Source organism: Lissotriton helveticus, chromosome 2_1 (assembly GCF_964261635.1).
Source record: "Lissotriton helveticus chromosome 2_1, aLisHel1.1, whole genome shotgun sequence".
NCBI lineage: Eukaryota > Metazoa > Chordata > Amphibia > Caudata > Salamandridae > Lissotriton > Lissotriton helveticus.
This window is the reverse complement of record NC_136059.1, coordinates 1,976,883,541-1,976,955,629: the sequence shown is the minus strand read 5'-3', so window position 1 is coordinate 1,976,955,629 and position 72,089 is coordinate 1,976,883,541. Positions and strand designations below refer to the sequence as shown.

Here is a 72,089-nt window from a genome sequence, read left to right as displayed (position 1 = left end):
AATGCATGGTAACAACCTTTTCCGAATTAGTGGAACTTACGCAAGAAGCTGTTGACAGTTTTTTCAACAGTCTAAATGATATGATGTTTTCACCAGAGCAGCAGGAATAACTTTGAGCAAAATAGCACTTGGAGTTCCCTACATGCTGAATTTGGCCTTGAACTTCTCAAAAAGCGATATGAACAATTTTTTCATCAGTTTGTTCAGACTGCAAGAACCTTTTTCCCCAATTCCAAAATATTAACGATTTTTTGGGACACTTATCTTCTGCTTAAAGTAGACATTATTCTTAGAGAACTGAATTTCTATTTTAGGTAGTCACGAGACATTAGCTATCCTCTAGCGCTCTCATACAAAACTTTATGATTGTGATGAAATGGTCTCGCACTTTTTTCTGTATTAAGAGCCATTTCATGTGTGATTTTCGCATTTATTCATGCTGAATTTAAAAATATGCGTTATATGTTTAGCATTATTAGACTGCTTATGCAGATAGTACATATGATTATGTTTCAAAATTTTCAGGATACATATGAATGTATTTTGGGGTGGTACGATATACACAAACGCTACGGGTTTCACTATGCCTAGATTTGTAATATGGACATAGTCTACGTGGAGTGGGTGTGATGTATTCCTATAGGTACTGTATCGATTCCCCTATTCCTGACCCTGGTCTGGTTAATAATTAACTAGCAGCCATCTAACGGTGCAAAAACCGTTATCTGATTAAGCCACACCACGGCACAGAAGCGCGTTATCTGATTAGGTCATAACGCATGCCATCTAATTAGACAAGCGATATTCCTCCAGCCCCTGATAAGGCATACGGAGTTCTCAAAACAAATCAAACCTACAGCGACCTGGGAAATTCCCATAGCCATTGTTTTGATTTCACAGAGAACTTCAGCAAAAGAATGTGCGAACGAGCCCGTTCATATGACATCCTTATTGACGTATATATGTCCATCCTTACGTCAATCTCGGCACCTTTCAGGTATAAATATTACCGACATTGCCTTAAGCAAACACATGCGGTGGTGACGAGATCGGAGCAGCGAGACGTGCCGAGGAGCCCAGCAGAGAGCGAAGCCCACAGGCGCTGCCCCGCCTTCCTGACGCGCTGAGAACGAGACGCTGCCTTTCTCCTGCTGAGAAATCCAGCTCCGGCGCTTCCAAGCAGCCCTCGCAGGCAGCTGGAATATCAAGACCTGGGATAAGAGATACCAGCCCTCCATCATTCTAGATCTCAGGTACAGAACTGAATAACCCCTTGCAGAGAATTCTCGAGTCAGTCCCTTGGCAAACAAACTTAACTTAAACTGCTACTTATCTACTCCCGCCCACGTATTAGGCTTAGGTCAGGTACACTGGGGTAGGCGAGGTTAGAAGCACCAGTTGAGTATGATTAGTCAAATGTATATATGTATGTATCTATTTTATCCATTTTAAAGTATCATATGGCTCAGAAACCATATCAATGCTTTTACAGTATTATTTTATAATTCTGTCTTTACTGTATGCACTTTACTTAACTATAAGTATTACAATAATAGCGATTCATTTCTCTTGTATGAGAAAGGAGACTGATCAATAAATAATATATTTTATTGAACACGCCCGTCTTTTCCTTTTCTCTACAATCTGGTGAAACTAAGAATGCACTGAACTGACTGAGTAAAATAAGTTGTCTTTTGTTTTCACACGACTCTAGAGATACACTCTTGATTAGGGGAGAGCAAAGTTGTCATGTTCTATGGTTGTCAGAAACTAAATCCCTTCTTGTCTATCCAGGGAGGTTAAATTCCTCCTTGCCTATTCGAGAAAGTTTCTAGTGAACTCTGAGCTAGCTGGCAAACACAAAACTTTAAGTCTAATATCGTCGGTAGAAGACCTAGTTAACCTCTGCCCTAGGTCTATACTATTGAAGATATTATTCCAATGCGCAGAGCCTATTGGGATAATAGGAACTACACTACATTGACTAGTGACAAGCCTCATCCGATAATTACATGCCTGCTTTGCCAACAAAATACTATGAAAATACTGAAAGCGATTACTACTCACTATGCCCCTGTTAAGCCAAACAGAGATTACATTTTGACTACTGAATCTAGCCGTTATGCTCATTACTATAAATAGACACACTTAGAAATTAATGAGCCAGGTGAATCAGAAAACAACATAGCTAACTTGAAAGGAACCGACATGAATATATATTTATAAGATTGTTGGGCTGCCTTTCACCTTCAGGTGTAGAACTCTCATTCCACGGACAACACTACAATGCTTAAGGAGAAACTAAGAGGGATCTAGGAACTACAAGGAGACTCTCTGATAGAGACTGTTTGGCCCCGATTGTAGAGGAGTTTAATCCCGAAAGAGATAAATTGAGATACCTGTTGAGTCCTTCAGCAAGCAAGAAAGTGGGGGAACCCTTATCGACTTTGAGACAGACACTCCAAGCACCTGAATACATGAATTTGCTAGTAATGGGTCTAATATAAGCTTTTAATGTATTATGTATTGCTTCTTATGTCCCCTTCTGTTAAGGACACGAGCTGTGTATTGAACTTTTGAGTCCTAGATGTCTATAGTGTAGTAAAGAGGACTTTTAATGTTCTCCTATTAGTTGTAGGGACCCAGAACACCTGAAGTTTGGCTATTACCACTGCTATCCAACTTGAAGGTTTGAGCGAGTGTCATATAGACTAATCCTATCCTCAGGGTCACATGTTTTTGACAATTATTAATAAATTTAAGATGTGAAGTTCTTTGGAGAAACCACCAAGGCTGACAAGGAGAGGCTTTTTGCCTATTTAGGAAATCCCTCTATGACCTTGCTGGCTTTTTTTTATTGTAACCTGAAATCGCTACATGGTTTACCAGTTCTTTCACCACAGAGAGATACTGCTGCTCTTCATATCACCTGGATCACAAGTATGGTTATAGCTATAGATAGAGTCTTAGGACTCACTCTTCCCCTATTGCCACTCTCCCACCCCATAGTCCAATTTTAGTGCCTGTCAATGCATACTTCTCCTCTGCCAGCTTGGTACACATGACTTTTGGACCCTACAGCATCACTCACACTTGGGCTTTATAATTTGACAAGCCTTGCCGAGGGATCTTATTACCTTACAGTTTTCCCTTATTACACAAAACTAAGGTACAGTTATTAAAAATGCCATAGGGCCCCATAGACTGCAACCACCACATATTACTAAAGAGACTATGGACCTCCCGTCTACATTAATATTACAGTTAAATGTAACCTCTGTTACTATAAAAGGTTTAAAGAAATGATGCCAAATGCAAGGACATGTTTCATTACCTACACTCCAAAAATGGCTCAACTCTTCTACAAGAGAGCCATCTATCTGATCATGAATTCATGAAGCAGAAAAAAGACTGGATCATTTCAGTGATAAGTAGTAGTTGCAAGGTTGATACGCAAGTTATACTGTCAGATTCGCACTCATGCTCCAAGAAATGCAGAGTTGAAATACTCATTAGTAGTTCCCTCCTATGTAGTGTTAAAAATATACACAGATTGGGGAAGGCTAACATGTCTGTGACAAACCTACTACAACGAATAAGGAGATTATTGTGGGATCTATATACGCACCCAACTTATGCAGGTACTCATTTTTCATGATGTTATCTAGGATGCTACTAGAATTTAGTACATCTAGGGCCAGATGTAGGAGCCCTAATACCGGTCTGAAACGGCCGATTTCGGCCGTTTCCGACCGGTATTAGGGTTTTCAGATGTAGGGGGCTTAAAATTACAGAATCTGTATATTTACCGATTCGGTAAAATTACCGATTCCGTAAATTACCGAATCGGTAAATATACCGATTCTGTAATTACAAATGTAGGTGGCACACTTTACAGTGCCACAGGCCCTTAAGAGTCAGTATTTTACCACACAATCCTATTGTGTGGTAAAATACCGAATTCAGGTGTGCATGCAGATTGTGCATGCACACCTGTGCAATGTGACACACAGACATGCCCTTAGGGCATGTCTGTGTGCCACATGTCACACAAGCCTGTACTTGGGGTGCTAGAGGGTGTCAAAGTGACACCCCCTGCACCCTTGCAGGATTCGGTATTTACCGATTCTGTAAATACAGAATCGGTATTTACCATTGATTCCTATGGGCTTCAAAGCCCATAGGAATCAACGGGAAATACCGATTCTGTATTTACAGAATCGGTAAATACCGATTTTTACAGATTCGGTAATTCAGATTTTGAAATTACCTACATCTGCCCCTTCCCATTTACAGACTCTTAAATACCTAATCGGTAAAATTCGGTATTTAAGAGTCTGTAAATGGGAATTACCTACATCTAGCCCCTAATCCCTTATCTGTCTCCAGTCTCACCAGATATCTCTTTGTGGCATTCAGATCGTGTTTAGACAAGCCTTCCCCAAGTGACATGCCTTTCCCGAGTGACCTATTACATGTGCCTAACCCTTTGCTTGCAAACACTGTTATGCGTTTTCTTTCTTAAAATAATTGAATGTATGCGTGTGATCATTTATTTGATATCTGCCTGTATTAACACATCAAATCGTTTTTACACATGCTGCAGTCATTTTGTATTTCAGTGTAGTAACTGTCCAAGTAAGCATAGACTCGTTCTGATGCTGGCATAGATAAGCGAGGATTTCAGATTAAGTGACCAGCTTTTTACCGTACCGACTGCTCATACAGTCTTACAGTCTTAACAGTTAAGAAAAGAGGGCCCTCTCCTAGTTCTGGATGGGCACACTTAGCACCAAGATGGTGCTGGTGAGAAATCACCCCCCCATTGATGAAACATGCCACTTTTAGTGGGTAAGGGGTTACAAGCTTTTCATATAAGATTTGGCTGCTTGAGAAATTACATACTATTTCACCCATCACTGAAAAACACTCTTTCCTTTCAAGCCCTACCTTGCCAACTAATCTATTGTGTCAGTCATTTTTTTAAATATAAATTAAATGGTACTGTTTTCTGTACCTCTAACAGAATCTTCCTCAATGTGTCCCAAAGTTAGGAAAATTAGTTCATTTCTCTCTTGTGTGAAACAAATTGTCATCATATTGACAAGAACCCTAAAATGTTTAAAGATCAGTAAGAATTGCTTGCTCAGGTGCCCTCCACATTATAGTCCACAGAGTGGGGTACACTTATCAACGGAACCAGTAAAGACCAGTACTATGAAAAAGTTGGCTCGTATTCCATGAGATCTTCTAAAGTCTGAATCCGAAGCAGGAATTCGACCAGAAATGGAGGATCTTATCAAGAAAGGTGTTATGGTGCACAGATTTGTTGAAGACTTAAGAGCCATTAATATTATGTTCATCCTTATTTTCCCTGTGGTTCCCAAACCTCCCGCAATCCTTTTCTTTATCCACAGAACTTCCCAATGATTCACTCTGTTAGATTTGTGTTCTGCCTTCTTCTCCATAACATCCATGAAGAAAATCAGTTTCTGTTCATGTTCTTATTTGGCAGAGCTCAACTGTCTCCTTTGATCTTTCCCAAGCTTTAAGGATAGATATAGATAGCTTGGTCTTTCCTGGGAACTCCACTTTTTTCGAATATGTTAATTGGCCTTTTGCTCACCTATGTTAATTTAGAACAATACAAAACTCACTCTTTCTGTGTCCTCACTGAATTGGTAAGAAAGGGCATAAGACTTCAAAAGATTTATTGCAATTGTGTCCGCCCATGTGAGTTATGTAGCTTATGAGATCTCCATGTGAAAATGTGCCACTTAGCCAAACGGATTGAAGCCTGGATTAAGTTACCTGGTCCAGTAACTGTCGCCGAGGTACAAACATTCTTTAGTATGGCTTGGTTTAGCATACAGTGGATTCTTGGGTATGTTGGTACAGAAAACCTCTGCAACATTCTATGAAAAAGAACACTTGTGAACCTTTGCAGTGGTCTTAAGAAGCTGAACATGAATTAATGCAAATTAAACAAGGTCTTGCCTTTGCTCCCACATTGGGGCTCCATAACTATGCAAAACTGTTTACACTGCATTGTCATTACCGAAATGGATTTTCCCTTGGAGTGATGCTGCAGGGTCATGGTGATTAGAGAAATCTCATAACATACTAATCATCTGCTTTAGAACCTGTTGTGGCAGAGTTCCCTTTATGCCTCCACTCTGTAGACGCTGCTGCCCAATTAGTGGAAGTCTGTGAAAATATTGTATTGAGTTTTACCTTGAATGTGGGGGTCCATCACTTTGTTGATGCTGTCCTCCTCACTACCAACACCCAACATCTTTCTACTGCCAAGTTTTCACAATACAAGATTATTTTGCTGTCTGACTCCCTTATCACCCTAGTTGTTATCCTGCTTTGAACCAAATAGCTCTAATACCCACAGGTGAGGAGGGATATCCATGATTACTCTGTGAAACACAAACAGGAGACACAACTCCACACTGATCTTGCAAATACACAATACAAAATTGTAAACTAACCTATTTAGCTGATAAATCATGTGTTAGAAATGGCGTGAGTAAGCTTGTTTGTGGATATGTCTTATGGACTATATAAATTCAGCTTCTCGAGAGTCGCTACTTACCAAATTTGAGATCTGCCCAAGACACTGAGCTTGTCGCCGTTAACCAACTTCTAATCTTGCTGAGAAAAAGATTGTAACTATATTCATGAGTCACTCATGACTTCGAACATTACTGGAGGCCGAGGGATTTTCTAACTTCTTCCAGTATCCTGATTGAAAATGGTATATATATGTGTCAGAGTTGTAGAATGCTTTGCTTTTGCCACCCCAAATAGCAGTTGTTGAATGTGTTGCCCATCATGGACATGGAATTTGTTTATGATGAACTTAACTGTCATCTAGCATATTTTCCTATGAATTATCGTATCTATACCCATATCCTGTTGCCTTACCCTCTCCTCTCTATTTTTTCTCTCACTCTTACTAGAGGACCAATACACTACAGATGCCCAAGAGTTCCATATTCAGCAAAGAGCTTTCCAACAAGTGCAAAATACTGCAATGAAATACAGAAAGAAATAAGCGGCATTATGAGCACACAAATGGCATTAATGGCTCTCACTGTGTTTCTTAGAGTGTGGAGAAAAAAGGGTTTAAATAGATATCAAAAGCTGTTTGTAATCCAGAGTCCAATAGAGACGAAGGGGAAAGTTGGCAAGGACATCACTGGCTACATTGCAGGTATGGAGATGTTGTAAAGATTTATGCACAGCAGAGTAGACAGTGATATTTGTGGGTGGGGATGCCCGGTTGCGGGATTTGTTAGCATCACATAAGTGGCACAAGTCACAGTGCCAACATTGGAGGAGGCCCAACTGATTACTGGAGTGAACTAATATGGAAAAGCGAGAAAGAAAAACTAAGAGTATTTGGAATGTCATCATGATTGATACAGGGAATGATAGCCTTAACAACAGTATAGGTCATTTTTTATAAATAAGTAGTTATATCAGCACTATCATGTAATTAAATAAACAGTGACCGTACCATACAAGTGTGCACTGAACGTGCAAGTGACGGCGCAGTGACACAAGGGTGAAGAACAAAGCGTGAACGGCGCAATAGGAAAAAATAATAACATGGTCCATAATACAAAAATATATACAAGGTCAGTATGTGTCAATTGAGTTAATAAATTTGACCGCAACAGCACCAAAGTTATGAGCTGGGTAATTGACGGCGTTTCAACCTGATCAACTTTAGGTCATCATCAGGACAGAAGGTCACTTGATTTCGACGTAGTGCAGAATGCTGAAAGCGCGGTGGTCAGGGAGGTCCAGAGGGGGAGGGAAAGTTAGATGGTCCGGAACAGAGAATCAATCATGGGTAAAGGAACCAATTGGCCGTCCTGATTAATTGAAGAGACCGGCGTGAGGATGCATCCGGGTATGAGGAGATCCAATCTCTGGAAGAGTCCATGAGATCCTTAAATTGAAGATCTGTTAATTGGCAGCTAGTTTCAGGGATCCAGGTTGCAGCCAGCTACGAGCATCTTATGGCATGGACAAAGAATAGAAAATAATTGGTGCTAATACCATTTTAACGGTTTCAAGTTTCCCCCACCATGATAAGTGTAAGGTGGACCATTGATTAATTTTTCTGTAAAGAGTCACAGTTCAGAGTAATGGAGTGCTTTAAAGGAAGTGAAAAGAGTATACCTAAATATTACATTTTCTCTTTTTGCCATATAATTTCAGTATTGTCCAATATGGAGGGTGTACAGTGCATGTTGAGGGGAAAAAAATCAATTTTATGAGTATTCAAGGTATAACCAGAAACAGTAGAATATTTGTATATGACATCTTAAACAGCCGGTAGAGAAGTGGCCGGATTGCTAAAATATAATAGGACATCATCTGCATAAGCAGATGCTTTAAGATTAACGTCTGCTAACATAATTCCTTCAATATCAACAGAATTTCGAATGTGGGAGAAAAAAAGGTTCGATTGCCAATAAAAAAAGAGGTGGTGACAATGGGCAGCCTGTCGGGTTCCCCTTTAAAGAGAAAAGGGATTTTAAAATTGACCATTAATAAAGAGATGGGCAGAAGGGGCGCCATATAAAGTTGATATCTTTTTTGTAAAATGATTACCAAAATTAAAAGAAAAAAGTGTTTGAAAGAGAAATTGCCAGTGAACCTTGTTGAACGCTTTCTCCGCATCTTAACTTAGTAAGCCAGCAGGAAAAGTGAGGTAGAGGCCTGGTCAATAATATGAAAAAGAAGTCTTGTGTTATTTACAGAGAAACGTTTTGACATAAACCCAGATTGATCTATATGAATAAGGGATGGGTAAACTCGAGCTAATCTGGTTGCAAGAACTTTTGCAAAAATTTAACAATCCTGGTTAATCAGTGAAATTGGACGATAATTTTAAACTTTGGTATGGTCTTTTTGTGGTTTAGGTAAAACTATAATTAACACCTTTGTAAAGGATCCACCAAGCAAACCAGTTTGAGCAAATGTAGTGAACAGATGATGTAGGTGAGGAATGAGAGTGTCAGCAAAGGTTTTATAGAATTCTGCAGGAATACCATCAGGGCCAGGAGATTTCTGAGGTTAGAGCTATTGAATAGCAAATAAAAGTTCATCTGTCATGAAAGGGTTGTCTAATTTGATTTTGTCAGACTGGGAAAGTTGAGGGAGATTGGCAGAGATTAAAAATGTATCAATAAGTTGAGGATCTAGAAGGTTCGGGTTAAAATACAATGTGGAGCAAAATTTGAGAAATTCATCTGTAATGTCAGGTGCAGAAGCAGCAACTGTACCATTTTGTCTGTGGATAGCATGAATTTGATTTCTATCTCTCTTGATACAGCGATAATTAGCTAAGAGTTTTCTTGATTTGTTGGCATTAAAAGCAAATTTAGCTTTCTGATTGGCAATCTGTATACCTGCCCTTTTACTCAACATGGAATTATACTCATATCTAAATTTTTTCAGCTTGGTTTTAAAATCAGGATTCTGTGAAGAAATAAACAGCCGTTCAAATTTTGCAATATGTTTTTCTAGGTGTAACAATTTGGTATTAAATGATTTATTTTCATGTGCTATTATAGAAATAACAATTCCTCTTAAATAAGCTTTAAAAGCGACCCATTTTACAATAGGAGAGGTAACATTATCATGATTATGTAAAAAATAGTCATGAATAGATTTTAAAATGGTATCTTTATGGGCATCATGAAGAACAACATCGACATTCATGTGCCACTGAGAATGAGAGACTGAAAAATTTGCTGTTTGTAAGTGAAGAGAAATCATGGCATGGTCTGAAATTTTAATACTACCAATAGTAGGTTGAGTTATAAGGGGGCGTGGCTTGGCCGTGCAACAAGTTGGCTGCCTTCTGAAGGGGCTATGCTGGCGGGGCATATTATCCTGCATCACCCTTTGTACTACGAAGGGACAGTGTATCATGCACCACTGTAAACGTTTGGGCACATGACGAGGAGCACGCCCATGCCTTTTTTGGGTTGAAAGGCAATACTGAAAGTCGGCTATAACCATCGCGTAGCGGAGGGCTCCCGAGGTCTGGACGGGCCTGGACTAAGGTTTAAGTTATTAGGCCTTCCGATCCTGTGCCGACCTGGCTGCTGGCTGCCTACTCCACCATGGCTTCCCCGTACTGGGGCCCCCCATGTCCTTCCCGTGACCGCTGCGACAGGGCTATGGGCGGGCCAGCGTTGCTGCGTTAGATGCAGAGGTGCACCACCGGTCCATGCTGCGGCCTGCGACTGACGCGGCCTGTGCCGGAGTGGTTGGATCCCGACCTCCGGTGGGACCTGCTGTGTACCAGTGATGCCCTGACACCAAATTACTGCACTACAGAGGTCCCACCTACCTCCAGGGGCTGCTGTGGGGTATAAAGTGGGGGCCACTATAAACCACATGAACACTTGCAGGCGAGCCAGCGGCTGCCGGTCCTGCGCCTCGTGGAGCTGAAGCATCTCTGCACTTACTGGGCCGTTTCAGAGACGAGATGGTGAGACCCTGCAAACTCGCCCTGGGACAACGTGAGTGGGCCTGTGCGCCCTGGTTCCTTTACTCCAGGTGCTGGGGGGCGGGGGCTCTGTCGCCTGTGAAGATCACCGTGAGGTGGTCCCTGGGCGCCACGGGCTGCACGTCTTCTCTGGGCCCGGCTAAGACCTTGTAGGTCCTGGTTCATGGTGCTGCCAGGCGCAGGACAGGTGGTGTGGGGGTGCTGCATTGGGACGTAGTGTAGCTCCATTGGTGGTGCTGTTTCCTGTCACCCCTAGGGCTGCTGCTCTCTTGTTCTCCCATCCCTAGCATTACCCCAGGAGCCCTGTCCTTGCCTCTAAGGCACTTTTGGGCCTGTCATCTGGCACAGAGCATAAAAGATACAGCGGACACCTTGGCTCCCGCTCCTGTGGCACAGTCTCCCGCAACAGCGATGCCACAGTGCCCTAGTGTGTACCATTCCCACCGGTTTGCCTGCTGCACTCGTTTTGAGCCATGGGGAAACATGACCCTAAACAGCCTATACTAGCCTTTGAAAATAAATGCCTAACCCATGCTGCAGATGATGGCTCCGAGTCTGAAGGTGACCCTTCCCAGACCGGCGACAAACCTGATGAAGACTTACGAGCAATAATGCTGGAAGTTCGCTCCAATCTCAGGGCTATGGACACTTAACACGATGCATTGACAGCAGGGTTCGACATGGTAAAGCGCCTAGGGAACACTCACGAATCCTGATTGGATACCCTTGAATATCGCGCAAAAGCTTATGAATACCAAGTCGACTCTAAAGAGCACCACCTTCACATGTAAAAAGGTTCTCACAGTGATAAAAGCATAAAACGAAGACTTGGAAGCGCAGTCCTGGTGCAACAACCTGTATACCACCGGAATTCCGGAGACCACAGCTATTCCGAAAATGGAGCAGTTTGTCGAGACTTTGCTTTGTGACCTTTTCCCTACAGCTGTCTCTGCAGTCTTTGTGGTTGAGCGAACACACCGCTCGCTCTGCCCCAGACCACCCGTAGGTGGCATGCCTAGGCCCAACAAAGCTGTTTGGTATTCCCCTAAGCTTCGAGAATTGAAACAATTGTGTAAGAAAGCTGAAAGGAGCTGAAGAAGGAATTTTTCCTCAGAAAAGAAGCAGGAATACAGGAAGACTATTAATACTTATAAAATGGAAATTAGGAACACCCAAGCTCTCTACTATGAGAAGACTATTGCTTCGGCTGCTAATTCATCCCGAGAAACCTTCAACATTGTCAAGAATTTAATAAATGCCCCCTCTTTCTCTGATCCTACCGCCTCATCAGACCACCACTGTGATGAAATGGCGGAATTTTTTCAAAATAAAATTAAGAATATTTGCGAATTTTTCTCATCCACCGAAGAATTTATTTCCATTCATCATGATAAGCCCTCCATAGAAGGCAAGGAAATAAGTCTAACGAACTTTCGAACTTTCCTACAATGGATTACAACTGTCTGTTAGCGATGGTTGATTGAGTTAAAAGTGGATCACCTAATGACCCTGCACCTCTTAGTATCATTAAGCAGGTAATAGAGTCAGTTGGTCCTGTCCTTCTAGATGTGGTTAACTCCTCCATTGTGTCCGGAGTTGTCCCCCCGCCCTGGAAAAAAGCCATGGTAAGGGCTTTGCTGAAGAAACCTACCTTGGATCCAGACTGTCTCATTCACTATCGTCCAATGTCGCTTCTTCCTGGACCTAGCAAAACCTGGAAAAACATATAAATATTACTCTTTCTGCCTACTTAGAATCAAATCATCTCCTCCATCCAACTCAAACAGGATTCCGTCCCGGTCACGGTACTGAGACAGCTCTTTTAGCTGTCATGGAAGAATCAAGAAAAATTCTTGACTCTGGAGGATCTTCTGCTGTGATCTTACTTGATTTAAGTGCGGCATTCGATACGGTGAATCACCGTATCCTGATTGACCGTCTTAGAAATTTAGGAGTAACAGGAATAGCACTAACCTGGTTGAGGTCCTTCCTGGAAGGGCGTTCCTTCCAAGTATTTGAGGGTGGAACCCTGTCTAAGTCCTGGCCCCTCTCATGCGGAGTACCACAGGACTCTTCGCTAAGCCCTACACTTTTTAATGCGTACATGGCGGATGTATGAAGTTTCTACGCATGCTTTTACAATGCATGCCATTACGACGCAGGTTTTACTACGCAAGTCGTTACAACGACTTGCGGTGGGGGGCGCTGGATAGTGAATAGTTTAATTTACTATTCCAACTCCAGTCCCCGTGGATAGTAGGGAAGGTGTTGGATAGTAATTAAACAATTCCCTATCCTAGAGCGCACCCCCCCAGCGCAATGCGTTGTAATAACTTGCGTTGTAAAAGTTGTGTCGTAATGGTAGTGCGTTGTAAAAGTTGTGTTGTAAAGGATGTTCCCCATACATGGCCCCATTGACAGAAATCATACAGCCATATGGAGTAAATATTGTGTCATATGCTGATGATACTCAGATGGTGGTTTCACTCAACCAGTCTGACTCATCCACATCTCGCCTGTGTACTTGCCTTGAAGAAGTGGCCAAATGGATGCATTATTCTCATCTGAAATTGAATGGGGATAAGACGGAGCTTATGCTCCTTGGTAATCCTCTTCTATTTAAAACAACGGAGATGTGGGCGACGGTAATGGGCTCAGCACCTGTTCCCAAAAAAAATATAAAGAGCTTGGGATTCTGGCTGGACTCAGACCTTACTCTTAAAGTCCAAGCCGGAAAGGTGGTTGCCGCCTGTTTCAATTTACTTAGAATGCTCCGTAAAGTGTTACCTCTACTTCCCTTTCAGGCTAGGAAACTTTCAGTCCAAGCGCTTATTCTATCACGCTTGGACTTTAGCAATGCACTCTATTTGGGTGCCCCAGAGGCAGTGCTTTCTAAGTTGCAAATAATCCAGAACTGTGCGGCTAGAACCCTCATGGGAACCCCCTATCGACAGTCAGCTACACCTGCTTTGAAAGCCCTACATTGGCTGCCCATTCGGGAGAGAATCCATTTCAAAGCTCTTTGTATTACTCACAAAGTGCTTGGCGGTAATGGACCAAAGATCATCTCCCCTTTAGCTAAATTTTATCAAGCTAACAGACCTCTAAGATCGGATGAATTGCACCTGGCCTGTGTCCCAAGGATTAGAAGAGCCAGAAGTGGAGGGCGGCTTTTTTCTTATAATGCCGCCAAGCTTTGGAATTCCCTTCCCCTCCAGCTATGGAAAGAAACTAATCACCTTACTCTTTCGGAAGCTGTTGAAGACCTGGCTCTTCCCCAGATAAGTTTCATAGGCCTCTTCTTGCTTCTAGCACTGGGATGCCCATGGGTAGCCATGCGCTTTACAAATGCTACTTCTATTCTATTCTATTCTATTATCGCGGGACTATTGAATTAACGTGACAGGGACAGTCTTAAAAGCAGCAATAGAGCATGCCCATATTACCCATCAAGGTAACAATATATCTATCTTTCCGGACTTCACCCCCACGGTTCAGGCCACACAGTAAGAATTCCTGCCCGCAAAATGCTTCCTTCGACACCCTGAAATTCCCTATGCAATGCTTTAGCCTGCAAAACTGAAGGTATCCCTCGATGGCCAGTCACACTTCTCCACTGATGCCAAAGATGCACTTAAATTTGCCAAAATATCAGTCCAGGGCATTCACACCCGTACACCCATGCGAGCGGAGACTAGGGATATACTCAGTGATAATGACTGAATATGGAAATATGCTAGAAGGATACTAGCTGCCATGCCCAGAGTCTGCTTCCATTGTTGTTGAACCTTTACTGTATCCCAGCAACCTATGTCCCATTATCTGTCAATTACTGTTCTCTGTATGCGATCTATATTTGTCCTGCAGCGCTGATGTGTACCCTTGGTCACCCTGCCTCTCGTGCAGGGCAGTTCGCCGGCAACTCATGCCCCCATAGGGAGATCTCCCATGGCTTATCCTGCCTGTTCTTGATCTGGGTATGTTCGGGTGGTGGGAGGCAGGGGCTCTCCACCTAATTGGGGAGTTGGAGTGGGTGAGGGGAGGTGTATGGGTTTATGTTTTTACAGCTTACTGTTTGCAACCACCAGAAGGGGTGTTAAATTGTTATGTTTTATTTCAGAAGAAGCACACATACTACAACTTTAGATAAACGTCAGGGATTCACAGCGCGTCACTCTTTCTTCACTCACACTTTGTCGATTAGCGCATTATATTCACAATCTGGCCTTCTCGAAGGTCCTACCACCACTAGAGCAACAAGTGCACTTTGTTTGATGCACCTCTAATATGCTGCCAACTACTGCGCCAGCTCAGTATAGTTTCTTAACTTGGGATGTCCGAGGCCTCAACAATCACAGAAAAGCACGACTTATTCATGTCTATCTAGCGAGGCAACAAGTGGACATTTGTTTCCTACCGGAAACTCACCTCCAGCCTGCAGACACTAATAAGCTGCGACATAAACGATGGGGAGAACACAACACCTCAACCTATTCTAACTATGCAAGAGGAGTAGCGATTCTCCTTCACAACGGTCTAGATTGAACATTATCACAGGCACATATTGACACAGAGGGAAGGTATTTTATCTTACAAGGTTCTCTGGGTGGCACTCAGTTGGTCATAGCTGCAGTTTAAGGACCAAACATTGATGATCCTGAATTTTTCTGTGTGTATGGGTGAAAGTCATGACTATGGGTTGTGATACTGTCATCTGGGGAGGGGATTTCAATGCTATTCTGTGTGATGACTTGGATAGATTGGGCTCGTCCCGGGCGCTACACCCCTGATCTAGCCATGAGCCTTATTCAATAATGGCGGACTGTCATCTAGTCGATATATGGAGGCAACCACACCCACACATGTATAGGGCACCTATGTATCCACACAATATAATTCCTGGTTCAGACTGGATCGCTGGTTGGTTTCCGGGGACGTGGCCACATGGACTACAGATGCACAGCACCTCACTAGAACGTTATTCGACCATTCCCCTGCACCTGTAGAGTAGCATTCCCGGCCTCTCTCCAACAGGATTTCACGTGGAGGCTCCCACCATATGACTCTGCTTTCCACGCCGATATCAGAAGCGACACTGTTAATTATTTTTCATTGAATTCCGGCTCTGTCTCCTCAGCTTCTACATTATTGGAAGCTTTTAAAGCCATTATTAGGGGGAAATGTGTTGCTCATCAGGCAGGCGTCTTGAAAGCTATTTGAGGCTTGCTGCACAAACTAGAAACTGAACTTAAAGCGCTTGAACGTCAATATTTTAATTCTAATGGCCCCTCTTTCTTGGCTCCCATGCGCGGGGAAATATCCGAATTCAATGATGAAGCCACTAGAGAGTTAAAAGTCCTTGGGAAATACGCCATTGCCAGGCACTATGGTGAGGGGGACCGCCCTGGGGTAACGCTCGCTCATCTCCTTAAGCCCTCACATTGCTCTCCCTACATCACAGAGATCCTGGATGACAGTGGCATGCCTATCTGAGGCCCTAGAGAAATACATGACCATTTGACCCAATTTAATTCCATGCTGTACACCCCCTCAATGCCGCAAATAGTGTCCAAACTCTCTACTTATTTGAACTCTCTGGAACTCTTATGGCTCGGTAATTACCATAGAGAATATTTAGATGAACCTTTTACGAAGGACGTCATAGTTCAGGTAATAAACAGTCTTCCCTCAGATAAAGCCCGGGCCTCGACGGCCTGACTACTGCCTTCTACAAGGCCTACGCTTCATTATTAGCACCCCATCTTGCGGATATGTATTCGGAATCCCTACAAAACGCTGTAAAATTTCCCCAACGACAAGGGAAGCCGTCATCTCCACATTACTTAAAACAGGACAACCCCTAACAAATGTGACTCATACCGGCCTCTCTTCATCAATAATATTGATAACAAAATGTATGCAAACTTCTTGCAAATAGGCTACAGCCCCTTCTACCTCTAATAGCCAGACCGGACCAATCAGGATTCATACCTGCCCACTCCACAGTAGCTTTTCATGACACCACCAAGGCCTTCGATTCCCTCGAATGGCCATACCTCTTTGCCATCCTAACAAGGCTAGGCATAATCCCTTTATTTATCAAGCAGATTCAACTATTATACTCTCAGCCTGTTGCAAGACTGCACGCCAATGGGTTGATGTCTGCTACCTTTGGCATCACGAGTGGCACCAGACAGGGGTGCCCTTTGTCGCCCCGCCTGTTTGCTGTCACAATGGAGCCACTTGCGGCCAGAATCCAACAGCACCATAAAACACGCAGACTGGATTTTCCCACAAGAGACGTCATTATATTGTTATATGCCGACGATATTACTCTGTATTTACGAGACCCATTAGATAATTAGAACCCTGTCCTTCATGAACTCACCAAGTTTGGCGGCCACTCAGGGGTGCATATCAATTGGGCCAAGTCCACCTTATTACCACTTACCCCTAATTTTAACACCTTTGAACTAAACTACCCGATACAATGGGCAACTGACCCCGTCCCATATTTGGGGGTATGGCTCAGCACTAATAGACAAGAGCTCTGGGATATGAACTTCGGCCGCACACTGACATGGCTAGAGGAGCAAATAACTGTCTGGTCCAAACTCCCTATATCTTTAGCTGGCCGCATTGCTATCGCCAAAATGATAGTATTGCCTCAACTTCTATACTTATTCGCCAATCTCCTGCTACAACTCACACAGTCCTTTTTTAAACCTCTGTGATCCTCGATGATCTCACTAGTCTTGGCTGGAAAACAACTGCGTGTAGTGTGGGAAATACTCACTCTCCCTTTGGCACAGGATGGGCTTGTGCGTCTGATTTGGCGCTGTATGCATTCTGCGCAATTCCTGCACTATTGGCTATTCCCAATCCCTATCCAACCGCATGTCGCTGACGGTGGCCCTTTGCCAACCCAATAAATGGCAAGACACCACCATAAACACTTAACAGATACCAGTCCTTGTACAAAAAATATCCCAGATGACGAGATTCCGCCAAACGGTGGGCTGATGGGAGTATTCTCTGTCATGCACTTACACCTGATTTCTTCATAGTGAGTAGACACGTGCCCACATATACGTTACTATTTGAACTTGATACACAATAATGAGCTTTTTGTAGACTTCTAGTATCCCTTGTGTGTATGTTACCACCATAAACACACCTGACACGTTGCGATGGGCCTGGGACCAACTTCGCACCCGAGTAGGACATTCAGTACTGTATGCGCCGTCTATGACACTTGCGCATAACCCGCAAATCCCCACTGGCAGACAAGGGTAATTCAACTCGTGAACGCACTCTGGGATGGCTCACCTTTGCTGATCTCTACCCTCACAACACGTTTTTCCCTCCTCCTACCTCACTACCCGGAGACGCAGTCAACTTCAATAATCTACTATCATATTATTCCATTAGAGGAACATGTCGCAAATTGCACAATACATTTTCTTCGCCACCTCCTTCTCTCCCAGCACTTGAATCGATACTCACGAATCCAACCCCAGATAAGCTCATTACCCGACTATACAGCGGCATGCAAAGATCGTCCCCCAATATACACCCGAAAGCCATGGCTAGCTGGAATGTGGACCTAGACGATCCATTATCGGAAGCTCAGTGGCAGTTCTGCTGCAGGAAGCTTGAGATGCTTTTCCCTAATTACAAACTACCCCTTATTCATTTTAAGTATCTACATCGCAATTACAGATCCCCCTGCAGCTTTAACGCATGGGCATCCGCCCAAGGCAAACTGCTGGAGATGTACATCCCCGGATGCTTCATTTTTACATGTGGCCTGGGACTGCCCCGATAACGCACGCTTTTGGACGGCTGTCCTTGAATCATTTAATGAGATCCTAGAAGCCCATTACCACCCTACCCCCAAACTATGTCTCCTAGGATATGTCATTGAGGCCCTGCCTGGTCACCGCAGGCTTCTAGCTTTGTTATTACTCCTAGCTAAACACTGCATTGCGATGCATTAGGGCACACGCATCCCACCCACCACTAAATCCTGGATCCTAGACATCACTTTCTGTCAAGAACAGCTAAATATATACTGGGAACTACTGCCACAGGCATCAAGGCCAAAAGATATCTGGGGTCTCTTTTTGGCTTGGCTGTCAGCTCATAGTTTCGATGTTGCAACGTACTCTGAGGCGCATGCTAGCCCCTGTCAAGAACCATCTGTCGATAATGTCCCCATCTCATAACCCACTGCATGCCCAGGCTCCCTGATAGTATTGTATAGCTCCTCCCATTTTTGCCCCTCTTGTATAACCTGCAATTATACACAATGCCCTGGTTGTGCATGTGTGATGTGTTATCCCACAAATTTAGTCAATTAATGTGATGCTTCTACATTGGTGCTGTTGTTTTGTTTGGTTTAATCATAAAAAGCACCTACCGCTTGTACTATTGGATACTACTTGCTGTACTGTTATACTTCTGTACATGTAAAATGCCAATAAAAAAAAAAGAAATGGTAGGTCGAGTTATAGTTTTCACTAAGTCTCTAGAAATCAACAAATAATCTAAACGTGAGTGAGAACTGAGGGGATTGGAAAAAAAGGGTATTATTTCTGAGTGGGAAAATGTAATCTCCAAATGTCGACCAATCCAGTGTTTTTAAATAACGTTCTAAGGGAATAAAACACTTTAGAAAGAGTATATTTGGTGGAAGCAAATTATGGGATTTTTGTAACCATTGGCAAAATCTGATCTGTTTTGGTTATGACGTCATGCAGCTTGATTTAATTATCTGCAACCTTCAATGAAAGACTGGCCATGACTTTGCGTAAATTTTTTATTTCCATGGCAGTATTGCCAGTGTTTGATCTAACTGCCTTTAATTCCTCTAGAATAGTAATAAGAGAAGGTTCTGGTGAGTCAATCATTTTTTACCTCAAAGGTGGAGGAGAAACTGTTTGTTTACGCTTATTTGCTGTAACCTTACTTTCCATTCTCAAGAAAATTAAGAAACCCAGGAAAAAGTTGTCAAAATTGCAGCAGAAATAAAGATAAATAGTTCAAACCGGTGCAGCAGCTAAAAGTGGCTGCAGGAGGAGACCAATGCCGAAGCCACGCCCTCTCTTGGTGTAGGACCTTCCCTTCCTGACAGAAACCTCAGAGCAAGCTGAAGGAAGCCTCGGTGGAAAGAGCCTGCAGCCCGAGGTGACCAGAAGTAGTTAAAATTGTCGAAAAATAAACAAGGTAATGCTCTTCTTAGGGCCGGTGAGATGTGATAAAGCAGGAAATGCTTAAAACCTGTAAAAACCGGCTTAATTAACCCCGTCGTATGGCGGGTGAATCAGAGCTTAATTCCGAGCCATCATCTTGTTTTGCTTGCTCGCGGGTCTCCATGTGATTCGTTTTTAAAAAATAATTTCTTCACTTAATGAAAAGAGATTGAATTGAGGCACTCAACCTTTACTTAATTGGAAGGGAACTTGCTTCAGAGAATTATGTACTAGTTTGAGGTGACAAAATCCTATCTCCTCTTAGGACATGTAAAACTGTTATTGCCATCAGTCAGGAAAGCCTTTTAGGTTTTTCATGTAGACAACATTGAGTCCCTCAATGTTTGGTGGCCAAGCATTGTCTCAGAAGAAGGTAGGTTAATGCGCTACTGTAATGCTTTTGCCAAATTGACACATCTACTAAGAAGTGTAGTTGAAAAAGGATGATTTAAAACATTTTTTAAAGTGGCTTTTTGATGGGATTGCCCAAAAGTAAACTTTTGCTGTTGCACTCATTTACTTTTATTCTACGTAGCCAAAGGTGATAAACTGGATTGTTTTACCACTGATAAGGTCATTGGTCATAGAACTCCCATAAGATGTGTTTTATAGGAAAGTTGTTCCTGGAGATTTAATTAAGAACAACGGTGTCCTTAATTAAATCTCCAGGAACAGTTAAGGACACCGTTGTTCTTAATTAAATCTCCAAGAACAACGGTGTCCAAAATATCTATAAGGAGGGTGGCAAGATGGCGGCTGAGTGAGTGGTCGCATCGGCAGCACTCTGTGAGCCCTGTCAGATTCCGGCGTTTCTATGAAAAAACCTTTCAACCTTTCCTCGAGAAAAAAGGTATAGAGACTAACAGCCTGATTCATGTAGCCATTAGCGCTCGCAAAAGGGCCAGATTCTGAGAATCTGGCCCTTTGCGAGTGCGATTTTTGCATTTGGTATTCATGATACCAAATGCAAAAATCGCTATTTAAGAAGTCGCAAATATGCGAGGAATAGCATTTAAGGAATCTCTATTAGAGATTCCTCAAATGCTATTCATGACACATCAAGAAATTGCGATTTAGCACTTTTGGGGCCGCTATTTACCGAGAGGTCAGACCTCTCGGTAAATAGCAAAAACTCAGAGAAATGCTTTTAAAAGCATTTTTCTAAGTTGCATGTTGCACACACACATGTCCTTTGGACATGTGTGTGCGCAACACCTGTTCAAATGTGCTTTTTAGGGGTGCAACAGGGTGTCCTTTGGACACCCCTGGCACCCTTAAAATCGCTATCTGATTTGCGAGTAGCAAATTGCTACTCGCAAATAAGGGATACTCCCCATTCATTCCTATGGGCCTCTTGGCCCATAGGAATGAATGGGGAGTATTTGCGAGTAGCAAATTGCTACTCGCAAATAAAGAACATGTAGGAATCGCTATTTCATTAGCAATTCCTACATGAATGCCGTTTTGCGTGTCCTCAATAGCGAGTCGCTATGATTCGCTATTAGAGCCACACAAAACGGATTGTACATGAATCAGGCTGAAAGAAACTAAGTAGCCAAGAAAAGCTAAAGAAGGTTAAAGAAATACTTTATGACTACCCCGCTGTGAACTATTGCTGGATGTGATCGGTAGTGATCGGGATTCTGGTGTACAAAAAAAAAAAGAGGAAGAGGACTAGGAGCGGAATCGGAGCGAGACTAAAACTGTGACTGACGGATTATAGGGAGCCTCGGCAGGGGTCTCAGCAGGGTCGTAGCAGGGTCGTAGCTGCTGCAGTGGCCGTGATCGAAGGTAAAATACTGTGAGACACGCCGAAAAGAAGCTCAATCAAGCTCAATCAAGTTTTGTGAGCCGGGTGAAATACGATGGACTACATTCTACACTTTTAAGGTAATCCTCGCCTGGGTTTTCTAAGCTGTGTGCTGGGAGCGGTAAAACTGGGGAGAGAACAGAGCAGAAGTATATGAGCTTCCTTGCCTTGTGGATGTTTGAAGTCACCGATGTTACTGCCTGTGCCACTGTCGGAGTTCCATGTTGTTTAGTGGTGTAAAGCAACCCCTATGCACTGCTCTCTTACCGTGCATCAGACCGTGTATCAGGGTTCGGGTGCCTTCCGAGCGCGCTGTTCGATATCCTGCTCGGTGTCCGGTTCCAGCAGCAGCAGCGTCATCTGCGCACACCGGTCAGGAACTGTAAATGCCTTGCGCAGTGCATCTCTCGTTGCCGTGGAGACGTTGGCTCAATACTAAAAAGCACAGCCAGACACCGCCAGCAGGGGTCAGCGAAAAGCTTAGGGAAGGCTTATGAAAGTCTATGAAAGGCCTGTGAGAGCCTATAAAAGGAGGGAAAAAACGACGAATGCTATCGAAAGGGAAAGTCTGTGTCTCGTTACGCTGGGGGCTATTGAACCACAAGGTGACGCCTAGAATTGTATAGCCGTGTTCTGTGTTGGTATTGGTGTATATGACAATAAAGTAGATCGGCAGCGCAATACCTGCAAAAGAGGTTCCTGGGTCACTAATAACACTAATAATACAACTGAGGCTCTGCAGGTAGTACCAGGGAGGCAAGTCAACTGGCAAATCAACTGGCAAAGTGGAAAAAGATACAGGGAAATCAAAAAACAAACCCAGTTTCGATCCTGGCCACAGCTACAGGTACAGGTACAGACACGGATACAAAGACATCTTCTAAAGCACTCAAGTGAAAAGAATAGGATTCTCAGCCAAAAACAGGATATGGAGAGAAAAGAAAAAAGAGATCCAGCAGCCGATGGTAGTGGTGATATAAGAGCTGGAACACAAATGACTGTGCTGACCTTCTCAGAACTTGAACTCGATGGAGTGGTGGAAGGGGGAGTCATGGCACAGCAAGGAGTTTGTGAGGCCCATGAACAACCCCCAGAACTACAGGAACATGGAGATAACACGCAGAGTGTGGAAAACAATCCACTTCCTCATAATGTGGTAAAAGAAAAGGAAAAGGAGTTGGTAGATGTGTCTGTGTCACAAATAAATAATGAGAGACAGAGAGGCCCTGAAACCAGAGGGTCAAAGGCAAAGGAAAAGGACTTGGAGAGAAAGGAACCCCATGAGAGTGGGAAGATTAAAAGTAAAAATAAAATCGCGGAAAAAAATACAGGAAAAAAACAAGAGAAAGACAAGGAGAAAACAAAACAAAAAATAAAAGAGAAAGAGAAAGAAAAAGAGAAGGAGAAAGAGGGAGATACGGAGGAAGATGCCAAATTGGAGTTAATGGCCAAGAAAGCGCAGCGGCTACAAACAATAAAAAATTTGAAGGCTAACGCAAAAAATCCCGGCTCTCCAACTACCTCTCAGCCTAGAATCTCCAATATCTTCAGTCCTCTACATAAGATGGCGCAGCTTACACTTTAAAGAATGAAAAACTACAGATCAAAGTTCCAAGTAGTACGAGCGGACCTTGTTGATATCCCCCTGGTGTGACTCTGGAGAACATTGAAGGAAATGAAAACGACTTCAGAGATGCGAACTTTGCCAACCAGAATGCAGTTCCAAGTGGGAGCAGTGAAGGGTCGATAGCACCCATAAAAATAAAAACTTTGCTGACTAGTCAAAGGGGGCAATTAGATCAAAGCGAGATGTCTCCACAGGGACAAGATCTACAATTAGAAAATAAATCATACTCCGAGGAAGATTCTGACTCAGATATATATCAAACAGGGATGTCTATATCAAACGAGTCAAGTGGACTGAGTGAATTAAGTGATACAAATAAAGCTGGTCCAGATCTACAAATGGAGACTTTATCCTCAGAGATATCCGGCTCACATGACTCCAGGAAAATATGTGAAACAAATCCAAGGAAAAAACGAGGAAAAAAAAGAGGATAAGAAGCAAAAAAGAATCTAACCTTGTCAACGAAGAAACAACAGACCCAGGCACTAATACGGATCATGGCAAAACCAGAACAAATCCTTCACGGAAAAGCCCGATCATAAAATCACCGGGAGAAACATCGCACCAGAAACGCAGCTCTGTCGAAATAGGAGAAAACCTAAAATTAATGGGAGACAGCAGCAGATCTGGAACTTTAAACGAACCCACATTAAGTGATGTACTGAGCTCAATAAAGATCTTTCATAAGGATGTCAAAAAAGACAGCCAAAAGAACCGGGCGGCTATTGACAAATTGCAAAGTTCAGTTAAAAAAGTGGAAAACATTTGTACAGAGATCTCGGAGAGAATGGCCACAGTAGAAACTCGCACCGAAAACCTAGAAACAGACGTCATTAAACTAAAAAAGACAGAAAAAGAACACAATGGAATAATCAAAGATCTTATGGCGAAAGTCGAGGATCATGAGAACAGATCCAGACGGAACAATCTAAGATTTCTTGGTATTCCAGAAAATTTTGAAGGTAATGACGCTAGAGGAACAATGATTACTTTAATCAAAACGGCATTCCCGGAATTAGAGGCATGGGATATGGATAGAGAGATTCAACATGTCCATCGCTTCCCTATGACTCTATCGAAACATTCTCATAAAACACATCAATATCCCAGGGCTATGCTGATTTACTTTGGGAACTTTCTTCTTAGAGAAACAATTTATGATCTTGCAAGACCCACAAGCCAAAGGGAATATAAAGGCTTTAAATTTTTTGTCAGACCAGACTTTTCGCATACCACCGTAGAGCGAAGGTGGAAAATGCGCCAATTATTTGCACCATTTGAAAAAATTGGTGCCAAGGTATTTTTACAGAATCCGGCACGGCTGAAAATTTTATTTAAAGGTTCAATCAGAAGCTTTACAAGTGAAATACAAGCTGAAGAATATTTAAGAGAAATCTCAGAGATGGAGACTCGAAATTCTGGGAAATAACTGAATAACATGTAAAGAAGTAATAGGAGAAAGCTAAAACACTCCGGGAATGCATGGGGGAATACTAAAAAAGTATAAGTAAGGTGAAACATATTACTAGTTTACATTTAGAAACCCTATACTGAAACAAATAGTTTTTTTTGCGTAAAGGTTGTGCTCAATTTTTACAAATCTGTCAGGGCAACGGGGTGCGTTCTGGCGATCTGACCATACAGGCGCCCACACCTAGGACTCGGGACCTAGGACGCCTAAAGGGATGGTAAGGGACGGGGGAGGGGGAAAAGGGTGGGACATGGAAGTAGGGGGTGGGAGTGTAGGACCAAGGAACGTCAATCACATGAAGGGTAAAAAAAACTGTATTACTGTAGTCATAGACAATCGTGTAATGATTAAGAATCAAAGTCATGGATATGACACCAGGCTGATGGGAATAATTCTAATTTTAATATGGCTAAGTTAAAAATTGTTTCTGTAAATATCTGCGGACTCAACGATATTAAAACGAGACAAAAGGTGGCAGTAGGACTACAACTAATGGAGGCGAATATCGCCTGCTTACAAGAAACCCATATCGAAGGTTCTCAGCACTACTTATTGTAATCGCTAGGGTATAACCTTATCACAGCTTCTACACAGGGAGTCCGAACTAAGGGGGTGGCAATCTTAGCAAAAGGTGGGGGGCTCCAATTTGATAGAGTATTGTCCGATAAACTCGGGAGATGGGCAATCGCCGAATGCAAGTACAATAAGGGCCAAAAAAACAATAACAATTTGTACTATATATGGGAGTGTTTGTGATGAACCAGAGGTGCTAATAAAGATCTCCAATGAGCTCGCTCATTGGCCTCTACCCCTTATAGTGTGCGGGAATTTTAACCTTCATCTCCCCGGGGACTGGACCATGGGTCCGGAATTTAATTATCATGGCAGGAAACCTAGAGTCTTTCGGGCTCTAAAAGACTTATGTTTGGTACATAGCCTTATAGATGGGTGGCAACATAATCACTGGGGAGATCCTGGGTTCACATTTTACTCATATCCACATTCGCGACATGCAAGACTTGACTACATGCTTATATCAAATTCACTGAAAAGTGTGTGCACGATAGATAAATTACCACGCCTACTATCAGATCATAACCCAGTAACTTTAAAACTATCATATACTCTGAATAACCATACAACTAAGAGCTGGACGTTCAAAAGGGCTCTATTAATGAATGAAAAGTACTGCGAACACATGAAGGGGTGGATCCCGGGCTTTATCGCAGATAATATTGGAAGTACATCTATAGTAATCGTATGGGATGCACTAAAAGCTGGCATAAGAGGTGAGACCCTACAATTCTCTCTCAGGTCTAACAAGAAAGGGAAGTCCCACTTAGCTGCACTACATTATAATCTGGGCAAAGCCGAGGAAGATCTGATTGCTGCAGCTCAACAAGGCCAGGAGCTAGACAGTGTACTATCTCAGGTAGCCATTGCAAAAAACCTTATCACAGAAATTATAGTGGATAAAGCCATCACAAAGGCATCAGTAAATAAGGAAAAGATATATGAAATGAGCGAACCTGATTGGGCATCAGCTAGCGATGCGTGTAAGAGAAGAGGCATCAGCAAGCACTATTAGAGAAATCCAAGACCCGAGATTAGGTATTAAATCAGAACCAGATGAAGTAAGGGCCGCATTCCAGAGATTCTATCAAGATCTCTATACTGAACCGATAAGTGGATTGGGGGACCCAGATCTTTATTTAGATGTAAATCAAGGACCTAGATTTGAGAAGAAGGACCAGGACAGGTTGGATGAATTACCCAACTGGGATGAGATCCTATTATCTTTAAAAACATTAAAATGTGGAAAAGCGACAGGACTGGATGGGATACCATCTGAGTTTTATCTGAAATTTGCTGATCAATTAAAAATAATACTGATGACTTTGTTTAACCACATATTTCAGGGAGGCACACCCCCCCCCATCCTGGTCAGAAGCTAAGATTGTGGTCTTCTTGAAAAAAAAAAATCCGCTTGATTTAGGTTCATATCGACCAATTACTCTAATAAATGGGGACTCAAAAATCTATTCGAAACTCCTGGCGGCAAGATTGGCACCAATAATAAATAAAATAGTATCCAAACACCAACATGGATTTATACCAGGAAGGTCAACAACTGACCATGTTCAACGGGTGATCTCACTGTTTGACAATACAGAGTCCACAGGAGACCCTATGGCGCTTATACTCCTTGACGCAGAGAAAGCGTTTGATAGGGTCTCCTGGGGATTTTTATGGAAGGCAATGTCTTATAGTGGAATCAACGACAAATTTATTACGGCCACTCAAGGTCTATATAATAAACCAAGTGCTAGAGTATTAGTTAATGGGCTCCTGTCAGAAAACTTTGCAATCACGAGAGGAACTAGGCAGGGATGTCCCTGCTCACCCTTCTTATTTGCAATATATATCGATCCATTTATCCGTTGGCTTGACAATTGTATAAATATTTCACCAATTCAAATAGGTAGTCACAGTACCAAAACCCTGGCATACGCCGACGACATTGCACTTGTCACCAGAGACCCCAATATAGCAATGCCGGTGATAGAAGAGGAAGCGCACCTATTTGGATTAGCATCTGGATATAAACTAAATGCTAATAAAACCCAGATTGTTCTAAATAACAAGATCGTGATGGGGGATTTAAGAGTAACTGAAGAGGCCGTATATCTAGGGGTTACAATAACTGCCAAAATTCAAAACATTGTTGACATTAACTTAAAACCATTGATTTGTAGAACCAAGAAGGAGATGGTCCGACTAGATAATCTACATTTAACTATAGGGGGCCGCTGTAATTTGATTAAGATGCTTTTTTCCCCCAGATTTTTATATTTTTTTAGGACTATCTGCCTTGAATTTTCTCCCAAAATCTTTAGGAGTATCGATTCTATGCTCTCAAGCTTTATTTGGGGATATAAAAAACCTCGTCGGGCACTTAAACGATTGGTATTACCGAAGGAAAAGGGAGGTTTATCCCTACCAAATTTCAAGCTATATTATTGGGCCACTGTCCTAAAATATTGCGCCAACCTGATCTCGATCAATAATATCAATCAAGAGATCCCGACCCCTCAAGAACTCCTACTAGGTGAAGATTGTGCCGGTTGCTTCTGGCGACATACTAACGACAACTATTTTAAGAAAGTAAAGTTTAAGACTATCTTAGGGGCTTATAAAGTATGGAGCAGCATACGCAAAATGTTGGGGCTTGGGCGATTCTCATTCTACACACCAACTAATAGTAATAATGATCTGCCTCTAATATTTCATGACAATTGTATAAATAGATGGATATCGGCAGGGATGGTGCAACTGGGCTGCTTTTATAAACAAGGATGTCTTAAGATATTTGAGGATCTGCATGAAGAATATAATATTAACCATAGGGATTTTTTTAAGTTTTTGCAGGTTAGAGATTTCCTAACGAAGAAAACTGGTGGACGGGAGAATTTTCGGAAGAATCAATTGATTGATCAATTATGTAAAAAAACAACTCCCAGGATCGGGGAAATCTATGAAATATTGAATGTAAGGGCACCTGATGATATGGATAAATATTGTGTAATTTGGCAGGAACAACTAGGAGTACATTCCAATATCCCCCGCTTAGCATATGAGTTTGCACTACATTCATTAATGTCGATAAAGTTACAGGCACAATTTTATAAAACTTTTTTCTCCCTATATTACACCCCCAAGAAAATTGCTAAATGGGGACAGGGAAGGGAACAACATGCCCTCGTTGTGCACTATACGGGGCCGATATTATACATATATTTGCCACATGTAATATGGTGACTAAGCTGATTAATGACATCTCTGAATTTCTATCAGAGGTTTGTCAAACAAGAATTGAAATATCAACGGAGGAAATCATGCTGGGGGTAGCAAATCGTGAATTACAGACAAACACTCAGGGCTTAATATTCGTGGCCATGGCTATACTTCGACTTACTATCGCCTCAGCATGGTTAGATCCTGATCCACCGGCATTTCAACAATGGAGGTCTAGATTATTAGCCACTTGTAGCCTGAAAGTTGCAATTTATAGAAACAAAGGGCCTAAGAAAAGATTAAGGGGCATGCGGATTTGGTCATCGATGTTATTGTGGATTCAGAGACATACATGATTGTATTTTGTGTATATAGTATTATCGTCATTTTTATTTCCCTGTATCTTTATGGTAAAATATATCATACGGGATTAATTTCTGTTCTATGTATGTAATAGGCTTTTTTTTTCATCTTTCTGACGTGTTCTTGGTCAGGGAAAAGGTGGGCGGGAGGGTGGGAATGTATTTTTTTTTATGTAAAAATTGTCAATAAAAAGATTAAAAAAAAAAAAAAGAACAACGGTGTCCAATTCATCTCTAAAAAGAAGGAATGTTTCTTAGAGAGAACTTGTCTTAAGGACAAGAGAGTAAGATTGTATGCTCCAGAAGTTAATTCTCAAATTGAGATTAGGAATCATGTTGTAAAAGAACTAATCTAACTAGCTACCAGATCGAATTTATGTTATCACCAGCCTTTGCAGATTTCATGTTGGCTTACAGGACTACACCTATTTCTGTAACGGTGAGGATGATTTTGTAATTATTGCATGGCATGTTGTTGGTAAGTAAATTAATTCTGTGTGGTAGTTTGAAGCTAAGGATATGGGAGTGGTCAAGAGAATTCACAATCCCCAGATAGAAATTAGATGATATGAAAAAGAAAAAGGGTGTTATTAGTCAATGTGTCTGTTCAAAAATAAAAACACTTGTGGTTATTGTGTGTTGTAGGTGACCTAATCCTAGAGGTAGTTCAAGTTTTCTGCAACAGTGTGAGAGCAGAAGGTGGCCGGTTATAAACTCTGGCAAGAGTATCTATGCTTCTAGGGAAAGATTATGGCCAGGTTGACATGAAAGGTGAGGATATTGTTTTCTTTGCTATTGATAGACCAGTGGGTGGGTGGGTATTGTTGCAGGTGATTGTACTGTTTTTTGCAGTTTGGGGATAGAGAACAACTTTTGAGGTTAGTTCTGGAAGTAGTAGTAACGGTACTACTAGAGAACCTTTTGGTTCAAGAGTTCAATGCAACAGTAAACGCTGGGTTCAGCCTTCTGGTTTTGATGTAGTTATCTGGTGGGTTTGGTTTGTGATTGATTTGTGTTTTCGAGTTTGTAAGCCATAATGGTTTAATGTATATTGTATTTGGTATAAGTCTCTTTGGTGTTGGGTGCACATAAGATGCCTCATGATTAGTGTGCGCACATGTACATAGCTGGAATGTAGGAGACGCATGAAAGAATGTTGCAGAAGTGTCTATGAGGGCATGTGGGCTCCTCTCCTGAAGAAGAGACCATGGAATTTGTCCCAATCCAATCCAAGGAAGGTCTAGTCCTTCTCAGTCATCCTTCAGGTTGCGAGCTGTTGTCATGAGGAAGTCCACCAAACCCACAGAGTAGCACAAACGGCATACAGCTTCTATCCTGAATGAATATCTCAGTGTGCACAAGGCCCTGCCTAATGGACCTTCTTACTGCAATTACCGAGTTCCCAGTTCCTTTGGTATGACTCTAGAGCATCCCCTAGCTGCTTTCTTCATGAAGGTAACCAGAGAAGCTCTGGATCACTACTACCAGTGTGGGCAGGCTTCTTAACCTCCCTAAATCCTTCATTGAGTACAAATAGAAATTCAAACTTCCTGCCAGCCCTATGGTCGGGGAGAATAGAATCATGAGTGAGGCATCACCCTCTGTTCCTAACTTCCGCAAGCTCTGAGGCGGAAGCTACATGGTGCACCCCGGGTTGCCAGTGGCTCACAGAGTTTAATGGCAGCAAGCAGGAGTTGGCAGAACTGCAACACAGGCTCAGGAAAATTGAGCTGGTGAGGGGGGCGTATGTATTCTTCCTGCGCAGAACTTGAGTGCCATCAAGTATGCTGCACCTGCTTACATAAATACACATATTTTTGGGGTCTAGTGGACCAAGATCCAGCTGGGATCCCCTGAAAGGCTTTCACTAATGAAAGCATCTTTGCACAAAGACCGCATAGGTTGTGTTAGGAGAAAAGGAGAAAAGCCTGTTTCTACAGTTTGAAAGAGTGGATCCATATCTTCTGTCAGTCATTTGTGTATAAAAGTGATAGCCCAACTAAACCACTTTATTCCAGTTCCAAGTATTGTATGACCTAAGTAGAGTGTGCTCTGCAGACTACTCAGAGGGCTGACAGCCATCCTCCCGGAGATGAGGAAATATCAAATGAAGTCTGAATCTCTTGCAGAAGTGTGTACCTCGCTTGAAGCACCTAAATGTCTGCCTGCTGAGAGAGGTAAGGGGCCTTTCTACCCTGCAGGAGGGGAGACTGCCATAGAAGGTGTAAGGTCCAGTGCATGTCCTGTGGCCTGTCCAGAAGAAGTGGAATGTTCATCTGGAAGGACGCCGGTGTAAAAGGGCTTCCTCTAGACTCTCCCAATGTTTCCCTGCAGGAACTGTGTTGCCAAAACAATGTGATTGCGGAAGGTCCAGGGGGGGTGTGATTGCGTGTTGCTAATCAGCAGTGTAGCCTACATCTGCCTAATCCATGACCAGCCTGTGTGGGACTGCTTCTGCTGGATTCCTGATCAGCCTGTGTGGTGGTGTACCTACTGAATCTGTGACTGACACATGAGATGCCTCATCTACCCAAGTGTCCAAGACCTTCTTGGGGGCTACGTTAAGGGTTGTATCATCAAGATCTCTGCCTGGCTCAGCACAAGTTGGAAGATTCTGTCTGCATTTCATGTACTAACTTTGAGAAATTCTGAGATATATGTATGAACTTTAGACACATGAAACACAAAAAGAATGTGCTTGGCTCTGTGCTGAGCCAGCCCAACTCTTCATGGTACAGCCTTTATTTTCCAGTCGGCTCCAGCATCGCCTGCAACTACTGACTGCAAATACCATCCAAGCAAAACCACATTCCAGGACCACCGATCTTCAGGTGACCGCAAAGAAGAACCCCAGCATGCGCACTGTTGAACGTGGTCCTGGGCCCTTATCAAAGGGACACCACATTAGCCTGCCAGTGCACACTGCTTTTGCGCTTGTGTGGGTGTGCCTCCCAATCATGAGGCTGCCTGAAAGCAACAGTGAGAGGACTGACTCATCCGTGAAGGGTGTAAGAGACTTAAGACTGATCACACATACACATTTGGTCTAATTGTTATTAGCTCTGGACTCAAGCACCCCCCACCTCCTTCTTTAGAAGCCTGTTACTGCTCACCCTCTCTAAAGTTTGGAAAGGCTTTTGTACTTGGCCCAAATTGCAGTGCCACAGTACGACATGCTCTGGAACAGGGGTACTCAATGTACAGCCCGCGGATCACTGGCGGCCCGGAAGACCTTTCCCTGCGGCCCGCAGACCTTTCTCTTGGAATGTGTGAACAGCAGCAGAGAAATAAAGCTGTTCGAGCTCCGTTTTTTACTTGATATTGCTTCTAGCCAAGCAACATTTTTGGTGATTCTGGGCTTTTTTCTGTAGTCGGTTCAGCTTGTTGTATGAACAGGGCTGCCCTGCACCTGTGCCACCGCTTTCCCCGTGGTCCCTCCAGCGGGGTCTAACATGGGGCAATCGGTAAAACCAGGAATGCCGATAATGTGGCCCCTTATGAGTTGGATGCTGAGGGTTCACTAAGAAATAAAGAAATACTTTGAAAATCATAATTCTGAGTTCTATATTGAAGTAACGGTACAAAGCAGTTGCATTTACAATAAACAATAAATCCTTTATTCCTGAGGAGCTCCGGTGGACATCGCCAACTTCGAGTCCACCCAAGGACGTCTGCCACAACATTCACATAGAATTTATAGAATTTTGAACATACAATTAAATGGAAGCATTCTCTAACAAAAACGAGAATGCAAGGAGGCAACCTAGTTGCCTAGCAACACAACACTTTCCCCTTCTTACACTGAACAAAAATGAATAAAAAAACAATAAAAAGGAAAGGAAACTTACCAAAAAGAGGAGGAAGTAACAACAAAAAATGTGCACATTATTTACCACAAGTCATATTTACTTCAAGTCTATAAGAAAACGTACTTGTTATTAACCACAAAGGGCCAGATGTAGGTCACCAAATACCGGTCGATAACGGCTGAAATTCAGTAATTTCGGCTGTTTCCGACTGGTTTTTGGAATTTGAGATGCAGGTACCAAAAAAGTTACGAATCGGTAAATAAGAGTAGGTATAATTCCGAATCGTCATTCTCCGAATCCTTATTTACCGAGTTCTTATTTACCGATTCGAAAAATAAGAAATGGTAAAAAAGGGCCATCGAGATGTAGGAAAGGGAAAAAATACCGAATCCGATGAAATTCGGTATTTAAGAGTCGGTGTTTACCATGGATTGAAAGCAGGTGGTAACCAGGTGCAGCCTATAAAAAGGGCCCCAAAATGCAACAGTACTGCAAGAATGGCGGCATTTTATGTCATTGCGAGGCGGCTAAGGCTACAGGCAGCAGGAGAGAGGGTCTGGATGAGGGAGGAGCAGGTCTACAGGCAGAGGATCACCCTATTTCAACTGACTGAGCTCGAGATACTGCAGAGGTACAGGCTGCACCCCAGAACCATCCTGGACTTGATTAGGGACCTCCACCCATTCCTGGATCACCCAACACCCAGGGCCCACACCATCCCCCCCATGTGCAGGTGCTCTGTAGCCTACACCTGCTTGCCTCTGGGAGCTACCAGAGTGTGATTGCTGCAGTTGGTGGTGTGTCCCAGAGCTGCCTATCACGTTTTTTCCAGAAGTTCATGGAGGCCATGACGCAGAGAATGGAACATTACATCCGGTTCCCTGACACACCTGTGGAACTTGCAAAAACAAAAACTGATTTCTATCAATTGGTACACTTCCCTCACGTGATAGGCTGCATAGATGGCACCCACATTCCACTCTGTCTGCCTGCAGCCACTGAACACATCTACCGAAACCGTAAGTCAACGCACTCCATCAATGTGAAGGTGATATGCAATGCTGCCAACATCATCACAGACAAAGTGGCCAAATTTCCAGGTAGTACCCATGACTCCTACATCTTCCAGAATAGTGGGATATACACACGGCTTGTTGCTGGAGAATTTGGCGATGGATATCTACTAGGTAAACAACAGTGACACACCCTGATAGTCATGGCAGATGTATGTGTGATGCATATGTGTCTAATGGTGCTCTATTTTCCCCCATAGGCGACAGTGCATATGCCCTGCGTTCCGTTGTGCTCACACCCTACCCCAATCCAACTACCAGGAGTGAGAGGCGTTAGAATGTGGCTCACAGGTCAACTCGCAACGTAGTGGAGCACACATTTGGGCTACTCAAAAGCAGGAACCGCTGCCTTCACAAGAGTGGAGGTGCACGGCAGTACACCCCCATCCTGTGCTGCAAGATAATAGTGACTTGTGTCATGTTGCACAATCTTGCCACCAAAGAAGGCACAGGGGTGGAGATGACACATCACGAGGACATTGATGATGACCAAGAACAGGCAGAGCCCCAAGCAACAGGAGCAGCAGGAACAGATGGTAGATTGAGACGGGCAGAGATCACACGTCGATACTTCTAGGTAATGTATGGCACACAGACAGGCATAGTGTCTGAAGAGTGTAGTTTAATAATCACTACATCATATAAAGAAATAAAAGCCATTGTCCATCAGTGTCCGTGTCCATGACTGCGTGTGCTCAGTTGCCGTCACTGTGAGCAGTCCTGTGGAGTTCAGGCAATGTTCAATGCTTATGGCCATGCACTACATTGCGGGATTTACGTGGCTTGGTTTCCATATCTTGGCTGGGGCCTGACTCAGCATTGCTGCGCCTGCAGCTCCTGCGCACCTCTGTTACAGGTGTGCTGGAGCCACTCCTGCTGGTGGACCCTTCTGTCTCCTCCACACCCATGTCACCAGTAGTGCCTGTTTGAGTGATGAGCACATGCTGCATCGCAGAGGTCACTCTTCCCATGCCCCGTGTCAAGTCTGTGCAGAAGTGCACTATTGTATCCTGCATGGTTATTGAGCGGCAGCACAGTAGTGATGTTGATGTTGCAAATCGGTTAAGTGCCTTGGACTGCTGCCGCATACACTGCTGCTCCCTGCGACGCTCTAGATGGTCCCTGTCCAACTTATCAGACAGTACACCCATGTATGTTGAGATGTCTGACATCCTCTTGGCAATTGACTCCAAGATACCAGCAATGTTGCCTATTCCCTTGTCTATGTGTGACAGTTTGTAGTTTATGCTGCGCACCTGCCTGTGCACGGCCAACATTGCCTTAGCCTGCAGGCGCTGTACTTTCACCATTGAGGCCTCCAGGCCACAGAACACGCTCTCTCCTTCCTGCCCCTCGCCACCCTCACGTGCCCTCCTGCCAAGGACACTGGTACGCGCAGCGCCTGCTGTAATCTGCGGCCTGGCCTTGTCAGCCACAAGTGAAATGGTTTGATTATCGCCCTCCTCATTCTCCTCCTCATCTGAGGTATCCAGGATCCTCAGAGGGGGCACATCAGGCCTACTTGCCCTTCCCTGCATGGACGACCTGGACGTTGGTGTTGGTGTAAGCGGTGTGGGTTCAAACTCAGGGGTTCCAAACAATAGGGGGGATTGCGGCACAGGTGTTGTGGCTCGCTCAGGTGTTGAGGCTTCCAGGGATGTCTTGTTGCCTCCTTCTACAGCGCTATGACCTTTGCTTTGTTTCTCTTTTTCTTTTCTGTTAGTTGCTGGTGCACTCTCCTTCCTTGCTGGTGCTGTACTGCGTGAGGACTCTCCTGTGAAAACATATGGACATAGGATCAATGGTGTTGTTCACTTGTGTGTACTTTTGAAAAATAAATTTTACACACATTTGCCTAGTGTACATTGTGTGCTTGGAGATGTGTGTGGCATGCCTTGCTGAATAGTATGGTGTATGCATTGCTTGTATGTAACTATGACTACGTCTCCCATGATGCATTGCTGGCCCCCAGTAACAGCTGTTCAGGAGTGTAATGATAATGCACGGTGGGGAACAGGTTCAGGGTAATGGGTTTGGATTAGGGTCCAAGCATCTTTCCTTGTTTCTTTATTGCTCTTGCTGAACTGTCCAAGTCTACTATCCCATGGATGCATTCTGGCTCCAGGGTTGATTCCACTAACTCCTCCAGCTCAGTCAGTTTTGGTGCTTTGTTTCTACCACCTCCTGTCACACCAGCCTCCTTTGTTTGGGCAGCAATCTTCTTCTTGGTCATGATGCGCAGGTCGTACCATCATTTCTTTATGTCGTCTATCTCCCTGTGCGTCACCCCAATGGCATTGACCTTTGCCTGTATGCCAAGCCATATGTTTCTCTTAACAGACTCTGCAACATGCAGAGACTGTTTGCCAAATATTTGGGTGTAGTGACTCACAATTTCTTCCACTAGCACCTGCAGTTCTGCTGGGCTGAACTTAATTTTTCTTTTGCGCTCACCACCATCCTTTTGCCCTTCCTGAGACTCCGTTCTGTTTAACTGCTTTGCTCTGGATAGTCAGCTCCTCTCACCTCTGCTCTTCTGTTTGTTCAGCTGCTCTGCACCTGCATGGGTGTGGCCACTCCCAGGTACTGGTGAGGGGTGCTTCATTCTGATTGGTTGGTTACTCTGGGCCTTGGTTGTGGGGTGTGCAGGGTGTCCTTGATTGGTTAGCAGGCTCACATGTCAATTTCAAAACTGCCGATTCGGTATTTACTGATTCGGTATTTACCGAATCGGTATGCAGAATTGGTAAATCCCATTCATTCCTATGGGCCTGAAGGCCCATGTGAATGAATGTGAATTACTGATTCGATATTTCCCGAATCGGTAAATACCGATTCGGTAAATACCGATTGGATATTCCGAATTATACCGAATCGGTAACATTTATCGGAATTTTACCTACATCCCGTTTTCCGATTCTAAAATACAGATTCGGTATGAGTCGGTATTTAAGAATCGGAAAAAAAGATTTACCTACATCTGACCCAAAGTCTTTAAGCCAAGTAGGAACTCTTTTTTCACTGAAGGGTTTCTGATTCAGAACAGTAGAACCAGAGCCCTCTTTCGTATTTGGATTAACCGTGGAACCAGAGTTATCATCCAAAATTGGCTCAGCAGGAACCACCCCATCCCCCTCCTCAGCAACACATGGTTTAACAGTAGTATCCATAGTGAGATTAGGAGAGACAGATGAGGATGCATCTATATCATCCTCCAACCATTCTGAACTATGAGAATTGCCACTGGTTCCTTCAGATTGGGAGGAACAATCGATAGCAACTCTTTTTAAATTCCAGACTTCACCATTTTTAAGTTTCACAGCATTATGCAAAACTTCAACCACTTCTTCAGCATCAAAGAAGGCACTTTCACCCTTGCAGACAAATCCAGGTTTCTTAACACGAACCCAATCACCAACTTCAATGATGACCCACTTGGTGGAATGTTTAACGTTGAAGTAATCTCCGTTTGCATTCTGTTCCACACTTCATCCCTAGACCAAGAGACAGTGCCAGAAGTACACAGCCAACCTGGATTACATTTAGATCTGGGCTTGTAACCACGCATAATAATATAAGGGGGTAAGCCAGTAGCGTCTGTGGCAGTCACATGATAACCCCAAACAGTTTTACCAACTTGAGTAATCCAATCCTGAGAACCAATGGTAGCAATCTGAATTATACTTTTTAACACATGGTTGAACCTCTCAACCATACCATTCCCGCTAGGGTTATAAAGAGAAGTGGTTCTATGAATAATTCCAAGTTTTGTAAAATAATTCTTAGCTTTAGTAGACACAAACTGGTCACCATTGTCACTGAACAATAATGCAGGAATTCCTTCAGAGGAAAAAACTTCATCCAAAAACTCAAGAACAGCAATTGTATCAGCTTTGTCAACAATCTTAACCGTTGGCCAACGTGAAAAGAGATCCATAAGTACAATAATGTATATATGTGAATCACCACATTGGTCTCTTATTGGTACCAAAATGTCAATGGCCACGGTATCCCATGGTTCTTTAGGGATTATAGTGTCATGCATTGGTGGCATGAGAGTCTTTAAAGATTTATCAGAATTGCCACACGACGTGTAGTTCCTGACAATCCTCGCTGTCTCAATATCTAATCCTGGCCACCAGAATAATTTCTTGAGCAAAGATTTAGTGCTAGTGATACCAGATTGACCCTCATGACACAATTCGATAATGAAAGAGCAGAGATTCATTGGGTGTACAATTCTCTCTCCTCTCAACAAAAATCCATCACTAAAAGAGAGTTCAGATCTAACTTACCAAAAAGGTTTAACGGTATCAGGTAGGGTGTCCTTACGAGGCCAACCATTCAACACAAAAGGTACAACTTTAGTTAGCGTCTCATCATTACGAAATTCACTCTCCCATTCAATCCTGTTAATTGCAGAACAACCTTGATCATGAACTAAAGCTACTTGAAAATCGTTCCATTTGTCATCCTCACACTGCTCCAACATAACAGGCATTCTAGAAAGACAATCAGCAAAATAATTGTCTTTGCCAGGAGTATAGACGATTCTGTAAGTAAAATTCTGCATCCGTATAGAAATCCTAGCTAGTCTGGACGAAATATTAGAAGAACCTTCGGTAGTCAAGAGTTTAACTAAAGGTTTATGGTTGCATCTTAAAGTACACATTTTTCCCCATGTGAATGATTTAAAATGATCGAGACCCCAAGCACACGCTAAGGCTTCTTTTTCAATAATTGGATATTTTTCCTCACTCGGAGAGAGAGACCTAGAGGCAAAGGCAATTATGTGTTCTTTGCCATTGCAATCTAACTGAGATAGCACTGCGCCCAAGCATTTATTACTAGCATCAGTAGTTACAATACTTTCAGCTGCAGGATCAAAACTACTGAGACCAGCAGCACCAGCAATCGCAGTCTTGATAGCATTAAAATCTTTCTCACACTCAGTAGACCATAAAAAGTTCACATCTTTCTTAGGTAATTGGCAAATGTTAAAACATTTATCTGCAAAATTAGGAACGTATTTGGCACAGAACTCGCCCATACCTAAGAAAGATCTGACAACACCTTACTGGTAGGAGTCGGTGCATTCTCTATTGATGACATGGCCTAAATATGTTACATTGCCACATGCAAATTTACACTTAGATAATTCAATAGTGAGCCCTTTCTTTTCCAAAATGTTCAAAACTTTAACAAGTCTAGAATCATGCTCTTCCTTAGCCCCACCGTAGATCAGAATATCGTCCTGGAAGAATGTTACACCCTCACCTTCATTAAAAAGATGAAACATTAAGCGCTGGAATACGGCCGCCGCTGAAGTGAGGCCGAAAGGCATGCAAGCAAATTGATAACATCCAAAAGGAGTTATGAAGGATGTGAGGTGTTTGGAATCTTGAGATAAGGAAATTTGGTGGTAGGCAGAAGAGAGGTCGATAGTGGAAAACCACTTTGCTCTCTTAAGGCAACTTACCATCTCATTTCTCTTAAGTAGGGGAAACCTGTCAATTATAATATTGTTAATAAGATGGCGGAGGTCGGCAGAGAGTCGGATTTTCCCAATGGATTGCTTAGCGATGACAACAGGAGAAATTCACTCTGAAGCCTCTATAGGTTCTATCACACTTGCAGATATAAGTTGTTCAAGTTCTTTGGGTACATCATCTTTGACTAAAATAGGAACATTACGACAACAATAAACTTTAGGAATGGCATTCTTCTGTTACTTCGCGAGTCCTCAGGATCGGTTGATGCACAAAAGGGTTCCACCGCTTGATCTACCACAGCCTGTATGCCATTATGGCACAGGTCACTAGGAGGATCAAGTGAGGGAGAGAAAGGAAGGGAACAGCGAGGAGGGAGACCTGAAACGACAAAGCACAGAGATCACCACGTTGGAAACATCCCCTGAACAATAGTACTGTGGCTATATTATACCCTGTGGTAATACCTGTAAAGAAAAAGAACATGGACCATATATTATACTAGCAGGTTGGATTGTTGTACCCTCTGGATGCGTTGGATGAGGACGATATACTGCAGAGGAAAGAAATAAGGAATCGACAATGGACCATTAACCACAAGGTCGCTGATTTCCAGGGGGGAGGGGTAAAATAATGTCATGCAGGTTACACTACATACCCATTGTAGCTATCAGTCTTGCCAATAACGAACCCATGGTGATCTGCATCCAAGATAAGCTAATCACAATCCCACTGTTAGCGATGTTAATCCGTAATCAAGTCAAAAGAACACAAAATAATGTAGGCTCAAAGATGTGAGTACCTGAATGAAGATCTGGTGTTCTACTGGAATCAAATGATACCTGAGAGTACTTAGTGAGAACAGTATCTCTTATACTCTTGTATTGTATTAACCGTCCTCTGCATGAACTCTGAGCCCAGGGTTCGCCAACAGAGGACCCCGTGCTAAGTGGCGGCCGACAATGCCGTCCGAGATCAGTAAACGTCCTCCGCACGGGCGCCTTAACAGCATCTCTTCCAACGGAGGACAAAATAGCCAAAAGAACATAAGGGCACAATGCGGCAAGCAATGCCGTCTGATGTCGGGTAACATCCTCCGCACAAGCGCCACAGAAGCAGCTCTTCCAACAAATGACACAAGCCAGGGGAAAACAAGGTGCAAAATGCGACAGCTGAAAATGCCGGCTGGGAGTCAAGGAGCGTCCTCCGCACGAGCGCCTGTACAGAGGGATCACCAACGGAGGACGTGCGAATTAAGGAGCAGGAATCAAGGAGAAATGCTGAATGAAAAACGGCTTCCCTCTCAGCAAGCGCAACTGAGAAACCAGGATGCGGGCTTACCCACGAAGAAGGTAACCAAGGAACAGCTCTCAGAAACGAGGGACCGGTAGGAAGAATATCCAACGCTCTTCCTGGTTGCTCACATGATCTTATGGGGGGGACCGTCTTGTCACTGCAAGACGCCAGGCCTTCTGGGAAACGTAGTTTGGGACCAGTATTGAGCCTTTCCTTGTACTGAGGCTTGTGTATCGGTATGCGGTTGCGCTCGAGGAGATCACCTATGTCAGTATATCCCCCTTCAGGGAGAGCGCAACAATGGCCCCGGTTTCAGTGGATGCTTCCTGTGAAAACAGGCCACCAGTTTAAGAGCATGGACTCCCGAAGCGGGTTCCCAAGAGTTCTCTTCTACAACATACCCTATCCAGGCAACCAGATACCACAGTCGGCGACCCCGCCACTTGGAGTCCTTAATCCCATCCACCTCATACTCCAGTTCCTCATTGATCAAAAGAGGTGGGGGCAACTTCCTCACGGAGGAACAGGAAGGTTTCAGCAACTAAACATGGAACACAGGGTGTATGTGCAAGTGTGACGGCAGTTTGAGACACATATTAACAGGGCTGATGTGCTTCTCTATCAGATAAGGACCAATGTATTTAGGATGAAACACACTATGCTTACGGAACCGCACATTCCTAGTAGACAACCAGACAGAGTCACCCACACCATACAAAGGACCAGGCTGCTTGTGTTTGTCCGCCGAGGCTTTGTAAACCATCTTGGCCATCAACAGGTGTTCCCTTGCTTCCTTCAGAGTATCCTTGATATGCTCCACCCTTTTGGTCACTTCAGGAATGTTTTCATCACTAATGGGATGGAGAAAAGGAAGGAATCTTGGATGGTGGCCATAGTTGCTGTAAAACGGAGACGCTCTTGTGGAACCATGTGTCGCATTATTGTAGGCAATCTCCGCCAACCACAGAAAATTCACCCATTTTTCCTTACTGTTATCCACGTAACAACGCAGATATTGCTTCAGAGTCTGGTTAAGACGCTCGGTCTGACCGTCAGTTTGCGGGTGAAAACTAGTAGATAACGCAGATGTGACATGCAAGGAAGAACACCATGTCTTCCAAAATTGGGCAGTAAATTGGGAACCCCTGTCTGGCACGATGACGCTGGGTAGCCCATGCAGTCTGACCACATGAATCATCAGCAATTTTGCTAGCTGGCCGGCTGTAGGCACCTGCTTGCAGGCAATGAAATGTCCCATCTTGGTGAGATAGTCCACCACCACCAAGATTGCAGTCTGTCCCATGTCCAACGGCAGACCCACAACGAAATCCAAAGAGATATTCTCTCATGGCCTGTAAGGGGTAGGAAGAGGGCGTAACAAACCCTGTGGCTTATAATGGTCTGTCTTCATAGCGGCGCACGTCACACACGCTAAAACCCAAGCCTTCACGTCCTTCCGAAGGGAAGGCCACAAGAACTGCCTATTGATCAATTCAAAAGTTTTTTCCACTCCGAAATGGCCAGCACTGGGTGACTCATGGCACCATTGGAATGCGTGTTTCTGTAGTTTCATCGTCGGCACCAGCAAACGATGGTTATTTAGAGGGAACCCATCCTTCAACTGCCATTCCCTATGGCTCCGTAACCAAGTCCTCCATGCGAAGGATCGTACCCCCTTCAAAACACCCTGAAGGAAAGCCCTAGGCTGAATCACACCCACAACCCTGGCGGGGTCGATAATGGCACTGGCCGGCGAAAGAATCGTGGACGTAGCAGAGGACTGTGGGGATAAAGCATCAGCTTTCCTGTTCTCCACTCCAGGATGATATGTAATGAGAAAATGGAACCCAGAAAAGAAGAGCATCCATCGGAGCTGACGGGGGGGTAGGATGTTTCGCCGCAGTGATGAATTGAAGATTCCTGTGGTCCGTGAATACTGTAACCACATGCCTTGCTCCAATCAGGAAATGCCTCCATTCACTGAAAGCTTCCTTGATCGCCAACAGTTCCTTCTCACCAATATGATAGTTCTGCTCAACCTCATTGAGTTTTCTAGACAAAAACGCAACCGGATGCAATTGCCCCGTGGAGGGATGTCTTTGCGACAAGATGGCTCCCAAAGCTGCTTCAGAGGCATCGGCTTCCACGATGTAAGGCCTCACTGGATCCAGGTGAGACAATATTGGAGCGGACACAAAAGCCCTCTTCAAGGCAAGGAAAGCAGCCTGAGCCTCAGGAGTCCAGTCGAACCTCTGTGACTTCTTCAGCAAATGCGTGATTGGCACCACCAGTTTGGAGAATTGGGCTATGAAGCGCTGGTAGAAATTGGCAAAACCAAGAAAGCATTGGACATCCCTGACATTTTTGGGAGGGGGCCAATCCTGGACAGCCTTGATCTTACGCTCAGCCATCTCCTGACTGGAAGGGCTTAGCATGACTCCCAAAAACTCAACCGTGGTCACATGAAAGTCACACTTGCTCAATTTACAGAACAAGTGGTTTTCCTGAAGGATCCGTAGTACCGATGTTACATGACGGACGTGCTCCTCTTCAGTCTTAGAATAAATGAGGATGTTTTCTACATACACAACGACGTAAAGGTCCAGAATCTCCTGAAGCACGTAGTTGAGAAAAAATTGAAAGGCCGCAGGGGCATTGCAGAGCCCGAACGGCATGACTAAATACTCGAATAAGCCGTATCTGGTCTTGAAAGCCGTCTTCCACTCGTCCCCACTTCTCATTCTTACCAGATGATAGGCCTCCTTGAGATCGAGCTTTGTGTATATTCTTGCGTTCTTGACCTGTTCCAGTAAAACACTAATGAGTGGTAAGGGAAACTGTTTTTTTACGGTGACTGCGTTCAGGGCTCTGAAGTCCACACAAGCCCTGAGTTCTCCATTGGCCTTCAGTATAAAAAAAAGCGGTGAGGCGGCGGGGGGTTTAGATGGACGGATAAATCCTAGTTCGAGTAGTTTGTCCAAGTATTCTCTCAGGTGGAGGTTTTCCAGTTCTGTTAAGGCGTACAGCCTCCCGATAGGAATCACAGCACCCTGAACAAGATCAATTTGACAGTCGTACTGCCTGTGAGGAGGAAGCACTTCCGCTTGCACATTGTCAAACACCCCCTCGTACTTCAGATACACAGCAGGCAACTGCACAGTCTTTTTGGCTGCCGTGGCAATCCGCAACCCACAAGCCAATGCTCTGGCGGGATTCGCAATATTCCTACCGCAATGCTCATTGCAGTACTGAGAGTTCATCGTGACTGTCTTGGTGACCCAATTGATTTCAGGGTTGTGCTTCTGTAGCCAAGGTAACCCCAAAATGATCCCATATTGAGGTGCTTTGATGATGTTGAAAGTGATCGTCTCTTGGTGAAGGGACCCATAAAGCATCATGGTATCTACTGTGTGGTATCCTATAGGCCCAGTCACCAGTCTTCTCCCATCAACTGCGTAGACCTCCTCTGGTACGTTTTTAGGGATCAAACCAATACCTATCCTCTAGGCCCCATCCCAATCCATGAAGAAGCCGGTGGCACCAGAATTTACCATCGCATCCATTGTAATCCATTCGTCTTGTATCAGCAGACTGACTTCGATATACAAGTGACGTTGTTCAGCAAGACCTTGATAACATAAAGAAGAGATGTTTGCAGGACTCCAGGTATCCCCTTCCTGATTCTTGGAGTCATCTAGTTTTCCGTCACCTTGTCTACAGCAGCCATTGCCATCTTGCCAGCACGAAAACTGTTAAATCTTGGTTTTACTGGACATTCTCGCAGAAAGTGTCCTCTCTTGCAACAGTACAAGCAGAGCCCTTGTTTGCGGCGTGTCTCTTTCTCCATACCGGTCAACGCCGCCCTTACGGTTCCTATATTCATAGGCTCAGACCTTGTTGCTTGATGTGAGTCGAAAGACCCTGATCCATAAGAAGGCGTGCTTTTAACCTTCCTCTTATTGTCGCCCTTTCGTTCATTCATTCGATAATCCAGGCGTATTACCAGATTGATCAAATCCTCACAAGTAGCAGGCTGTGGATCGATCTAGGCAATAACATCTTTTAGTTCGTCCCTTTGACCCTGGTGAAACAAGGCAGCTTGCTTGGCTTCAAGCCATTTCGTTTCAACTACAAGACGTCTGAAAGTATTCAAATATACCAGTAAATCCTTGCTGCCTTGCCGCAACTCCAACAATTCTTTGTCTGCAGTGTATGAATCAGCCCTTCTGTCGAATACCTTAACGAATTCCTCTTGAAAGGCGTCCCAGTCATGTAAAAGAGGGTTGTTCCTATTAACCAAGGGTACTGCCCATTGTGCAGCATCTCCTGCAAGATACGAAATGAGGAATGCTACTCTCGCCTGATTGGTCGGAAAAGACTTTGGCTTACACTAAAAGTGTAACAATAGTTGAGTCAAGAACACTTGTACTGTACTAGAATCTCCATGATACCTTTCTGGGGTAGCTAAAGGAATGGCGATGGGTAATTCAAGTACCATGGCGCCAGAAGGCGCCGTCGCTGTTCCCATGTTGAAGGGGTTCCTATGTAACCCGTCCAACATAGCCCTCAGATCAGCCGTTTCCTGTCTAGAGGTGGTTAATTCTACCTGCAGTGTGGCCAGAGCCGCCATTACATCCTCTAGAGTTGCCATTTCCTACACCAACCGACCGGGAGGACTAAATACCGTGGGTCGTATATTCTGTTACTTCGCAAGTACTCAGGATTGGTTGATGCACAAAAGGGTTCCACCTCTTGATCTACCAGCCTGTATGCCGTTATGGCACAGGTCACTAAAAGGATCAAGTGAGGGAGGGAAAGGAAGGGAACAGCGAGGAGGGAGACCTGAAACGACAAAGCACAGAGATCACTACGTTGGAAACATCCCCTGAACAATAGTACTGTGGCTATATTATACCCTATTGTAATACCTGTAAAGAAAAAGAACATGGACCATATATTATACTAGCAGGTTGGATTGTTGTACCCTCTGGATGCGTTGGATGAGGACGATATACTGCAGAGGAAAGAAATAAGGAATCGACAATGGACCATTTACCACAAGGTCGCTGATTTCCAGGGGGGGTAAAATAATGTCATGCAGGTTACACTACATACCCATTGCTGCTATCAGTCTTGCCAATAACGAAACCATGGTGATCTGCAGCCAAGATAAGCTAATCACAATCCCACTGTTAGCAATGTTTAAATCCGTAATCAAGTCAAAAGAACACAAAATAGTGTAGGCTCAAAGATGTGAGTACCTGAATGAAGATCTGGTGTTCTACTGGAATCAAATGATACCTGAGAGTACTTAGTGAGAACAGTATCTCTTATACTCTTGTATTGTATTAACCGTCCTCTCCATGAACTCTGAGCCCAGGGTTTGCCAACAGAGGACCCCGTGCTAAGTGGCGGCCGACAATGACGGTGGGAGAGGTGTGGCGCCGCGGCCAGGGCAACTGACGCTGGAATCTGGGGATCAGGGTTCGATCCCCGGCTCCGGGGGCAGGTTAGCCCAGCACCATGTGACTCTGGGCAATAGCTTGCTTAATCTTCCCGACGGCCCCCAGCGCCTAGAGACCCTTACGGGTGATTGTGCGCTTTACAAATGTGGATTATTATTATTATTAATATTAATGCCGTCCGAGATCAGTAAAAGTCCTCCGCACGAGCGCCTCAACAGCAGCTCTTCCAACGGAGGACACAATAGCCAAAAGAACAGAAGGGCACAATGCGGCGGCAAGCAATGCCGTCTGATGTCGGGTAACATTCTCCGTACAAGCGCCACGGAAGCAGCTCTTCCAACAAAGGACACAAGCCAGGGGAAAACAAGGTGCAAAATGCGGCAGCTGAAAATGCCGACTGGGAGTCAAGGAGGGTCCTCCGCACGAGCGCCTGTACATAGGGATCACCAACGGAGGACGTGCGAATTAAGGAGCAGGAATCAAGGAGAAATGCTGAAAGGAAAACGGCTTCCCTCTCAGCAAGCGCAACTGAGAAACGAGGATGCGGGCTTACCCACGAAGAAGGTAACCAAGGAACAGCTCTCAGAAACGAGGGACCGGTAGGAAGAATATCCAACGCTCTTCCTGGTTGCTCACATGATCTTATGGGCGGGACCGTCTTGTCACTGCAAGACGCCAGGCCTTCTGGGAAACGTAGTTTGGGACCAGTATTGAGCCTTTCCTTGTACTGAGGCTTGTGTATCGGTGTGCGGTTGCGCTCGAGGAGATCACCTATGACAGTATATGCCCCTTCAGGGGAGCGCAACAATGGCCCCAGTTTCAGTGGATGCTTCCTGTGAAAAGAGGCCACCAGTTTAAGAGCATGCACTCCCGAAGCAGGTTCCCAAGAGTTCTCTTCCACAGCGTACCCTATCCAGGCAACCAGATACCACAGTCGGCGACCCCGCCACTTGGAGTCCTTAATCCCATCCACCTCATACTCCAGTTCCTCATTGATCAAAAGAGGTGGGGGGCAACTTCCTCACGGAGGAACTGGAAGGTTTCAGCAACTAAACATGGAACACAGGGTGTATGTGCAAGTGTGACGGCAGTTTGAGACACATATTAACAGGGCTGAGGTGCTTCTCTATCAGATAAGGACCAATGTATTTAGGATGAAACACACTATGCTTACGGAACCGCACATTCCTAATAGACAACCAGACAGAGTCACCCACACGATACAAAGGACCAGGCTGCCTGTGTTTGTCCGCCGAGGCTTTGTAAACCATCTTGGCCATCAACAGGTGTTCCCGTGCTTCCTTCAGAGTGTCCTTGATATGCTCCACCCTTTTGGCCACTTCAGGAATGTTTTCATCACTAATGGGATGGAGAAAAGGAAGGGATCTTGGATGGTGGCCATAGTTGCTGTAAAACGGAGACGCTCTTGTGGAACCATGTGTCGCATTATTGTAGGCAATCTCCGCCAACCAAAGAAAATCCACCCATTCTTCCTTACTGTTATCCACGTAACAACGCAGATATTGCTTCAGAGTCTGGTTAAGACGCTCAGTCTGACCGTCAGTTTGCGGGTGAAAACTAGTAGACAACGCAGATGTGACATGCAAGGAAAAACACCATGTCTTCCAAAATTGGGCATTAAATTGGGAACCCCTGTCTGACACGATGACGCTGGGTAGCCCATGCAGTCTGACCACATGAATCATCAGCAATTTTGCTAGCTGGCCGGCTGTAGGCACCTGCTTGCTGGCAATGAAATGTCCCATCTTGGTGAGATAGTCCACCACCACCAAGATTGCAGTTTGCCCCATGTCCAACGGCAGACCCACAACGAAATCAAAAGAGATATTCTCTCATGGCCTGGAAGGGGTAGGAATAGGGCGTAACAAACCCTGTGGCTTACGATGGTCTGTCTTCATAGCGGCGCACGTCACACAAGCTAAAACCCAAGCCTTCACATCGTTCCGAAGGGAAGGCCACAAGAACTGCCTATTGATCAATTCAAAAGTTTTTTCCACTCCGAAATGGCCAGCACTGGGTGACTCATGGCACCATTGGAATGCTTGTTTCTGTAGTTTCATCGTCGGCACCAGCAAACGATGGTTATTTAGATGGAACCCATCCTTCAACTGCCATTCCCTATGGCTCCGTAACCAAGTCCTCCATGCGAAGGATCGTACCCCCTTCAAAACGCCCTGAAGGAAAGCCCTACGCTGAATCACACCCACAACCCTGGCGGGGTCGATAATGGCACTGGCCGGCGAAAGAATCGTGGACGTAGCAGAGGACGGTAGGGATAATGCATCAGCTTTCCTGTTCTCCACTCCAGGATGATATGTAATGAGAAAATGGAACCCAGAGAAGAAGAGCATCCATCGGAGCTGATGGGGGGGTAGGATGTTTCGCCGCAGTCATGAATTGAAGATTCCTGTGGTCCGTGAATACTGTAACCACATGCCTGGCTCCCATCAGGAAATGCCTCCATTCACTGAAAGCTTCCTTGATCGCCAACAGTTCCTTCTCAGCAATATGATAGTTCTGCTCAGCCTCGTTGAGTTTTTTAGATAAAAACACAACCAGACGCAATTGCCCCGTGGAGGGATGTCTTTGCGACAAGATGGCTCCCAAAGCTGCTTCAGAGGCATCGGCTTCCACGATGTAAGGCCTCACTGGATCCGGGTGAGACAATATTGGAGCGGACACAAAAGCCCTCTTCAAGGCAACAAAAGCAGCCTGAGCCTCAGGAGTCCACTCGAACCTCTGTGACTTCTTCAGCAAATGTTTGATGGGCACCACCAGTTTGGAGAATTGGGCTATGAAGCGCCGGTAGAAATTGGCAAAACCAAGAATGCATTGCACATCCCTGACGTTTTTGGGAGGGGGCCCATCCTGGACAGCCTTGATCTTACGCTCAGCCATCTCCTGACTGGAAGGGCTTCGCATGACTCCCAAAAACTCAACCGTGGTCACATGAAAGTCATACTTGCTCAATTTACAGAACAAGTGGTTTTCCTGAAGGATCCGTAGTACCGATGTTACATGACGGACGTGCTCCTCTTCAGTCTTAGAATAAATGATGATGTTGTCTATATACACAACGACGTAAAGGTCCAGAATCTCCCGAAGCACGTAGTTGAGAAAAAATTGAAAGGCCGCAGGGGCATTGCAGAGCCCGAACGGCATGACTAAATACTCGAATAAGCCGTATCTGGTCTTGAAAGCCGTCTTCCACTCGTCCCCACTTCTCATTCTTACCAGATGATAGGCCCCCTTGAGATCGAGCTTTGTGTATATTCTTGCGTTCTTGACCTGTTCCAGTAAAACACTAATGAGTGGTAAGGGAAACTGTTTTTTTACGGTGACTGCGTTCAGGGCTCTGAAGTCCACACAAGCCCTGAGTTCTTTGTTGGCCTTCAGTATAAAAAAAAGCGGTGAGGCGGCGGGGGATTTAGATGGACGGATAAATCCTAGTTCTAGTAGTTTGTTCAAGTATTCTCTCAGGTGGAGGTTTTCCAGTTCTGTTAAGGCGTACAGCCTTCCGATAGGAATCACAGCACCCTGAACAAGATCAATTTGACAGTCGTACTGCCTGGTATACAACCTTTACCACGCAACTTTTACAACGACCTACCTTTACCACGCAATTTTTACAACACAGGATCCATTACAACGAAGTACCATTACAACGCATGTATTTACAACGCAGGTACCTTTACAACGCATACCATTACAACGTAAGTATTGGTAAGTATATAATTTTATCAAAAATATTATAAGTTTGGGTTTTTGGGTAAAGGGGTATTTTTAGGGTTCAGGGTCAGTTTTGGGTTTTTGGGTAAAGGGGTATTTTTAGGGTTCAGGGTCAGTTTTGGGTTTTTTGGGTAAAGGGATATTTTTAGGGTTCAGGGTCAGTTTTGGGTTTTTGGGTAAAGGGGTATTTTTAGGGTTCAGGGTCAGTTTTGGGTTTTTGGGTAAAGGGGTATTTTTAGGGTTCAGGGTCAGTTTTGGTTTTTTGGGTAAAGGGGTATTTTTAGGGTTCAGGGTCAGTTTGGTTTTTTTTGGGTAAAGGGGTATTTTTAGGGTTCAGGGTCAGTTTTGGGTTTTTGGGTAAAGGGGTATTTTTAGGGTTCAGGGTCAGTTTTGGGTTTTTGGGTAAAGGGGTATTTTTAGGGTTCAGGGTCAGTTTTGGGTTTTTGGGTAAAGGGGTATTTTTAGGGTTCAGGGTCAGTTTGGGGTTTTTGGGTAAAGGGGTATTTTTAGGGTTCAGGGTCAGTTTTGGGTTTTTGGGTAAAGGGGTATTTTTTGGGTTCAGGGACAGTTTTGGGTTTTGGGTAAAGGGGTATTTTTAGGGTTCAGGGTCAGTTTTGGGTTTTTTGTGTAAAGGGGTATTTTTAGGGTTCAGGGTCAGTTTTGGGTTTTTGGGTAAAGGGGTATTTTTAGGGTTCAGGGTCAGTTTTGGGTTTTTGGGTAAAGGGGTATTTTTTAGGGTTCAGGGTCAGTTTTGGGTTTTTTGGGTAAAGGGGTATTTTTAGGGTTCAGGGTCAGTTTTGGGTTTTTGGGTAAAGGGGTATTTTTAGGGGTCAGGGTCAGTTTGGGGTTTTTGGGTAAAGGGGTATTTTTAGAGTTCAGGGTCAGTTTTGGGTTTTTTGGGTAAAGGGATATTTTTAGGGTTCAGGGTCAGTTTTGGGTTTTTGGGTAAAGGGGTATTTTTTAGGGTTCAGGGCCAGTTTTGGGTTTTTGGGTAAAGGGGTATTTTTAGGGTTCAGGGTCAGTTTTGGTTTTTTGGGTAAAGGGGTATTTTTAGGGTTTAGGGTCAGTTTTGGGTGTTTTGGGTAAAGGGGTATTTTTAGGGTTCAGGGTCAGTTTTGGGTTTTTGGGTAAAGGGGTATTTTTAGGGTTCAGGGTCAGTTTTGGGTTTTTTGGGTAAAGGGGTATTTTTAGGGTTCAGGGTCAGTTTGGGGTTTTGGGTAAAGGGGTATTTTTAGGGTTCAGGGTCAGTTTTGGTTTTTTGGGTAAAGGGGTATTTTTAGGGTTCAGGGTCAGTTTTGGGTTTTTGGGTAAAGGGGTATTTTTAGGGTTCAGGGTCAGTTTGGGGTTTTTGGGTAAAGGGGTATTTTTAGGGTTCAGGGTCAGTTTTGGGTTTTTGGGTAAAGGGGTATTTTTAGGGTTCAGGGACAGTTTTGGGTTTTTTGTGTAAAGGGGTATTTTTAGGGTTCAGGGTCAGTTTTGGGTTTTTGGGTAAAGGGGTATTTTTAGGGTTCAGGGTCAGTTTTGGGTTTTTGGGTAAAGGGGTATTTTTAGGGTTCAGGGTCAGTTTTGGGTTTTTTGGGTAAAGGGGTATTTTTAGGGTTCAGGGTCAGTTTGGGGTTTTTGGGTAAAGGGGTATTTTTAGAATTCAGGGTCAGTTTTGGGTTTTTTGGGTAAAGGGATATTTTTAGGGTTCAGGGTCAGTTTTGGGTTTTTTGGGTAAAGGGATATTTTTAGGGTTCAGGGTCAGTTTTGGTTTTTTGGGTAAAGGGGTATTTTTAGGGTTTAGGGTCAGTTTTGGGTTTTTTGGGTAAAGGGGTATTTTTAGGGTTCAGGGTCAGTTTTGGGTTTTTGGGTAAAGGGGTATTTTTAGGGTTCAGGGTCAGTTTTGGGTTTTTGGGTAAAGGGGTATTTTTAGGGTTCAGGGTCAGTTTTGGGTTTTTTGGGTAAAGGGGTATTTTTAGGGTTCAGGGTCAGTTTGGGGTTTTGGGTAAAGGGGTATTTTTAGGGTTCAGGGTCAGTTTGTGGTTTTTGGGTAAAGGGGTATTTTTAGGGTTCAGGGTCAGTTTTGGGTTTTTGGGTAAAGGGGTATTTTTAGGGTTCAGGGACAGTTTTGGGTTTTGGGTAAAGGGGTATTTTTAGGGTTCAGGGTCAGTTTTGGGTTTTTGGGTAAAGGGGTATTTTTAGGGTTCAGGGACAGTTTTGGATTTTGGGTAATGGGGTATTTTTAGGGTTCAGGGTCAGTTTGGGGTTTTTTGGGTAAAGGGGTATTTTTAGGGTTCAGGGTCAGTTTTGGGTTTTTGGGTAAAGGGGTATTTTTAGGGTTCAGGGTCAGTTTTGGGCTTTTGGGTAAAGGGGTATTTTTAGGGTTCAGGGTCAGTTTTGGTTTTTTTGGGTAAAGGGGTATTTTTAGGGTTCAGGGTCAGTTTTGGGTTTTAGGGTAAAGGGGTATTTTTAGGGTTCAGGGTCAGTTTTGGGTTTTTGGGTAAAGGGGTATTTTTAGGGTTCAGGGTCAGTTTTGGGTTTTTTGGGTAAAGGGGTATTTTTAGGGTTCAGGGTCAGTTTTGGGTTTTTGGGTAAAGGGGTACAGGGTAAAAATTAAGTACAATCAAATTTAAATTACATTAAATTAAATTGATTAAATTAAATTAAATAAATTAAATAATTAAATTAAATAAAATAAAATTAATTAAATCAAATTAAATTAAATTAAATTATATTAATTTTAATTAATTTACATTAAAAAAAATATTATAAACTTACCAATACTTATGTTGTAATGGTATGCGTTGTAAAGGTATCTGCGTTGTAAATACATGCGTTGTAATGGTACTTTGTTGTAATGGATCCTGCGTTGTAAAAATTGCGTGGTAAAGGTAGGTGTTGTAAAAGTATGCGTTGTAACGTCATACATCCGTACTGCCTATGAGGAGGAAGCACTTCCGCTTGCACATTGTCAAACACCCCCTCGTACTTCAGATACACAGCAGGCAACTGCATAGTCTTTTCGGCTGCCGTGGCAATCCGCAACCCACAAGCAAATGCTCTGGCAGGATTCGCAATATTCCTACCGCAATGCTCATTGCAGTACTGAGAGTTCATCGTGACCGTCTTGGTGACCCAATTGATTTCAGGGTTGTGCTTCTGTAGCCAAGGCAACCCCAAAATGATCCCATATTGAGGTGCTTTGATGATGTTGAAAGTGATCGTCTCTTGGTGAAGGGACCCATAAAGCATCATGGTATCTACTGTGTGGTATCCTATAGGCCCAGTCACCAGTCTTCTCCCATCAACTGCGTAGACCTCCTCTGGTACGTTTTTAGGGATCAAACCAATACCTATCCTCTAGGCCCCATCCCAATCCATGAAGAAGCCAGTGGCACCAGAATTTACCATCGCATCCATTGTAATCCATTCGTCTTGTATCAGCAGACTGACTTCGATATACAAGTGACGTTGTTCAGCAAGACCTTGATAACATAAAGAAGAGATGTTTGCAGGACTCCAGGTATCCCCTTCCTGATTCTTGGAGTCATCTAGTTTCCCGTCACCTTGTCTACAGCAGCCATTGCCATCTTGCCAGCACGAAACCTGGTAAATCTTGGTTTTACTGGACATTCTCACAGAAAGTGTCCTCTCTTGCCACAGTACAAGCAGAGCCCTTGTTTGCGGTGTGTCTCTTTCTCCATACTGGTCAACGCCGCCCTTACGGTTCCCGTATCCATAGGCTCAACCTTGTTGCTTGATGTGAGTCGAAAGACCCTGATCCATAAGAAGGCGTGTTTTTATCCTTCCTCTTATTGTCACCCTTTCGTTCATTCATTAGATGATCCAGGCGTATTACCAGATTGATCAAATCCTCACAAGTAGCAGGCTGCGGATCGATCTAGGCAATAACATCTTTTAGTTCATCCCTTTGACCCTGGTGAAACGAGGCAGCTTGATTGGCTTCAGGCCATTTCGTTTCAACTACAAGACGTCTGAAAGTATTCAAATATACCAGTAAATCCTTGCTGCCTTGCTGCAACTCCAACAATTCTTTGTCTGCAGTGTATGAATCAGCCCTTCTGTCGAATACCTTAACGAATTCCTCTTGAAAGGCGTCCCAGTCATGTAAAAGAAGGTCGTTCCTATTAACCAAGGGTACTGCCCATTGTGCAGCATCTCCTGCAAGATACGAAATGAGGAATGCTACTCTCGCCCGAGTGGTCGGAAAAGACTTTGGCTTACACTAAAAGTGTAACAATACTTGAGTCAAGAACACTTGTACTGTACTAGAATCTCCATGATACCTTTCTGGGGTAGCTAAAGGAATGGAGATGGGTAATTCAAGTACCATGGCGCCAGAAGGCGCCGTCGCTGTTCCCATGTTGAAGGGGTTCCTTTGTAACCCGTCCAACATAGCCCTCAGATCAGCCATTTCCTGTCTAGAGGTGGTTAATTCTATCTGCAGCGTGGCCAGAGCCGCCATTACATCCTCTAGAGTGGCCATTTCCTACACCAACCGACCGGGAGGACTAAATACCGTGGGTCGTATATTCTGTTACTTCGCAAGTCCTCAGGATCGGTTGATGCACAAAAGGGTTCCACCTCTTGATTTACCAGCCTGTATGCCGTTATGGCACAGGTCACTAAAAGGTCCAAGTGAGGGAGGGAAAGGAAGAGAACAGCGAGGAGGGAGATCTGAAACGACAAAGCACAGAGATCACTACGTTGGAAACATCCCCTGAACAATAGTACTGTGGCTATATTATACCCTGTCGTAATACCTGTAAAGAAAAAGAACATGGACCATATATGATACTAGCAGGTTGGATTGTTGTACCCTCTGGATGCGTTGGATGAGGACGATATACTGCAGAGGAAAGAAATAAGGAATCGACAATGGACCATTAACCACAAGGTCGATGATTTCCGGGGGGGGGGGGGGTAAAAAATTGTCATGCAGGTTACACTACATACCGATTGTTGCTATCAGTCTTGCCAATAACGAAACCATGGTGATCTGCATCCAAGATAAGCTAATCACAATCCCACTGTTAGCAATGTTTAAATCCGTAATCAAGTCAAAAGAACACAAAATAATGTAGGCACAAAGATGTGAGTACCTGAATGAAGATCTGATGTTCTACTGGAATCAAATGATATGAGTACTTAGTGAGAACAGTATCTCCTATACTCTTGTATTGCATTAACCGTCCTCTGCATGAACTCTGAGCCCAGAGTTCGCCAACAGAGGACCCCGTGCTAAGTGGCGGCCGACAATGCCGTCCGAGATCAGTAAACGTCCTCCACACAAGCACCTCAACAGCAGCTCTAACAACGGAGGACACAATAGCCAAAAGAACAGAAGGGCACAATGCGGCGACGAGCAATGCCGTCTGATGTCAGGTAACGTCCTCAGCACGAGCGCCACGGAAGCAGCTCTTCCAACGGAGGACACAAGCCAGGGGAAAACAAGGTGCAAAATGCGGCAGCTGAAAATGCCGACTGGGAGTCAAGGAGCGTCCTCCTCATGAGCGCCTGTACAGAGGGCTCACCAACGGAGGACGCGCGAATTGAGGAGCAGGAATTAAGGTGAAATGCTGAAAGGAAAACGGCTTCCCTCTCAGCAAGCGCAACTAAGAAACCAGGATGCGGGCTTACCTACGAAGAAGGTAACCAAGAACAGCTCTCAGAAACGAGGGACCGGTAGGAAGAATATCCGACGCTCTTCCTGGTTGCTCACATGATCTTAAGGGCGGGACCGTCTCGTCACTGCAGGACGCCAGGCCTTCTGGGAAACGTATTTTGGGACCAGTATTGAGCCTTTCCTTGTACTGAGGCTTGTGTATCAGTGTGCGGTTGCGCTCGAGGAGATCACCTATGACATCTCCTTAAGATGATTTAAATGTTCAAAACCATGTAAATTCCCCAGATTGCCACTGAAAAAAGAAGGGAATTGTTTCTTCATTCTTTCCCCTAGTGATGAGCCTTCATCAATAATCAAAACCTGCTCTTTGCTGTTGGGATCCAAAATAATATGTAGGAATTTCTGGTCCAACCAACCTAGAACAGGTGGACCACTCTTGGCTACATATAATTTCCGATTACTACATCTGTTCTTAAAGTAAAAAGTTAACCACCTGTAGCCAATGAGATCAATTTTCTCACCACTGTAACCTTCAAGGTTAATATCAGGTTCCAATAAATGTTCACCAACCTTACTAATAAATGTACTTTTCCATAATTCACATTTGAAACATACTTAGCTTAGAGTTTTTCCTTCTACACACTTTAGAAAAATTACACACTAAGCCACAATTGGAAGACTTTTGCTTAATGGCAGGACAACTTTGCTTTGCGCAAGATGGTCAAAACTGCAGTATCTATAACATTTAGCATGCTCTTTAAAGGAATATTTGTCCCTAATTTTGAAAGGACCCCTGTTATAATCATTAGGAACATTGATCTTCCCAATTAAAGCTGCATCGTGAGTGTCATTTTTTAAAGCATCGGCACACCGGACAGAAATTTCCGCTTTCCTTACGATGGCTAGTATGTCATCCAAGTGGGCATCACCATTTACCCCACAATCTATCCTGAATTGCAGGTTTGGAGGTATGCATGATGACTTGATCTCTGATAGGATCGTCATGTAAGACTCCAAATTTACAATCAAGAGCCAATCTTTTTAAGTCGGAAGTGAAAAGATGTGGAACAACGCAGTGTAGATTCTCAATTGTAGGCTGTTTATTGGGGGAAACAGAGAGAGAATTAATGTTTTTAATGGGGGTAGAGTGATTAATGTTAGCTTGCTGATCAATAAAAGCTGGATTAGGTAAACCAGGCTTGATAGTGAGACCAAACTCAGCCTGATGGATAAGATCGAGAACATTGATCCCACGTCTAGCTACATACACTTTTCCATTGATAACTACCCCAAAGACAATTATTTTATCCCAGAAGTAGCTGAGTAAATCAATCCTACTACCTTCAAAAGCTACAGTGAGTATGTCAGGAGGTAGTAAATTCTTGGTAGACCAAAACTTCAGATACATATCATGAGACACAATAGTGATGCGCGCTCCTGTGTCAACAAGGAGTTGAATATGGTTGGTTTCAATGGTAACTTCGACATCAGGATCAGGAATATGTTGCGTAATAGATTTATCTGAATAATTTTTGACTACAATAACAATCTTCTGATTAGTGACATCATCACCAAATTGGTCATCAAACTGGTCATCAGAATCGTTAATTATACATCTTACACCTCTTCTTTTTCCCCCATACAAACTTTTGCAAAATGACCCATTTGTCCACATTGTTGATTAACAGCGAGACAGTTTTTGAAAGAAGAAACACGCATAGAAGATCGACACCTAAAACAACTTATTCTATAGTTAAACTGTCTATTAGGTGTAAACGTTTTTCCACCTCTAGTCGGTCTGAAGTTTTTTCCACCCCTATGTATAGTAGACCCTCTGAAGATACTAGGGAGAGAAGGAGTAGATAAAGGAGATTAAGCAGTAACAGCACCGGAAATGGTAGAATTAGATAAAGCAGACGCAAGTTGTTTTGCATCATCCATGGAGCTTTCAATGCTCTTGGCAATGTCGACAGCTTCATCCAGAGTGGGATCTTTGCAGGTAAGTAATTTTTCTTGGACTTTTTTGCAATAACATCGTGCAACAAGTTGATCCCTTACAAGTTGGGATGTAAAGTTATCAAATTCACATTTTGCAGCAAGAACTTTTAGAGCGGTGATGAAAGTGTTTATGCTTTCATTAGGTTTCTGTGTTCTTGTAAAAAATTTGTATCTGTGTACCACAATGTTTTTTGTTATGGTAAAATACTTATCTAACTGCAAAACCACTGTATAGAACTCATCAGGATCTTCACCTTCGGGTGGTTCATAAGGAGGTAGATGATCAAAGACATTTAGTCCCTCAACTCCTAGATGATAATACATCAAATTTTTCTTCCAGTTAGGTCTGTATCTTTGACCCTCGATTGCACCCAAATATGCTTTAAAAGATCTAATCCATAACTTCCATTCAAGTTGTGGCTCTCCAGGTTCCTGTAAAAAAGGTGCAGGAGGTGAGACACTCTACATGTCTGTAAAAGAGAAGAATGATAAAAAGAGAAAGAACGAAGAAAAGAAATAAAGGAGGAAAAAGAAAAGAAATAGAAATAATAAAGAATAGAGCAAGTAATACTAGAATATTAAGAGATCCACCAGTGGGATAATACAATGATAAATGTGTGTATATCAAGAGAATAACATACTAAAAGAAAGAAGTAGTGATGCAGTTCATAATTTGGCCACAGGATGGCAGTAGAAAACTAACATTAACACCTTCAAAAGGCTGTGTGTATCAGCAAAATGATGCAGATGACCTTTAAATTAAACACTGACACACAAGTGCTGTGTGTATCAGCGTGAAGGAGGTGAAAAACTGATATGTTGACACGCAGGGAAAGCTGTGCGTGTCAGCGCAGTAAAAGCAGCAATGACATAAAAAAAATGTATGAGGCACGTAATTGGGTGCTGAGCGTGTCAGTGAGCTCTCAGTAAATTGACACACAAAGGCTGAGTGTGTCAGCGTGGAACTTTCTTTAGTAATAGCAAATTGTGCCAGGCATCGGAAATAAAACAATGAAGAGAACTCTCTGTAAGCTGTAAACGAGGTTGGAAATAAAGAGTGAATTGACACGCTACAGCTGAGCGTGTCAGCGCAAAACATTGAAGATCAGCTTCCAAGACCTGAATGACGTAGTGCGTTGTGGACACTGCGTTCCACAATGCAATTACGGGAAGACGCAGTGTGTGAATGAAGGGGATGCGCAGGACGTCACAGGAGCTGAATACTCACACGAAGAATCCCTGCTCTGAGAGAGTTCGGAAAGATGCAGGGGCAGAGAGAACATTAGCGGCCACACGAGTCAGTAAGTAGAGTTTGTGCGCATGGGGAAGCTCGAGATGGCGAGCGTGATGTAGTGCACGAGGGAGCTTCGCGGTAGAGCCCAGCGTGGTTCCCAATGTGGTTCCCAAAGCACTGTTTCAAGTATTTATCTAATTAACAGTTCCTGTGCGTGCAAGTCGATAGCAGGCAGAAGCACACAGTATACTGGTAGAGACGCTGTATAAAACAGGTGACGGAGCAAGGTGGCAAAACAAAATTTTGTTTACCCCTTGTGAAATCAATGTTCCATAATGTTAATATTTACTAATGGTGTATTGTGGTGAAATAACCAACAATAGTATAAGATGCACACAAATGCACACATGGGAATACTTATTTTTGCCTGCATGAAGCAATATAATTAACTAATTTGTATTGTTATTGTGATGTGAACTAATGCACAGCTTAAATATAAATGAACACAATATGAATGTGCTTATTGTACACGTTTTTGTGCCAGAAAGTCGTCTGATATGTAAGTATGAAACGCATTTATGTGGCTTACCTGCTAGGTAATAACTAATGTGGAAACATTAGTATGGTGGGAGGTAAACAGAAGGGCTTTAGTTCTATATTTAACATGAATTTGTGTTTGTTTCTATGATAGTTCCAAAAGTGGCCTCTGAGGCCTAGTGAAAACATGGCTGTTCTGGTAAACTGCGAGCAAGTGCTGGACTGCGCATGCGCACCCAAAAGCCTGCAAGTGAGAGTGAACGGCCTGTGCTCAGATGAGAAGTTCAAGGCTACTGTACCCTGGAAGTCCGGATCGTTGCCAAAACATGGACACTCGGGTGTTCTGAACGTGGGAAAGAGACGCGAAGTTACAAGTCAAGGAAGTGACCAGGCCAAAGACTGTCCTAAACAATACCCCTTTATTAAACTGCTGATTCACCGTGAATATGATGTTGTAATGGTGAGGAGATGCTCACCCATCCCAAATTTGTCCAATCAGAACCCGAGTTGGTGATGTTAGATACTTTTTAGATAGATTAAGTTAGGAACTTAGTTTATAAAAAACCCTGATTTTGCTTAGAGAGGGTCGCTCTTTCGATTTCATCTTGAAGTGCTGTCGGATTGCAGATCAATTTCTGAATGTAAGACTCTTTGATTTATTTCTTGTTTGCTTTGCAGGACTGAAGGATAAGATGAGAGTGTTAGGGATGTTAGGAGAGAATGAATTTGGAACTATCTATCTTTTGCTAAACTTTTAACTGTTTTCTAAAAAAATTACTATTTTCTGAGCTCTAAATAAAATGATAATTTCTGAAATAAAGTTTAAGATTTTACTGAATAAAGAATTAATTAATGCTTAAATGTCAGACATTTTAAATATTTCCTTTCAATAAAATTAGGAAAATGGAATATTAAAGCTGGTCTTGTAATTTTTCCTACGCCTGATTTTCTTTCTAGCAGATCCATTGCCACTATGGTGGTGTGTCTGAATAAAATTCATGTTCGTTAAAACCATGGTAAATCAGATAAAACTATAGGTGTAAATAATAACTGGTTAAATAGGTTTAGACACTCCGCCAAATGTTACAGCATTACTCCTTTGTGTTTCACCAATACTTGAAGTCGAGTTAAGTGAACAGAGAAAGTGTGCAGTATTATGGGCCCCCCTGATGAATGAATGTGTGATTGGAGATTTCAGGGAAATGGGGATGCTGATTAGAAATGATTTTTGGAGTTCCGCTGTAGCACAGGCACTGGAGCAATTCAAAAGGGCACGGCTCTCTGTCCCAATTTTTTCCGGTGCCTTTTGCTTTGGTGAAAAGATTTAAAAAAATAGCACTCACTGTTGGGCCGCTGAAATATACGAAGAAAATACCTTTGATCCGGTGACAGTGACCGATCAGGAACAATAGATGAAAGTCAATATATGCAGTCATTAGATAAGCAGGGCAGGATCGCATCCCATCTTCTGTCGCCAGTGAAAAGATGTGGAACAAATAGGTTCAATGCTCCTCAGGTCCACATCGCTCATCGCCAGTGAAGTCACGGTACAAAGCAGTTGCATTTAAGAATAAATGCTTTATTCCTGTGGAGCTCTGGTGGACATCTCCAACTCCGAGTCCACCCAAAAACATCTGCCACAACATTCACATAGAATTTAGAACATACAATTAAATGGAAGTATTCTCTAACAAACACGAGAATGCAAGGAGGCAACCTAGTTGCCTAGCAACACAACATATATATTTGATAATTCCTCCTTTATTCCTTGGACTTTCACACAGAGTTTATGGATCTTTTCAGCAGCTGAAATCTCTGTATCAAAAAAGATGCATGACTTTCCTGTGGAGCCAGCATATCAGATGAGGCCTGTAACTGCTGTTACAGTCCCCATCAGAATTGAGAGGCCACTTGTAATGAGGGCGTAAAAAGCACTTGTCCTGATAATAAGAGCCCCTGTCAAGTTTATAAAATTCATAATTGATCCACTAGCTTGATAACTAAACTCCACTTTACCAAGAAAGCAAGTGGGCATCCTTCTTGGTATTGTGATAATTTGACTTGTGCCATGCATTGCAGCAATACCCAAGCACCTGTCTGCTTTGTGGCACACTATGTCTTAAAACCATTATGTAATGTTTCTTTTTATAGATTTACTGATGAGACACTCAACACAGTCCGAGTATCAATCGTCTGCCAATGTCAGTACCAAAGCTTTTTTTGCCTTCTTTTGACATCTGTCAACTTCATTATTTTTTACATTCAAGATGCAATAAAAAGCTCAGTAGGTTAGAGAAACACAAAGAAAATACACAGCTAATAAAACCCTAGAATCATATTTTTGCTCACTGAAATTTTCTGCACAGTATCACAAACAGTGATGTGCTAAAGCTAAAATCAGAGTAACATTAGGCTATTTATTACAAAAAAGGAGAGAGGGTGACCGACTAATAAAGTGAAAAGATCTCCGATAAAGAGACCCTTCGGGGGACCCGTAGGAGATTGCAGCGCCGGCCCTACGAGGAGCAACTGCCCGATGATGAAGCATCAATCAATCAATCAATCAATCAATCAGGTCATTTATAGAGCGCACTACTCACCCGTAGGGTCTCAAGGCGCTGGGGGGGGGGGGGGGGGGGGGGGTGCCGCTACTGCTCGAACAGCCAGGTCTTGAGCTTCTTCCTGAAGGAGAGGTGGTCCTGGGTCAGGCGCAGGTTGGTCGGGAGTGAGTTCCAGGTCTTGGCGGCCAGGTAGGAGAAGGATCTTCCTCCTGTTGTCGCTCTTCGGATGCGGGGGACGGCGGCGAGGGCGTGGTTGTTTGATCTGAGGAGGCGCTTGGGAGTGTAGAAGTTGATCCGGTTGTTGAGGTAGCTCGGGCCTTGGTCGTGTAGGGCTTTGTGCGCGTGGGTGAGGAGACGGAAGGTGATTCTCTTGTTGACCGGGAGCCAGTGCAGATCTCTCAGGTGTCCGGAGATGTGGCTGCGTCGGGGGATGTCGAGGATGAGTCTGGCCGAGGCGTTCTGGATCCGCTGGAGTCTCTTCTGGAGCTTGGCGGTGGTTCCGGCGTAGAGGGCGTTGCCGTAGTCCAGACGGCTGGTGACGAGGGCCTGGGTGACCGTCTGCCGCGTCTCGGTGGGGATCCATCGGAAGATCTTGCGTAGCATGCGCAGGATGTTGAAGCAAGATGAGGAGACGGCGTTTACTTGTCTGGTCATGGAGAGGGAGGAGTCCAGGATGAAGCCCAGGTTGCGTGCGTGGTCCGTCGGTTTGGGTGCGGTGCCCAGGGCGGGGGGCCACCAGGAGTCGTCCCAGGCGGAGGGCGAGGAGCCCAGGATGAGGACCTCCGTCTTGTCCGAGTTCAGTTTCAGGCGGCTGGTCGTCATCCATTCGGCTACATCTCTCATCCCTTCGTGCAGGTTGGCTCTGGCGGCGGCGGGGTCGTTGGTCAGGGAGAGGATCAGCTGGGTGTCGTCGGCGTAGGAGATTATGTTGAGGTTGTGTTGGCGTGCGATGGCCGCGAGGGGGCTCATGTAGACGTTGAAGAGGGTGGGGCTCAGTGAGGATCCTTGAGGGACGCCGCAGATGACTTTGGTGGCCTCTGACTTGTACGGTGGTAGGCGGACTCTCTGTGTTCTTCCGTCGAGGAAGGAGGTGATCCATTCCAGAGCCTTGTCCTGGATTCCGATGTTGCCGAGGCACTGTACTAGGGTGCGGTGGCAGACAGTGTCGAAAGCCGCGGAGAGGTCCAGGAGGATGAGGGCCGCTGTTTCTCCGTTGTCCATCAGAGTTCGAAGGTCATCGGTGGCAGCGATGAGGGCGGTCTCGGTGCTGTGGTTCGCTCGGAAGCCCGACTGTGAGGGGTCGAGGGATCCATTCATCTCGAGGAAGGCGGCCAGCTGTTTGTTGACGGTCTTTTCGATGACTTTGGCCGGGAACGGGAGGAGCGAGATGGGACGGTAGTTCTTGAGGTCGGTGGGGTCTGCTGTGGGTTTCTTGAGAAGAGCGCTGAGTTCGGCGTGTTTCCAGTTCTCAGGGAAGGTGGCGGTGTCGAAGGAGGTGTTGATGATGTCCCGCAGGTGGGGTGCGATGACAGCGTCGGCCTTGTTGAAGACGTGGTGAGGGCAGGGGTCAGTCGGAGATCCGGAGTGGATGGAGTTCATGGTGCGGATGGTGTCTTCGGTGCTGATCGGGGTCCAGGTGCGGAGGGTCGTGGTGGGTGGCGTTGTTGCGGTTGTGGCTTGCGTAGGTTGGTTGTTGAAGCTGTTGTGAATGTCCGTGATCTTGTTGTGGAAGTAGGCCGCGAGGGAGTTGCAGAGGTTTTGCGACGGGGTGATGTCATTGTTTCCGGCGTTGGGGTTGGAGAGCTCTTTCACGATGTTGAAGAGCTCCTTGCAATTGTGTGCGTTGTTGTCCAGTCGCTCCTTGTATGTATTTTTCTTGGTGGCGCGGATCAGTTGGTGGTGTTTCCGGGTGGCGAGCTTGAGGGTGGTCATGTTGTCCGTGGTTGGTTCCCTTCTCCAGACTTTCTCGAGGACTCGACAGTTCTTCTTGGAGCTCTTGAGTTCGTCGGTGAACCATGGTGTTTTTCTGCTGCAGGGTCTGCTGGGTGGTGCTCAGAGGGGCGAGTTCGTCCGCGCATTTGTTGATCCACTTTGTGAGGATGTCGGCGGCCTGGCTGGGGTTCGCTGAGCTGGCGGGAGGGCGCTGGCTCAGGGAGGCGGTGAGTTGGTCGGCTGTGATCTTGTTCCAGCTTCTTCGGGCAACCTGTTGCTGGTGGTGGTGGATCGTCGTTTTTCGGAAGGTGAAGTGGACGCAGCTGTGGTCCGTCCAGTGGAGTCCTGTTGCGTGGCTGAAGGTGACGTCTTTGCTGGATGAGAAGACGGCGTCGAGTGTGTGTCCGGCGAGGTGGGTGGGGGTGGACACCAGCTGCTTGAGTCCGAGGTTGGCGAGGTTGTCGAGCAGGCTGATGGTGTTGCGGTCGCTGTTGTTCTCCAGGTGGAAGTTGAGGTCCCCCAGGAGGATGTAGTCGGCGGAGGGGAGGGCATGCGGGCTGACGAAGTCGGCGATGTCCTCGCTGAATCGTGTGCGTGGTCCCGGGGGTCGGTAGATCAGGGTGCCTCTGAGGGTGGTGTTCGGGTTGGTGTGGATCTGGAAGTGCAGGTGTTCAGCGGTGGTTAGGGTGTCGTCGGTGTTGGTCGTGATGCGGATGGTGTCTCTGTGGATGATGGCGATGCCTCCTCCGGTCTTGTTGGCGGTGCGGTCCCTCCGGGTGATCTTGTAGCCCTCCGGGATGGCGATGGCGATGTCTGGGGCTGAGGAGGCGTTCATCCAGGTCTCGGTGAGGAAGGCTACGTCAGGGGCGGTGGTGTCGAGGAGGTTCCAGAGTTCTACGGCGTGTCTGTGGACGGAGCGGGTGTTGAGCAGGATGCACTTGAGGTGGTTGCTGCTGGTGTTCGGCTTGGCGGGTGCAGGGAAGGTCCGGATGCAGGTGAACTTGCAGGCATGGCAGCTGAAGGGTCCGTGGGTGTGCTTCGGGGCGGCTTGATGACATCCTGGGATGCGGCCGGTGTTGAGTGCGATGAGATCGGCGGCGTTGTAGGTTCGTCGGGTCGGCTTCCGTCGGTGGGGGACAGGGGTCCTGGCGCTGGTCGCGGTCCGGTCGCGGACGGGCGCAGACAGGCTTACCTTTGGCGCGCCTTCGGCGCACAATCGGCGCGCCCGCTGCGCGTCAACGCTGCGCGTTCGCACGGTCGCCATTTAAGGCGAAGTGCGCGGGTGGGCGGGGCAGCTGGGAGGTGGGAGCGGGGAGGGAACAGAAGGAAAGAAGGGGCGGGGTCGGCGGTGGTGGCGGGAAGCGGGGGCGGCGAGGGAGGCGGGAAACAGGACGGGGGACGGCCAGAAACTTAAGGACAAGCACAAATTACCGTCAAAACAACGCTGAACACGGGCACAGACTAAAACAGCAGAGACAAGCACAAATTACAGTCAAAACAACGCTGAACGCGGGCAAAGACTAAAACAGCAGAGACAAGCACAAATTACAGTCAAAACAACGCTGAACACGGGCACAGACTAAAACAGCAGCGACAAGCACAAATTACAGTCAAAACAACGCTGATCACGGGCAAAGACTAAAAACAGCAGAGACAAGCACAAATTACAGTCAAAACAACGCTGAACACGGGCAAAGACTAATAAAGCAGAAACAAGCACAAGTGAATGGAAAACAGCCGGCAGCGAGGCAGGGCACAGCAGAGGGGCACACGCAGCAGCTGGTGGCCGTGCGGCGCGGGGGTGTCCCACAAGTGGGTCACACTTACCTGTGTCGCACGGTCGCCATTTAAGGCCAAGAGCGCGGGTGGGCGGGGCAGCTGGGAGGCGGGAGCGGGGAGGGAACAGAAGGAAAGAAGGGGCGGGGTCGGCGGTGGTGGCAGGAAGCGGGGGCGGCGAGGGAGGCGGGAAACAGGACGGGGGACGGCCAGAAACTTAAGGACAAGCACAAATTACCGTCAAAACAACGCTGAACACGGGCACAGACTAAAACAGCAGAGACAAGCACAAATTACAGTCAAAACAACGCTGAACGCGGGCAAAGACTAAAACAGCAGAGACAAGCACAAATTACAGTCAAAACAACGCTGAACACGGGCACAGACTAAAACAGCAGCGACAAGCACAAATTACAGTCAAAACAACGCTGATCACGGGCAAAGACTAAAAACAGCAGAGACAAGCACAAATTACAGTCAAAACAACGCTGAACACGGGCAAAGACTAATAAAGCAGAAACAAGCACAAGTGAATGGAAAAAAGCCGGCAGCGAGGCAGGGCACAGCAGAGGGGCACACGCAGCAGCTGGTGGCCGTGCGGCGCGGGGGTGTCCCACAAGTGGGTCACACTTACCTGTGTCGCACGGTCGCCATTTAAGGCCAAGTGCGCGGGTGGGCGGGGCAGCTGGGAGGCGGGAGCGGGGAGGGAACAGAAGGAAAGAAGGGGCGGGGTCGGCGGTGGTGGCGGGAAGCGGGGGCGGCGAGGGAGGCGGGAAACAGGACGGGGGACGGCCAGAAACTTAAGGACAAGCACAAATTACCGTCAAAACAACGCTGAACACGGGCACAGACTAAAACAGCAGAGACAAGCACAAATTACAGTCAAAACAACGCTGAACACGGGCACAGACTAAAACAGCAGAGACAAGCACAAATTACAGTCAAAACAACGCTGAACGCGGGCAAAGACTAAAACAGCAGAGACAAGCACAAATTACAGTCAAAACAACGCTGAACACGGGCAGAGACTAAAACAGCAGCGACAAGCACAAATTACAATCAAAACAACGCTGATCACGGGCAAAGACTAAAAACAGCAGAGACAAGCACAAATTACAGTCAAAACAACGCTGAACACGGGCAAAGACTAATAAAGCAGAAACAAGCACAAGTGAAATGGAAAACAGCCGGCAGCGAGGCAGGGCACAGCAGAGGGGCACACGCAGCAGCTGGTGGCCGTGCGGCGCGGGGGTGACACCTCTCGGGGTGTGTGAGGGCAAAACAGGACAACAAATGCTTGTCCCACTTTATTAGTGGGTCACACTTGCCTGGGACATACTTTTTCTTTTTTCACCTTTCTATCTTGTGTGCACGGGTGACTATTTGCACCCTAAGGCGTGGGTGACTGTTTGCACCCCGCTTGTAGGAACACTGTCCCCCTTTGATATTATGTAAGACATTAGGAGCATGGACACTGGACCTTGATCAGCTTCTTGGCCCACCCTCTCTCCTTTTTTGTAATAAATTGTGCACGGCAGGTTTGCCGAGGGCCATTACTATGACTTTTTTTTCCTCGTTTTCGTATGGGCTCACGAGACATTTCAATTTAAATTGGTGTCCCTCATTTGGTTTGGACCTAGTCCTAGCACCCTCCCCCTGAGCACTCTGGCACGCGGTACCAACCTAAATAGATAAACACCCATCCCCTTTTAATCACTATAGGAGACTGAGCAAGTAGTATTGCAAGAGTAAATGCAAGGGTGACTACCTCTGAAACATCTGTTCAGTTCCCCTTCCAAGATTTATCTCTCTGATGGGATTTGAGGGGTGTTAAGCGTCAGGAACATATATCAATACTATTGATCTTTTGCCTAGTTGGTGCTGAGCACGTTTTTTTTTTATTGAACTATTAAGTGGGATTTTGTATTCATTGCGGTGGACATTTAGCGGGAGTAAACTCAACAATGGGTTGCCAACATTTTAGTCTTGTGGTATTTCTCCTCTCTTTTTTCAAGACTAAGAATATTATAATAAGATTACCCACTTGAGTATACCTTGAACTTTTTTAACTTTGCGCACGAACGGGGTAGTTTTCTTCCCCAGTATCACGCATGCGCTGTCTTCTCCTACTACCACGCATGCACGCTGCTTTGTTTTCCTTGAGGATAACCCGGAAATGGTTGCCGCCCATACCTGACCTCACTCCTCTATTTATTTACGGGTCCTGCCATTACTTTTGATTACCAGCAGACGCGAGGAAGGGGTAGGTGTCAAGCAGGCAGCATCCCAGTGAAAATGTAAGTTACGGTTCTCGGCAGGGATTGTGAAGTGACAAGCTATTAGCTCGCTATGGTCTCTGCCATTGCACCGGTCCCTATAATACTTTCTTACTTATTTCCCTTTATAGCCCGGTAATGTGTCAGGGTTCCTTGCGGTCTCGCTGACGAGGTTTTTCCAAACTGTGGCGAGGTAAGCATATTCTAAACCTCGTTTACCACTGGGTACCAACGGAGGCTGTGGGAACACACATATGCATATATATATTTTGATCAGATTACCGGCTGAATTTGGGGCATACTCCCACATTGGATTATATGGAGGGTCATGAGTGCCAGTGGGTATGTGACCTAGCGATGTGGTGCGTGGTTAATAGCGCACTGGGTCAGGACCCAATTGAATACACTTTTATGTCTCCTGAGCCCTTCTTTCTTTTTCGTATTTTCATTGTTTGAATGAATAGATGTATACCCGGATGGGACACATCTTAAGGCATCAAGTTGTTACTGATGTTTTATCTGTTGTTTATTTTGTTTCTGGTTCCCAGGTTTCCATCAGGAGCACTGTTTCATCATGCAGCTGTAACCTTAATATAGGTATAATGGTTACCGTTCCGCCCTGTTTGGTTTAGAGGGTCTGTTAGAACCGGGGGTCTCTAGTTGGCAGAGGTAAGTACCTTAGACCAAGTAGGGACCCTTGCTTCTAGTCAGGGTAAAGGAATAACCCTCTGAGATAACCCCTGCTCATCCTCTAGGTAGCATGGCGCGAGCAGTCTAGGCTAAACAGAGGCAATGTGGATAACATTTGCACTTAACACAACAATAATCCCCAATCCACCACAAACTGAGACCACACAGGTAAGTATTTTTATAAAAATATATAACTTTATCTAGTTTCAGCAAGTAAATCAGGCATTCGCACGATAATCACTTTGTTAAGAATATGTTGCGCTTAATCTTAATGGTTGCCCTTGATCTTTATGATGGTACTTGTAAGTAGGCAGTTCTTAAAAACCAAAACAGTCTCAAGCCTCTAGTAAATCAGTATCCTAAAACTAGTGACACTGACTTATCTCCATGTGGGTTTAGAAACAAACAGTCAAGCAGTGCCAATGGACTAAATTATCAAAAACCAGCCTTCGCAGTCACTGAGCCCCCCAAGCGCGGCAAGCGTGCCTCACCAGGTATCCTTGGGACTCCTTTACTGTTGTTCGGTACTGCCCCGTGCGCCCGATGGCCTCAGGTGCCCCGCGCCTACCAGAGCGCACTCGCTCCTTGCCCCGGCCGGACCCTCTGCTCCCCCCGCCCGCTCTCGACAATCCAACGAGCGGCGGGGGATGCAGCACTCCTCGGGGGACGGTAGGCCAGGGGCAAGGAACACACGCAGACTCCCTCGGCGAGGACGGGTCCGGCGGCTGCTCCGGCTGTTGGCTCCTCGCTGGGGTGACGAGATCACGGCCTCTGCGGTGGCTTGTAGGCTGCGGGCCAATCAGGTCGCGGCCTTTCGGTCGAGCCCCTTCAGTACCCGGGAGTCAGCCTATGGCAGAGCGGCTCCAGGGACTCGGCTCTGATGATGCGGGGCCGTCAACCAATGACAGTACAGCCTCGCGGATGACGCTACGCCGCACGGGCCAATCCCGTCGTGGCATCAGTGAGGAGGCTCGATTCCAGCAGCCAATGGGAGTGCGGCGGCTCCGATCTTCGCCGCTGCAGCTCCTACACGCGAGGCAATTCACGAAGGGTGTTTCTGGCCCCGGGCAGCGTCGGTGATTTGGCGGCAAGATTCCTTTGGGGCCGTGGATCGCGGCAGAATGATTCTTTGGCCAGCCAATCAACAGGGGGGATCCTAGTCACAGGAACACCCCACGGCCTCTCCTCGCCCCCTGAATCTGTGCCGATGAGCACAGCGATCGCTCCACACAGCTGGCAATAAGGACACACGTGTTGGGGTCGATCACCACACGATCTTGCCGCAGTTTTTGGCAAAGCTTCAGGAACCTTTAGTCCTGGGTTCCAAGCAGGAGGCCAGCTCTTCTCAGGCCCTTGGAGATTCAGTTCAGGAGACACAGCACACAGCAAAGTCTCTCGTAGTTTCAAGCAGGCAGGGTCACAGCACACAGCAAAGTCCCTTTCTCCTCCTCAGCTTCCAGGTAGACAGCAGAACAGGTCAGCCCTTAGAGCACACAGCAAGGCAATCTTCCTTTAGTTCTCCAGCCGTCCTCCTTCCAGCCGAGGTTCCTTCTTGCTTGTAGAATTTCAGAATCTAACTTCTGTAGTCAGGGGTCCTTTCCTTATACCCCTCAATGTCTTTGAAGTCCTTTGAAGTCTTTGTGCAAGGAGGCCCTGGGTCCAGTCTAAACCAGTTCTGGGGGTTGCGGAGCACTGAGGTGTCTCTGATTTTCTTCTTCCTGTCAGCTTCAGGGTCAGAGGTGTCAGTTGACCGGCAGGAGGGAGCTAGCATGGGGGAGGCAGGCCGGCACAGCCCAGCACTTATCAGGCGTTTCTTCCTCCCACCTCCCAGGCAGGCAGATGTGCCCTTTCATCCCCGGGCTGGCTCCGACCCTCTCCTCTGGGGGCTCTGCAACCCCCCTGTCACATCCAGACCAGACAGGCATTCCACAAACCCAGGCACACAGAAAGGTTTAGACAAGAGAACAGCCACTTTCTAAAAGTGCTATTCTCCAACACAGGATTTAAAAACACCCTTCACTAAAAGATGTGTCATTAAATTCTGAGTTCAGGGATATCTTTCACTTATGTCCCATCTTGTTCCTATGGGAAGATAGGCTGGTATCACATGGGCCCAGCCTCCTCCATGTTACTCTATGGAGCAAGATAGCCTTACAGCAGTGAGCACATAAAATGGCTGCAGCCCACTACCAGAGCATGTGACCTGCACTAGTACATGCTCTACCTTATCCATACACTGCACCCTGCCCAGGGGGGTACCTTGAGCCTTCCATAGGGGTGACTGATGTGCACAGACAGGGAAGGGTTAGGCCCAGCCAGTGGAGACACTGGCCAGGGGGACAGGCAGTTTCTGACTGCACACAGGCCCCGCGCTGGCAGGCCTGAGTCACCATTTTAAAGCTACTCATGTGGGTGGCGCAATCTGCGCTGCAGGCCCACTAGTAGCATCTGTCATCACCAGCCTTGGCACCCACAGTGCACTTTACTTGGGACTCCATGGTGATACAAATATGCCAATCAGGTATATTCAATTAATATGGCAATTTACAGAGGGAGCACTTACACTCTGACACTGATCAGCAGTGGCAGAGTGTCCAAAGCATCTAAATCAGCAAAAACGAAATCCAGCACAGCATCAAAACACATGAGTCAGAGGCAAAAAGATGGGGGAAGAACCACGCCAAAAGGTGTCAGGTCTAACACGTGTCCCCTCCAGCTGAAAGTGGGGAGAACTACCCAACCTCTTGGGAGTCCTCATCACTAAGGCGGAAGAATCTGGACAGACCGTCAGCATTGGCGTGTTCTGTACCAGGGCGGTGCTCCACCGTAAAGTCCATCCCCTGTAGGGAAATGGACCACCTCAACAATTTCGGATTCTCACCCCTCATCTGCATTAACCATCTGAGGGGCCTGTGGTCGGTCTGAACACGGAAGTGAGTCCCAAACAGGTAGGGCCTCAGCTTCTTCAGAGCCCAGACCACAGCGAAAGCTTCTCTTTCAATGGCACTCCATTTCTGTTCCCTGGGGATTAGCCTCCGGCTAATGAAAGCCACTAGTTGATCTCCTCCCTCCTCATTGATCTGTGAGAGTACTGCTCCCACGCCTTGCTCTGAAGAGTCAGTTTGCACAATGAACTCACTGGAAAAGTCAGGTGCCTTAAGCACCGGTGCTGTGCACATGGCAGTTTTGAGGGTGTCAAAAGCAGTTTGACAGGCCTCAGTCCAATTCACTTTTCTGGGCTGGTTCCTAGATGTCAGCTCTGTCAAAGGGGCCACAATGGTGCCATAACCTTTGACAAACCGTCTGTAATACCCGGTGAGACCTAAAAAGGCTCTCACCTCAGTCTGAGTCTTGGGGGGTTCCCAAGCCAGAATGGTATCAATCTTCGCCTGTAGGGGCGCCACCTGGCCGCTCCCCACCTGGTGTCCCAAGTACACCACCGATCCCTGCCCTATCTGGCATTTACTGGCCTTGATGGTGAGGCCTGCCTTCTGCAGAGCCTTCAACACTTCAGTGAGGTGTTGCAGGTGTTCCTCCCAAGTGGAGCTGAACACAGCAATGTCATCCAGGTAGGCTGCGCTGAATTGTTCCAGCCCCGCCAGTACCTGGTTGACCAATCTCTGAAATGTGGCGGGGGCATTTTTCAACCCGAAGGGCATGACACGGAACTGGAAGTGCCCCTCTGGTGTTGAAAATGCTGACCTCTCCTTGG

The 72,089-nt window shown here is 45.1% G+C and overlaps 1 long non-coding RNA gene across 1 annotated transcript; it reads left to right on the top strand.

Annotated features, from left to right (window-relative positions):
• The first annotated feature begins 19,659 nt into the window (after nt 1–19,659).
• On the top strand, nt 19,660–60,058 carry LOC144819993 (uncharacterized). The gene is made up of 2 exons (XR_013607659.1): nt 19,660–19,771; nt 59,297–60,058. It is a non-coding gene; the product is annotated as an uncharacterized LOC144819993 (long non-coding RNA).
• The last annotated feature ends 12,031 nt before the right edge of the window (nt 60,059–72,089 follow it).